Source organism: Pelophylax lessonae (assembly GCF_965119305.1).
Source record: "Pelophylax lessonae genome assembly, chromosome: 4".
NCBI lineage: Eukaryota > Metazoa > Chordata > Amphibia > Anura > Ranidae > Pelophylax > Pelophylax lessonae.
The window spans coordinates 618,598,622-618,670,710 of NC_138771.1; positions in this window are offsets into that span (position 1 = coordinate 618,598,622).

Below are 72,089 nucleotides of genomic sequence, written 5' to 3' on the forward strand. Positions count from 1 at the left end.
ATAGATGATACTTTTCAAAACCCTGATGAAGGAGATGTATATTCTCTGAAATACATCGGGTGGGGGAAGCTATATTATATCACCTATCTCCCTCAGTTGGTGTATTATTGGCTTTCCATACCATGTATATACCATCTCTGTTTTTCCTTTAACTGGTGATGTGTTAAAAAATGTGTTTTTAAGAACTTTTTTTTCTACATACTATGTTTTTGAAATGCCTGAAAAGTCCCACCTTGGGGCATTGTCGCTTTGTGTATCCAAATTCTAGGGATGTGGCACATAGAAGAGTGTAATCGCTTCATCAGAAAATTTAAATTGGTTGAAAATTGAAAATAATTGGCAAGGCTTCATTATAATAGAATCATGTAAGACTCAAATGTATTTTTAGCTTTGGTTTCAGTTCATCCATGAAAGTTCTCTAAGGTTCTGCTATATATTTTCTGCAGTAGAAATGCAGACTTTTTTTTAGGGGTAGGGGAGTGGGTGCCTTTTTTTGTGACAGGTACTAACTCCAACTTCCTTAATCCTCATCTAGATGACAATTACATATACTTGGACTACAGGGAGTGCAGAATTATTAGGCAAATGAGTATTTTTGAGGATTAATTTTATTATTGAACAACAACCATGTTCTCAATGAACCCAAAAAACTCATTAATATCAAAGCTCACTATTTTTGGAAGTAGTTTTTAGTTTTTTTTTAGTTTTAGCTATTTTAGGGGGATATCTGTGTGTGCAGATGACTATTACTGTGCATAATTATTAGGCAACTTAACAACAATCAAATATACAGTATACCCATTTCAATTATTTTTTTTTACCAGTGAAAACAATATAACATCTCAACATTCACAAATATACATTTCTGACATTCAAAAACAAAACAAAAACAAATCAGTGACCAATATAGCCACCTTTCTTTGCAAGGACACTCAAAAGCCTGCCATCCATGGATTCTGTCAGTGTTTTGATCTGTTCACCATCAACATTGCGTGCAGCAGCAACCACAGCCTCCCAGACACTGTTCAGAGAGGTGTACTGTTTTCCCTCCTTGTAAATCTCACATTTGATGATGGACCACAGGTTCTCAATGGGGTTCAGATCAGGTGAACAAGGAGACCATGTCATTAGCTTTTCTTCTTTTATACCCTTTCTTGCCAGCCACGCTGTGGAGTACTTGGACGCGTGTGATGGATCATTGTCCTGCATGAAAATCATGTTTTTCTTGAAGGATGCAGACTTCTTCCTGTACCACTGCTTGAAGAAGGTGTCTTCCAGAAACTGGCAGTAGGACTGGGAGTTGAGCTTGACTCCATCCTCAACCCGAAAAGGCCCCACAAGCTCATCTTTGATGATACCAGCCCAAACCAGTACTCCACCTCCACCTTGCTGGCGTCTGAGTCGGACTGGAGCTCTCTGCCCTTTACCAATCCAGCCATGGGCCCATCCATCTGGCCCATCAAGACTCACTCTCATTTCATCAGTCCATAAAACCTTTGAAAAATCAGTCTTGAGATATTTCTTGGCCCAGTCTTGACGTTTCAGCTTGTGTGTCTTGTCCAGTGGTGGTCGTCTTTCAGCCTTTCTTACCTTGGCCATGTCTCTGAGTATTGCACACCTTGTGCTTTTGGGCACTCCAGTGATGTTGCAGCTCTGAAATATGGCCAAACTGGTGGCAAGTGGCATCTTGGCAGCTGCACGCTTGACTTTTCTCAGTTCATGGGCTGTTATTTTGCGCCTTGGTTTTTCCACACACTTCTTGCAACCCTGTTGACTATTTTGAATGAAATGCTTGATTGTTCGATGATCACGCTTCAGAAGCTTTGCAATTTTAAGAGTGCTGCATCCCTCTGCAAGATATCTCACTATTTTTGACTTTTCTGAGGCTGTCAAGTCCTTCTTTTGACCCATTTTGCCCAAGGAAAGGAAGTTGCCTAATAATTATGCACACCTGATATAGGGTGTTGATGTCATTAGATCACACCCCTTCTCATTACAGAGATGCACATCACCTAATATGCTTAATTGGTAGTAGGCTTTCGAGCCTATACAGCTTGGAGTAAGACAACATGCATAAAGAGGATGATGTGGTCAAAATACTCATTTGCCTAATAATTCTGCACTCAGCTAGTCTTAATTTTTCACACTAGTCCAATAGGGAGGCATATTGGACAGTGGGAGGAAACCTGACAAGTGAGGACACAGGCATTGTTATAGCCCTGGTGATTGGCAGAGGAAAGTGCCTCGGTGCATGCTGTGTGACTGTGGAAATGCAAAGGGCATTTGTGCTTGGGGTCTTCAGCTGGAGAGAGAGCTGACTGGAAGGGAGACACTGGAAAGGATCTGATTCTGCCTACAGTGAGTACAGATCTATGTCATAGGGCCTATAATGTGAGGGTCATCCCTTTAGTGGAAGAGTCTGTGGACGGGTCGGGTGTCAGTAAACGGGATGCTAGAGAGTGTCCTGAAGATAATGTAGTTGCATCAAGTCTGCTGCTAACGATAATAAGAAGACCTAATTCTTTCTGTACAAGTGTCAGTATGGTAAAAGCAGTGTGACTGCTTCCACAAGTAATCTGGTGAGGCCAAGGGAGAGTTGTCCTTATCTACTGTGAATAGATCAGTCGGAGTATCCCACTCTTCCATTCTCCCATCCAAGTTCCACAATAAATACAAAATCAAATACCCTGGACTGTTTATTGAGTAACAAGCAAAACGAGAGTAAGGATGGATGTGTGAAAACCCCCAGCAACTGTCTGCAGGTAACCAGAGGGAGGCCTAAGAAGTCAACACACAGCAATCCTTAGAAATAAATATAAAATGAAAAACTAAACCAGGAACTTCAACAAATGAGATTAAAAGTGATATATGACTAGATGTATAAATATATATTATAATTTACAGTATATTATAATATAAGTGATCACATACAAGCTGTGTTTATTTTACCTGTTAGTATAGTGCTGTCATTTTCCATGCTTTTTTCACAGAGGACTGTGACGCATGAAACTACTTTATCACTAATCTTTGCCCTGGATGGAGCTTTTAATCTTATGTTGCTTTCACAGTCATATAATGTACATAATATGGCCACTTATGTCACAAGCTATTTATTAAACATTCAAGTCTAGTCTAAATATCAATAAACAAGATCCCAGCCATTACCTTTAGTAGCTGGATTTCAGTACCAAGCCCTACCAATTGTAATTTCAAATGAAAAATATTTTGTTGGTCACCGAAGCATTCTAATTAGATAGGTATTAGTACAATGTAGTTGGAAGGGCTTATCCTTGAGGTTGGATATCAATAACAAAGTAGAACTAATTCAAAATCTATGTCAGGTTATTAATACAAGCCCCTCCCCCACCCTGTGGAGTCCACAAAACCCAACATTTCTGTATACAGTACATACATTTTATCCCAGGAGTCTTTGGTCTAGAGCAGGGATCTCCAAACTACGCCTCTCCAGCTGTTGCAAGACTACACCCCCTAGGAGGCATTGTAAAACTCAGAGATGCGTTGTAAAACACAGAGATGACTAGGTATGATGGGAATTGTAGTTCCTGAACAACTAGAGGGTCATAGTTTGGAGACTCCTGGTCTAGAGCATTCTCTGGTGACCCCACAGTAGCCTAAAGATATTCCCCCAGGGGGTTAGAGGAAGATGGCTTTCTGTGTGAAGAAGAGTTTATTTATTTATTTTTTATTCTTCATACTTAGGTTTATGTGTGCCTGTTAGGCTCCATGTACACGGGACGTTGTTAAAAGTCTCTTTGAATGCTGGAATTTTTCGGACATTTGAAACGTCCGTTCGGTCACGTTTGTACCCGCGTTTAGCGGGCGTTTAGCAGCATTTGCGGGCGTTTGCGTTTAGAAGCGTTCCTAGAGGTCAAAAAAATTATTCCCCTTTAAAATGGAAAAACGCGAACGCTAAACGCGGGTCATCGCGTTCGGACACGTTCAGACGCGTTTGTGCGTTTGAAACGCCGGGAAACACACGTTCGAACGCAAATAATTGCGTTCTAAAAACAGTTCCTGAACGCAACTGCCTGCAAATGACTGTAAACGACCTGGTGTACATGGACAGATAAGATAAAATGTAGATGGGTTCAGGGGCTTCTGAAAAAAACGCCCAACTGCTCCTAAACGGCCATTTACAACGTCCCGTGTACATGGAGCCTAAGAGTCTTAATCTCCCTGGCGGTATTCCGGAGTGTGGCTTGGGGTTAACGTTCAGTACCAAAAGGGGTAACCCCAAGCCACACTCGGGATTACCCCAGAATGTTACTCACCCTCCCTGCGATCCCCCGCCATCCTCACACTCTCTCCCCGCTCTGTGCATGGCCGATTGCCGGCACTTGCCTTCTGGTTTCCTCTCCTTTCGAGCGTTTCAAAAGTGTAAATACACAAATGACATGATACACTGTATCATGCCATTTCAGCACAGGATTGCACCTGGTGACTTATCCAGTACCCTACCTGTGCTTTTACAGTTCTTTGTGCCTGGAAAATTTTGAAGGACCATGGGGTCCAAAAAGCGTTCTTTTTGCGCAAAAGTGCTTTTAGACAAACTGGAAAACGGTGACAGCGAAACTGAGTTACTTGAAGAACTGAGCGATAGCGATTCATGGGAAAATTCGTCATCAGGTACGGAAAGTGACAACAGCAACGATTCTGATGTCATGGTCGTTCTCAATTTTCCAGGCACAAAACACTCGAAAAGCACAGGCAGGGCACTGGAAAAGTCACCAGGTGAAATCCTGTGGTGAAATGTCATGATACAGTGTAATCCATTAGGATCACAGGTTTGTATCATGTCATTTAGTGTATTTACATTTTTTAAATCCATCCCCCTGCGTCGCAACGCTCGCAGGGAAGGGAACCAGAAGATAGGTGCCAAGCACACAGTGGGAGGACAGTGGGAGGATGGCGGGGTATAGCAGGGGAAGGTAAGTTTTAAAATGAAAAACAACAGATTTCCATGCAAAACAATGTACCGCTTTAACACAGAAATCTGGACATAATCAGGTTAATTGTAGTAGAATAATTAGTAGTATGTTTTAAGTATAAGGACTGTGGCATTAATGTTCATTGTTTTTTCCTGCATTACTTACTCCTGACCCCTGCAATCTGTGTGTTACTTAAAGTGGATGTAAAGCCAGACCCGGCCACTGCTGAAATGGCTGACATCTTCTCCTGTCCTTTCTTCCAGGACTGCAGGCTCTGGTGCTGTGGGTGGCCAGAGCCGCAATGATGTCACTCCCGCGCAGGCACGTGGAAGCCCTCGGTTCGGGCACAAAGCTTTGAAGTTCCAGCACAGTTCATCGGACCTTCAGAGTGCATGCCGGGTGAATTTCTCCTAAACTGTGCAGGTTCAGGAGATATTCATTTTACCTACAGGTGAGCCTTATCATACCTATCAGATTTATCTGTAGGTAAAAATAAGAAAGGGGGGTACACAACTGCTTTAATCCTGACCCCTGCCCTCTGTGCATTACTTACTCCTGGGCTCTGAACTTTGTGCATTAATTAGTCTTGACCCAGAGCAGAGTTGGTCCAAGTTTTATTTAATAATACCCCTTTACAGTGGGGATCGAAAGTTTGGGCACCCCAGGTAAAAATTTGTATTAATGTGCATAAAGAAGCCAAGGAAAGATGGAAATATCTCCAAAAGGCAGATTAGACATTCTTATAATATGTCAACAAAAGTTAGATTTTATTTCCATCATTTACACTTTCAAAATAACAGAAAACAAAAAAATGGTGTCTGCAAAAGTTTGGGCACCCTGCAGAATTTATAGCATGCACTGCCCCCTTTGCAAGGCTGAGACCTGCCAGTGTCATGGATTGTTCTCAATCATCGTCTGGGCAGACCAGGTGATGTCAATCTCAAAGGTTTTAAATGCCAAGACTCATCTGACGTTGCCCCAACAATCAACACCATGGGAACAAGCTTGTAGTAGTCATGAGAAACGCGTCTACTGTCCTACCCTGCTGTACCTTGTACCACTTATGTGAATAAAGGAATTTTTATTTATTGGATTCCGTGGTGGTGTGAGACCATTTTCTTCTTCTATGCTTCTCCTGGTGGCGAGTCAAGGTTCAGCACCCACCTTGAATCGTGCACTTTGACTAGCCTGAGCGGTGTTATCTCTCTCCATTGATCTTTTAGTATAAACATGTAAAGATAATGCCAGGTACATTATTGTCATTGAGCTGTCTACTTAATTATTGAGATATATTTCCTTTCTTTATATCTCTTTAAGTCAAATGCATACGTATGTTTAAAAATTATATATGTTGTGAACTCCTTTTTTGGCTCCAAAAGATTTACTCTTCTCATTTTTTAAAATAATTTTGAATACTTTTTACGTGCTACACAAGAACAAATCCATACCATCCTTATCCTGGCACCTATCTAATCCTGAAGGTACAGGGTCATTCATTAATTGATTATAAGGGAGTTTCTGTGCTGAATAACTACTAATGCAACTGAACTTTGGTCCCATGAGTGTATGTAATGGGTGTGCTGGGCTTACTGGATGAACTGTCTTTACGGCTGACAAAGAAAGGGAAGGCAGGAATATTGCTGGTCTCCAGGGATGGGGATGTTTGTGTGGTCTCTATTCTTTCTACTGGTCCACTGTTCTTCAGCATCTGGTAAGATACATTGCAGAACTTCATAGGCGTAAGGGATAGTAACAATTTAAAAAAATATTCCCTGGTTTCTTCTTCTGATCTCAGTATCTGTTCCATGTTTGCTATGCTCATAAATTATTTCACACACGGAGAGAAATATCTATTTAGGTTCCTTTATGGTGTCTATATTTTTATCTTGGTCTTGTAACAATTAAGGATTGCAGTAAAACCTGTTATTTTTTATTTTTTTTCTTTCTTTTTTGACTACACAGTAGAAAATAAAAGTGGAACCTTATTTTAAAAGAACATATTCTGTATTAGGTAAAGAAGCTTTTGGCTATCAGGATTCGAGACAACAAAGACATCACTGGTTTCTGCTATGGTGATAGACAGGAAAAGGTGATGTTATAAGCTGACAACACGATGATCTTATTGGGAGACATGGATAGGTCTCTGAGGAAGACTATGGCCACAATTACGGAGTTTGGGAAATACTCGGGACTTAAAATGAATTGGTCGAAGTCAGCCTTGATGCCGATTGATGACAATGTTCCAGGTCGGGATGACTCGGATAAGTCCTGTCCCAATTGCCTCCTCCTTTAAATATCTAGGGGTACAGGTAACACCCAATATTCTGGATTATAGTCGGATTAATATATCCCCACTACTCTAACGATTTAGGGACTGTATTAAAAAATGGAACTCCCTTCATGTGTCTGTTACGGGGAAAGTACATTTATTAAAATGATGCTCATGCCCCAACTACTTTACTTCCTTTATAACTCCCCACAGGTAATCTCTTTAAAAACATTTAGAATTGTGAACTCAATATTTTGTACCCTAATATGGCACAATTGGACCCCTAGAAATAAAGCTTGAACATTTACAGCACCCTAGGAATGATGGTGGGCTGGCCTTGCTTAATCCCTGGCTTTACTATATTTCTGCCCAATTTCAGCACCTTATAGGAACACTGCAAGGGGTAGACAAACAATCTCCATTTTCCTGTGGATCATTGCGCTATGTGATGCTACATACTGTACAGTTGAAGTCTCTCCCCTTGGCTCTGGAAGCTCAGGCGCTGGCTAAACCACATAAATTATACCTGACGTATAATCTTATTCAGAAGGTGTGGAATAAGGCTAAATATCTTCAAGGGGTTACGGAATACACAAACTATAGCCCTATGGTCAAATGGTACCTACCTGGAGCTAGCTAAGCTGCAACAAAGTGCTAAATGGAGAGGTTATGGTGTGCTTTGTATTTGCCAAATCTTTGGCAATGGCTCACTACTTCCCTTTGAAGAGCTGAAGGATACATTTTTTTTTTATCCATAAACATTTTATTGAAGAAAACTATGAGAATTTTGTAGTGGTACATGCATAATGGAAAAACAAGAATCATATCAACCAATGTTGTACCTGAAATATAAGTGTCATACAGACAGAGCATGAAGAGAAAGAAAAGTTAAACATGGCTAAACCAGCAAAATATATACTGGGGATACATCACAAGTTGATATAGGAATAACATGGTCGAGACTTATACAGGAACGTGCAGCAGTTACCGAATACCTGGGTGGAAAGCTGAAGGATAAATTTAATCTACCAGACTCCAAGATCTTTTATTACACACAGTTGACACACGCAGTGACAGTGCAGGATAGATCTTCGGAATGGACTCTGTCTCCGACACCTTTATTTACTCTAATTAGAGAGGCAGAGACATCCGAAGGGTTTATTTCACAATGCTATGTTAGGCTGTTACACTCCTTTCTAAAAAAAAAAAAAAAATGCTTTGACAGTTAGGGAGAAGTGGCAAAGAGACATTTGGGGAGATTACAGAAGACCAATGGAAAGAGGCCTTACAATCAGGGCCAACATGCCCGTTAAATGTAACGCAGAGATTGACCCAACTATACATTGTCCTGTGGGTATACCTTATGCCCCAGCGACTGCATGTTATGGGCTTATTGCCAACCTCCATCTGTACAAGATGTAAACGTGATCATGGAGATCTAATACACCTATTGTGGAGATTCCCCAAGTTACATGTGTATTGGACAGGGGTGGTAATCATCCTGAACAGAGTATACCAGGTATTTTTACCTATGGATCCCAAGCACTGTCCACTCAGTATACTGGATGAATTGGAATGGGAGATTTACACTAAAGAGGCACTGGTGAGAACCCTGTACTTGGCTTATAATGGTACATTGGAAATCTGACAATCCCCCTACCATAAAGGAGTGGATTACAGCAGTGGGTAATACTATAAGAATGGAAGAGCTTGTCTACCAACACAGGGGATATATAATATATAATGAAAAGAAATGGCTGCACTCCAGGTGAGGTCAAAATCCAGGTTTATTACTGGACATCCCAGTGTGACAAAAAGTGGCAAGGTAGACGCGTTTCACACACTAGTATTTGTGCTTAATCATTACGGTAATCATTAAGGTAATGATTGCCAATGCCACTTTTTGTCACACTGGGATGTCCAGTAATAAACCTGGATTTTGACCTCATCTGGAGTGCAGCCATTTCTTTTCATTATTGATTATCCACGGAGGCGAGCCGGGGCGGGCACCGCTGTTGGTCATCAAGCATCAAGCAGTGAGTCTCTTTCTTTTTGCATGTTGTCAACACAGGGGATACTCCAGAAAATTTGAAAGACTATGGGCTTCCTGGTTTAATTTCCTTGGCTTAGCACCAGCGTACTTGGTCATGGACCAGCTGCTAGGTCTAAATGCGGATTGATGCACTATTCTTGTTGATGGATATATACAATGGTGCCAGGAATGGGGGTATGGTTACTACTTTAATGCACAGATCTCCTGTGTACGTCCATATACATGGTGACATGGTACTGCTGAAGGTGTGTTTGTATGTATATTTTACACAATTCTACTCTACTGCCTGTATTGTACTGGCTCAATGTTAATAAAGTTTTTTTTCTGGATTAAAAAAGCTCAAGAAGCTGTCTGGTCTTGCTTAACAAGGTATTGCAAATAGTATTGGAGAAAATCAATGATGAACAGATTGGTTTGTCCAAACACCACCATCCCAAGTTTGCCATTTACTGATTGAGATTTGGCCAAATTTTGAATGGTATTTGGCGATCCCTACATCAATCAACAAAAGTCAATCGTTTGATCAACCTCTGTCAAAGGGACATGCTAGAAAAATTTTGTTGATCAATGGCTGGTGGACACTACACAGAGTGTAGTCCCCTGCAGTGCTGATATTAAGTTGCATGTATGTTGCCATCAAATACCAATCGGTTAAATGCCACCAATCCATTTTTTACATTTGAAAAACTGATAGAGTATGTCTTCCCACTCTAGCAAAGTGCTCTAGTATCTAGAGCTAGTATTACACATAGAATGCTCAAATAATATGCATTTTGTTAAATGTAAATGTCACTTACCATAGTTGGTATAAACTGGTTTAAATAGAATTATGCTTAGATACAATTATTAAGCATATCAAACAAGTATTGAACATATCAAACATCAATTTAACTACCTCAATATTGGAAACTTTCACCCCCTTTCCTGCCAAGGCCCATTTTCAGATTTCAGCGCTGTCACGCTTTGAATGCCAATTACTCACTCATGCAAATATTGTGTACCCAAATTAAATTTTCATCATTTTTGAGACAGATAGAACAGTCTTTTGGTGGTATTTAATAACCACTTTTTTCCTAGCTATATAAATGAAAAAAAAAATCCAAAAATTTAAAACAAAAACAAGTTTTTTTTAATTTCTGTTATATAATTTTGCTAATAATAAATATTAAAAACAACTCAAATTCAGTGTACCATATTATTTAGTCTGTGCAAAAGTTATACAAACTATGGTATATATATATTTGAAAACAATCCGGATGTACTGACAGATCTAATTTCTTGAAGCCCTAACATGCCAGGACAATACAAATACCCCCAAAATGACCTTTTTTTTTTAAAGTAGACAGTCCAAGGTATTTAGTAAGTAGCATGGTGAGTTTTTTTAATCTGTCATTTTTTGTGACATTTTTTTTAGAAAATTAAGAAATTAAATATATATTTTTTTACATACTGTCCCCAGAGAAGTACAGTATCATCATATGACTGGTGTAGTGGTAATTAGGGACACTGACTGAAGATAGTATGTAAAAAGAAATAAAAGCAACTTTTGTCTATTTTTTCACTATTAATTTCTTCTTCACTTTTTTCACATGCTGTGACCAAAGCAGTACAGCGTCAGCAGAGCAGTACAGTGTCACCATAGTGACACTGTACTGCTTGGGTGAGGTGATTTTGTTTTTGTTTTTTTTTCACTATGATTGCTTATTACAATGCTGATCTTATCACTGTTATAATTATAAGCAATCATTTTTAGGAATGGCATCTATTCATGTGCCAATCTGTACTTTTGTGATTGGCAACAGCTATCAAATGGCACAGGTCTGCTGTGGTTGGCCCCTGTACCATGTGATCACTGTGACCAATCACAGAAATCCCAATAGTACACAATGAATTACTTTGAATGAAAGTCCTTGTGTACTATTGACATGTGATCGCTGTGATTGGGCACAGTATTCACATGGTATTGGGGCTGGCCCAGTACAACAATCTGTCTTCCACTGTGTCAGGTGGGCACAGCAGGTGACATCATTAGACATCCACCCAGGAAAGGTCCCTCCAGGTCGTTATTTTACTATTGGCCAGACAGGAAGTGGTTTAGCACCTTCAGTTTTAAATCTTTTATAATAGACCTAACAGGAGTGCTTGATGTAGCTTTAAAAAGCTTTTAGCAAGCTTTATGAGACATTAAGCAAACCCTGGGAGAATACTGGTCAGCAGACATTAAATAAAATAGTTTTCTAAGCTTTGCTGATGTTTGCTAAATGTTAGCTGAATTTGATTCTCTTCAGAATAATTTTATGAGCTAAAATATATTAGAAAAAAGCAAATGTCTTTTAGGCCTAAATAAAAAAAAAAAAAAGTCCATGTATTAGTTAAAGATATAAAGCTACACTCTGGGAATTAGACAAAATCAACACTTGCAGTGGGGCTACCCTGTACTGCAAGGGTTCGTTGTTGGTTAGACCCTGGGTGCAGGGATATGGTATATTATATTATATCATATCATATCATATCATATCATATCATATCATATCATATTATATCATATCATATCATATCATATCATATTATATTATATTATAATATATTTTATTATATTATATTATATTATATAACATTATATGGAATATCCCTCTAGCCAATTGGCTCAATGCCCATTAACATTAACCTGTTCTGGACTGCCCACCGCAGATATACTGCGGCAGGCAGCCCCTCCTGCGCAAACCAACGTCGGTTGCACGCCTGCTGCAGTGGGGACTCCGATTGCTGCCGGCCACCCGCGATCTCTCCCCGCTGAGAGAGAAGGACGGTCAGCTGTTGTAAACACAGTTGACTGTTCTTCTCCCTGGAATGATCACAGAGCCCCTATCATCCTTCTATATAGGATCACAGGTCTCTGTGATCATTTCACAAGCCCCCCCCCCCACAGTTAGAAACACTCCTCTAGGCTTACATTTAACCCCTTGAGCACCCACAGTGTTAACCCCTTCCCTGCCAGTTTCATTATTACTATTATTATTATAGTGCATATTTTTAGCACTGATTACTGTAGTAAAGTCACTGGCCCCCCCAAAAGAGTAAAAAATGTCAGTTAGGGGTCCGATCTGTCCGCCGCAAGGTCGCAGACCTGCTAAAAATCACAGATCGCCACCATTACTAGTAAAAAAAAAAAAATGACAAATCTTTCCCGTGGTTAGTAGACGCGATAACGTTTGCGCAAACCAATTAAAATACACTTTTTGCTGTTTTTTTTTTACCAAAAATTTGTAGCAAAAAGCAAATTGGCCTAAAATGTTAAAAAATTTAGATTTTTACTTTTTTTTATGGAATGTCATATAGCAGAATGTGAAAAATATTGTTTTGTTTTTTTGTTTTTCAGAATTGTTGCTCCTTTTTTGTTTATAGTGTAATAAAAAAAAAAAAAAAATCGCACAGGTGATCAAATACCACCAAAAAAAAAAGCTCTATTTGTGGGAAAAAAAGGACATCAATATTATTTAGGTACAGCGTCGCATGACCGTGCAATTGTCCGTTAAAGTAACGCAGTGCCAAATCGCAAAAAATGGCCTGGTCATTTAGGGGGGAAATCCTTCCGTCCAGAACTGGTTAAGCAAATCATTAATCTAGATTCTAGAGAAATTTGGCTTTATTCACCTTCACTGCACCATAGCAAAAACACAGTTTGCTGTCATCCCATCATCATACAAAGACCTCTCTCTCACCGCCTCAACACCTGACAACCAGGAGCTTCCTTGCAGCCTCTATACCTCTGAACTTTTGCACTAGCCGATGACACACTGAGGGCACATTTGTTCTCACCAACACTTATGTCCACTCCAATAAACAGTTTTGAGCTCATTGACAATGCACCTCCATTTGCCCATATTTTGCACTTGACAACACGGCAATGACATGCACTATTATATTTGCCAGCATTGCACTCTCACACACTCCACTAACCAACACTGCACCCACACACACTTCCATATTAGCCCTGCTTATAATAATAATAATAATAATAATAATAATAATAATAATAATAATAATAAGGCACATTTTTGCTAATACACTTTAACAATAGAATAGAAGTGATGATGTCTTGAAGCTCACTTTCTTTACTTGTTCCCCTTGCAGGTCTTCACTGTTTTAATGGTGGAACTTATAATGGAATAAAGTGTGATTGTCTAGAAGACTACATGGGAAGCCAATGTGAAATCATTGTGGTCAGGCCAGGTGTGTACAGATTTGTAATCTGGAATGTATATTTACTTTGATTTATACCAATCTCATGACATGTTTGAACTTAAAATAGACATTATAGCAAGTTGCTGTACATATATTCATGTTACATAGTTACATAGTTTGTCTGGTTGAAAAAAAAGTCCATCTAGTTCAACCAATCAAAGGGGAAAAAAATCATACATTCCTATAAACACAATCATATACCCACAATAGATCCAGAGGAAGGCAAAAAATCCCAACAAAGCATGATCCAATTTGCTCCAACAGATGAAAAGTTATTTCCGGATCCCCCAAGAGACAATCGGATATTCCCTGGATCAACGTTACCTATAAATATTAGTATCCAGTTACATTGTGTTTATTTAGGAAAAAATCCAGACCTTTTTTTTAAAGTAATCTACTCAGTTGGACAGAACCAGCTCTTGAGGGAGTCTATTCCACATATGCACAGCTCTTACTATGAAGAAACCTTTCTGTATTTGGAGATTAAATCTCTTTTCCTCCAGATGTAAAGAGTGCCCCCTTGTCCTCTGTGATAACCTTAAAGTGAAGAACTCAACACCAAGTTCACTATATGGACCACTTGTGTATTTATGCATGTTGATCATATTCCCCCTTAAAGCAGTAGTAAACTGCATGAAAAAAATAGTAAATCGGGTCGCGGGCAGTTTGCGTCATAATGTGCTACTATGCTTTGCATTGTAGCACATTATGACAGACTTACTTGAAAACAAAGTCCTCCAGCAATGCACTGTCGCTGCTGAAGGGGCTTTCATCTTCACCCGGTCTTCTTCCTGGGTTTGCGGGCTTCAGCAGTATGAATGGCCGAGTTGGCGATGATTTCACTGTGCCTGGGAGTCACTGTTAATGGCATGGCTCTGAAGGAACAGCACGGGTATGTCGTTCGGGTATGTCGTTCCTTGGGAGCGCATGCGCAGGTGACCTCACCAGCTGCATCTAAAGTAAATATCTCCTAAACAGTGCAGTTTTGGGAGATATTTAGAGTACCTATAGGTAAGCCTTATTATAGGCTTTCCTATAGGTAAAAAATCATATATGGGAGTTTAATCCTACTTTAATTTCTTCTCTTCAATAAATTCCTCTAACCTTTATCATAGCTGAGCTCCTCCACGCCTCTTTCTATTCCTGTCAATATAGCAGTGGGATTGAAGACAAAACAGGGTTCTCATGAATGCAGAGTGAGGAACTCCTGAGAATTGTTTGTGAGTAGTGATGAGCCGAACACCTCCCTGTTCGGTTCGCACAGAACATCTTGAACAGGTAAAATGTTCTAGCGAACATGGGAACTCCATTAAAGTCCTAATTTTAAAGGCTTCAATGCAAGTTATTGGCCCAAAAAAGTGTATGAGGACCTGGGTAGTGCCCTGGGGGACATGAATCAATGCAAAACATTTTTTTAAAACAATTGTTTTTACAGGAGCAGTGATTTTAATAATGCTTAAAGTGAAACACTAAAAATGAAAAATTCCTTTAAATATCGTGCCTGGGGGCCCCCTTAATGTGCCTGTAAAGTGGTGCATTTGTGCGATGTTTGTAGCCTGCTGCAGCAATACTGACATTTCTAAAAGAAAAAATGTCATTTAAACTTGCTCATGGCTATAATGTATTGTCGGCTCCTGGGAATACAGATAAAAAATGAAAAAAAAAAAAAAAATTGTGGAGTCCCCCCCCCCAGTCCATACCAGTCAATACCAGTCCCCACGCCAAAATAAAAAAAAAAAATGGCATGGGGTTCCCCCTAATATCCATACCAGACCCTTATCTGAGCACACAGCCTGGCTGGCCAGGATGGGGGGAGGGGGGGAGAGAGCCCCCTCCTGAATCATACCAGGCCACATGTCCTCAACATGGGGGGGATGCTTTGGGGCAGGGGGGCTCTTCAGGGGGAGGCTTATTGGAATCTGGAAGCCCCGTTTCCCAAGGGGGCCACCAGATCCCGCCCCCTCCTCCTATGTGAATGGATATCGGGTACCCCTACCCATTCACCAAAAAAGTGTACAAAAAAAAATAAAGGCAAAATCCAGTTTTGGAAAAGTCCTTTATTAAAAAATAAAACAAATAGTGTCCCCCAATGATCAGTCACCTGCACACTTGAAAATTAGAAAAAAAAAAAGCTCCTGCTTCTACGGACACTTCCTGCGCTATGAGCTGTTTTGATTTTGACAGCTCTTTATAGGGACCTGACGTCATGAGCTGCCCCACAATGCACTGCACTGCACAGGTGCAGTGAATGAATTACATTACATCAATAATTTATTCACTGCACCTGAGCAGTGCATTGTTTCTTGTGATATCAGGTCCCTATAAAAGAGCTGTCAAAACCAAAAGCAGCTCATAGCGTGGGAAGCGTCCGGAGAAGCAGGAGCTTCTTTTTTTTTTTTTCCTATTTTTCGGGCGGGCGTGCGGCTGATCATTGGGGGACACTATTTTTTTATTTTTTTAATAAAAGACTTTTCCAAAACTGCCTTTTGTCTTTATTTTTTTGTACACTTTTTTGGTGAATGTGTAGGGGTACGATGTACCGATATCCATTCACATGGGGGAAGCCGGAATCTGGGGGGCCCCTTGTTAAAGGGGGCTTCCAGATTCCGATAAGCCTCCCCCCGCAGACCCCCACAACCACAGCCCACATTTGTTGGGAAGAGACCCCTGTCCCCATCAACATGGGGGCAAGGTGCTTCTCGGATAAGGGCCTGGTATGGATTTTCAAGAGGAACCCCACACCATTGTTTTTTTTTAATTTTGGCATGTTTTTTCAGCAATAGTGACATAAACTGATATAAACTGAAGTGCCTATATATATATATATATATATATATATATATATATATATATATATGTATATATATATATATCTTTGTGGTATGCACTGCACTATCTGATCCCAACAAACTGTAAAAAGCAAAAATCTCTCTCCCTGCCAGTAATGTATTACTAACTAAAGAATTCCACTTACAAATCACCTGCTGGCCAAAGGACTTGAAACCACAACCTCACGATTGCAAACATGGCATTCTACCACCTACACCACTGTCAAGCACATTTAAGTTGGACACACTTTATTGTCTAACTAACTAACTAACTAACTAACTAACTAACTAACTAACTCCTATCTCACCCTACACACAGTGGATGAGATAAAAGTTAGGGAGAGCACATGCAGTTTAAGCAGGCTTAACGGTGGCGTAGGTGGTAGCATACCAGGCTTACAATGCGATGTCTGTGGGTTCAAATCCGTGACCAGCAGGTGATTTATTGAAATCAGAGTCCATGATAATGCAGGAACTCAAAGTTCCTGTGAAGAAGCCCATTTGTTTGTCATTCCACGGACAGGCTAACAGCCAATGTTCGACTCAAACTCAAAGCTCATCCCTATTTGTGAGTAGAGAAAACTGGGTTTTCTCTACTCATTCTTTTTAGGATATGGAGTCCAAAGGGTTTGAAGAGCTTTAGAAGAGAATAAGCCTCCACTGACTGTCCTTCTCTTACCTGAGACCAGCAGACTGAGTGTGCAGGTGTGCACAGCTGTTATACCCAAGGACATGTCAACAAATGCTTAAAGAAAATCTGCAAATTGTGAACTTTAATGCAAAATCCATTGAGGTCAATGGGAAGTGAGCCCTGAAAATCAGTCCTGGCAATTTTCAAGGCTAATATGCAAGGGATTGTCAAACAAAGTGCAGGGGTTGCTGGGCACTGCCATGGGAACATGAACCAATGCAAAAAATATTTTTGTAAACAGCAGCTCCTTTGAGAAGTGTTAATGGACAAAATGTAAAATACATACTTATTTTAAACAATATGCGTTAATAACAAGCAGAAAAAGCAGCATGTTACTGCCCCTAAAAATCTATACCAGATCATTATATTTGATGAAGGCCTAGAATGAATTTTAAGGGTGGACCACCACATATTAAATGTAAAACAAAACGGCACAGGGTCACCCCAAACTCCATACCAGATCCCTATCTGCCTATGCAGGAAAAAGGCAGAGGTGAGTATTCACCCCCTCCTAAACTATGCCAGGCCACATACTTCCAACATTGAGAGGGTACCTTGTCAAGGAAGGGGGCCCTGGCAAAGCATTTAATCCCCATGTTGATGAGGAGAAAGGCCTATCCCCCCCTACCTTGGCCCAGTGAGTGTGGGGGGCTAATAGGAATCTAGAAATCCTTTCAAATAAGGGGGGGCCACAAAGATCCCCCCAAAAGAATGAGTAAGGGGAACGTAGTACTTATAATTACCCATTTTCTAAAACAGTGTTTTTCAACCTTTTTTCAACCAAGGCACCCTTTACAATCTGGCAGAATCTCGAGGCACACCAACCAAAAATGTCCAAAAAACGTAATTGTTACTTACGTCAATGGGATACTTGAGCTGCATTATTGTTAATAGAAACTGCACTTCTTTTTTTATGTTGTATTCCGCTTGCACATCTGCTTCAGTTTGACCGCAGCGCAGGGTACCCGTGGTTTTCATGTGCGTTTCCTGTGGTTTCCTATAGACTTCTATTATGTCCCTCATTTTTGGTGTGCTTTCAGAAAATCCCCCAAAAATATAGGACATTGAAGAAGTTTATGAGAAGCCACAGGTAACGCACATGAAAATCGCGGGTATTCTGCGCTACACCTGCGCTGCAGCCAAACTAAAGCAGATGTGCAAGTGGAAAAAACATAAAAAAAAGACGTGAAGTTTCCATTAACAATAATACAGTATTTATTAACCCACATATCTTATGTATAAATATTACATAAAAAAAAAATGGTGATTGTTTTTTTTTTTTTTTTTGCTTTTAAAAGTAATCCCCATTTTTTTTTTTTTTAATGTAATATAAATATACATAAGATATGTGGGTTTTAAATACTGTATTATTGTTAATGGAAACTGCACGTCTTTTTTTATGTAGTATTCCACTTGCAATAGCGCTGCGGCCAAACTGAAGCAGATGTGCAAGCAGAATACAACATATAAAAAGAAGTGCAGTTTCCATTATCAATAATACAGTATTTAAAATCCACATATCTTATGTATATTTATATTACTTAAAAAAAAAATTGGTGAAAGCAATACCAGGTAAAGTTAATGACAGTCATTTATCAATCAATGTAATTCATGTAACTCACGAAGCCAGAGGAGTCACTGAAGAGCCTCCTCCATGTTATTCCTCTTCTCACACACTCTGCTGTAACTCGAAAAGCGCGCCAGCCAGCAGCAGCTCCCAGGGACCCGCGGCTCTCACCTCCCAGCAAGCACTTTGTATGCCGATCCTCCCATAGCAACCGATGACGTCATCGGTTGGCACGACGCGGTCGGGAGGGCGCACAGCTTTCCGAGCGCATGTGGCAGCGGGAAGGGAATTTAGTCGTCCCTTCTGGCATAACCATATGGAAAACTTTTTTTTTTTTATAAGATTGCTGCAAGGAAAACTTTTATTATAAGATTGCTGCAACGAAAACTTTTTTATAAGATTGCTGCAAATTGGGGTGATTTTGCCGCGGCACACCTGGGGACTCTTCACGGCACACCTGTGTGCCGCGGCACACTGGTTGAGAAACCCTGCTCTAGATCTGTCCCAAACACCTCTTCCAGTAGAGACAGCCTCAATCTTCCCAGAAATCCCCTTCTCCTTCCCCTCTTTCTTGTAAAAGTAAACTGCAGCACACTTCGTAATCTGAAAAGTAGACCTGATAAAATACAGTCACAGCATTATAGCAAAAAGAATACAAAGGTTGACATAAAGGGATTGATTTACTAAAGACAAATAAACAAACGTTGCGAGAGCAGTTGCTCCAGAGCTTAGTAAATGAGCAGAAGCTCTACTGACTTCCATCATCCAATCCGGTGCAAGCAGTTTTTTTATTTTTATTTTCCTTGCATGTGATTGGGGCTTCTTTGCAAAGTGAATCTTTACCTCATTTACTAAGCTCTGGAGCAACTGATCTTGCAGAGTGCAACTGCACTTTGCAAAGTGCGCAGTCAATTTGCTTTTAGAAAATCAACCCCAACTCTGACTTTAGTAAAAAATAAAAATATGGTACCAAAAAAGATTAAAATGCAAGCTCAAGCTTGTCTGACACGTTTTGTCTCAATCACTTGCCGACCGCCCACCGCATATATACTGCGGCAGGCTGGCTCGGCTGCCCGAAATGCTGTACCTGTACGGCGATTTGCGGCAGCGGTCCTGGGGGTAAGCACGCGCTGTTGGCGGTGCACGCCCACCCCCCACTAGGCAGTGGGGATGCCGATCCACAGGACCGGCGGCACTGATTGCCGTCGGGCACCCACGATCGCTCCCCACTGATAGAGAAGGACGGTCAGCTGTTGTAAACACAGCCGACTGTTCTTCTCTCTGAAATGATCACAGAGCGCCTGTGATCCTCCTATATAGGATCACAGGTCTCTGTGATCATTTCACAAGTCCCTCCCCCATACAGGGAGTGCAGAATTATTAGGCAAATGAGTATTTTGACCACATCATCCTCTTTATGCATGTTGTCTTACTCCAAGCTGTATAGGCTCGAAAGCCTACTACCAATTAAGCATATTAGGTGATGTGCATCTCTGTAATGAGAAGGGGTGTGGTCTAATGACATCAACACCCTATATCAGGTGTGCATAATTATTAGGCAACTTCCTTTCCTTGGGCAAAATGGGTCAAAAGAAGGACTTGACAGGCTCAGAAAAGTCAAAAATAGTGAGATATCTTGCAGAGGGATGCAGCACTCTTAAAATTGCAAAGCTTTTGAAGCGTGATCATCGAACAATCAAGCATTTCATTCAAAATAGTCAACAGGGTCGCAAGAAGCGTGTGGAAAAACCAAGGCGCAAAATAACAGCCCATGAACTGAGAAAAGTCAAGCGTGCAGCTGCCAAGATGCCACTTGCCACCAGTTTGGCCATATTTCAGAGCTGCAACATCACTGGAGTGCCCAAAAGCACAAGGTGTGCAATACTCAGAGACATGGCCAAGGTAAGAAAGGCTGAAAGACGACCACCACTGAACAAGACACACAAGCTGAAACGTCAAGAATGGGCCAAGAAATATCTCAAGACTGATTTTTCAAAGGTTTTATGGACTGATGTAATGAGAGTGAGTCTTGATGGGCCAGATGGATGGGCCCATGGCTGGATTGGTAAAGGGCAGTGAGCTCCAGTCCGACTCAGACGCCAGCAAGGTGGAGGTGGAGTACTGGTTTGGGCTGGTATCATCAAAGATGAGCTTGTGGGGCCTTTTCGGGTTGAGGATGGAGTCAAGCTCAACTCCCAGTCCTACTGCCAGTTTCTGGAAGACACCTTCTTCAAGCAGTGGTACTGGAAGAAGTCTGCATCCTTCAAGAAAAACATGATTTTCATGCAGGACAATGCTCCATCACACGCGTCCAAGTACTCCACAGCGTGGCTGGCAAGAAAGGGTATAAAAGAAGAAAAGCTAATGACATGGCCTCCTTGTTCACCTGATCTGAACCCCATTGAGAACCTGTGGTCCATCATCAAATGTGAGATTTACAAGGAAGGAAAACAGTACACCTCTCTGAACAGTGTCTGGGAGGCTGTGGTTGCTGCTGCACGCAATGTTGATGGTGAACAGATCAAAACACTGACAGAATCCATGGATGGCAGGCTTTTGAGTGTCCTTGCAAAGAAAGGTGGCTATATTGGTCACTGATTTGTTTTTGTTTTGTTTTTGAATGTCAGAAATGTATATTTGTGAATGTTGAGATGTTATATTGGTTTCACTGGTAAAAATAAATAATTGAAATGGGTATACTGTATATTTGATTTTTGTTAAGTTGCCTAATAATTATGCACAGTAATAGTCACCTGCACACACAGATATCCCCCTAAAATAGCTAAAACGAAAAACAAACTAAAAACTACTTCCAAAAATAGTCAGTTTTGGTATTAATGAGTTTTTTGGGTTCATTGAGAACATGGTTGTTGTTCAATAATAAAATTAATCCTCAAAAATACTTATTTGCCTAATAATTCTGCACTCCCTGTACAGTTAGAATCACTCCCCTAGGCTCACACTTAACCCTTTGCTTACCCCTGGGTTAACCCCTTCCCTGCTAGTGCCATTAGTACAGTAACAGTGCATATTTTTATCACTGATTACTGTAGTAATGTCACTGGTCCTCCCAAATGTGTAAACAATGTCAGTTAGAGGTCCGATAAAGTAAAGCAGTGCCAAATCACAAAAAGGACCTGATCACTAAGGGGGAAAATCCTTCTGGTCCAGAAGTGGTTCATTTGAGGTACTATGTTGACTTTGCAACTACAGTAAAACCTTGAATTGCAAGCATAATTCGTTCCAGAAACATGCTTGTAATCCAAAACACTCTTATATCAAAGCGAATTTCCCCATAAGAAATAATGGAAACTCAGATGATTCGTTCCACAACCATTTATTCATAAGTCCTTCAGTTTATAGTCCATATAAAAAGATTATAGCATTGCGATAGGTTGCGTAACCATAAAATGTCCATCCACAAATAGCCGCTTCCACAAGGGGATTGGAAGCAAAATCCAGCAGGAGCTACAGGGTATAAAAGAGAAGAGAGGCGCCTCTAAGTGTAGCAATATGGTTCCATTTAATGAAGGTACAACATTTAGCAACTCACATGGTTGATGAATAAAACAGGCACATCTAAGTATGCAGGCCTCCGGGGTAAAGCTGTCCACATAGACTATCTTCTGCACCACCGGCTGCCAGTCTGTAATCCTGACCGGGAAGACCACCCTGCAGTAAAGCAATCTGAAAGCGAGGGGCAGCATGGAAGGGGTGACGTAGATGGTGGTGCGGAGAATGGTCTATGTGGACAGCTTTACCCCGGATGCCTGCATCCTTAGATGTGCCTGTTCCAATCATCAACCATGTGAGTTGCTAAATGTTGTACCATCATTAAATGTAACCATATTGCTACACTTAGAGGCGCCTCTCTTCTCTTTTATACTCAGCTGTGACTTGAGGCTACTTGTATATCAAGACATCGCTTGTATATCAAGTCAAAATTTATTTGAAAATTTTGCTTGTCTTGCAAAGCGCTCTTAAACCAAGTTACTCTCAAACCAAGGTTTTACTGTACTTCTTTAAAGCGATTATAAACCTCTGAAATGGAAAATGAACAAACCATATCCCTCAATAGTGTTTACAAGCCTCAGGTCAAAGCCTAGTGTGATCTCTGTCTGTTTCTTTTCCCTCTGCCGTCAGCATTAGTCTTTTCTGACAGATTATTCTAACACCTCCCCTCCAGCACACAGCAGGTGATTGACAGCCACAGTTGTACATGTTTCCCTATGAGAATGTGTTCATTATCTCCACTTAGGTCCCTGATTACACTCAGCCCCCTGCTCTATACTGTGCAGTGTGTGACCTCAGTCAGATCTGTGCACTTTGAACAGGTGTATGAGGAGAGAGGGGTAGAGGTAAACAGGTAAATGTTATGTAGGAGGATTTGTTTTATCTCTGATTATCACCTGAGGCTTGTCACCTCACTGGGTATATGTAATAGGTTTACAACTACTTCAAAACATCCATAAAACTAAACACACTAACCCTTTAGTGACCAATACATCGTAACTCTTGCATTGCCAAATTATTATTTTCATGATACAACACTCAGTTTTCAACACTTAAAGGGGTCGATTTACTAAAGGCAAATAGACTGTGCACTTTGCAGAGTTTGGAATGCAGATACTCCACTTAGTAAATGAGCAGAAACTCTGCTGACTTCTGTTATCCAATCATGTGCAAGATAAAATGCCTTTTTTTCCAAATATAACTTTATTGAGACCCAGGAAGGGCCAAATCAAAAGATAACATTAGTATTCTCTCGGACAAGGGAACAAAACTGCTAAACTCATAAATTATGTATCAAACAGGACAAAATGCCTTTTTATTTTTAACTTTTTTGGCACATGATTGGGTATTCTTTGCAAAGTGGACCTTTGTCTTTGCAAAGCGCACAGTCTATTTGGCTTTAGTAAATCAAACCTTCAGGAATTCTAAATGGTGAAGGTTTTTTTTTTTAAACTATGCATGAAGGTAAAAAACTTTCAGTAGGCAACTCCCTCCGCAGTCCCCCCTAATTCTTACCCAAGCCCAATCCTGATCCAGCAATGTGCATAAGAATGGCTGCTCTCCCAGGTCTCTGCCTCTTGATTGGCTGACAGACAGCTGCTGCAGATAAGAGCTCACAGCCAGTAAGAAGGGAGCAGACAAGGGGACCAAGCCTCATTCTGTGAGCCTTATGGAGCAGGGCTTGGCAGTGAGCATGCCCCCATAGCAGCTTACTTTGGGGGCACTCAGAGAAGAGGAAGGGACAGGAGGGCCAGCTGGGGTCCCGAAAAGTGGATGATTGGGCCTGCTGTGTGCAAAACCACTTAAATCCCTTTAACTGCTTGCCGATTGTATACTGTATACATACATTGGCAAGGCAGCTGTCCTGCGTAAGATCACGTACCTAGTATGTGATCCTGCACTTCTGAATCAGGGGCGCATGCCTGCTCCCACTGTGATTAGACATAATGGGAGCTGATTGGTGGATATGGCAGACTTGATGTCCGCTTGCACCTGCCCTTGCTTCGGTACACTGACAGAATGGCGTTCTGCCTACGTCAGTGGCGGCTGGTGCTCCATGGGCCGGGGGGGGGGGGGGGGGCGGCAGACGGACCACACCATACCCCCCCAGACCACACCAGCTCGCACACCATAATACCCCCCCCCCCGGCTGGGAGGAGAATCAGTGTGATAATAGCGAATGTTCATTCGTTATTGTCACACAACTGGGTGGGCTCGGGGCGCAGTGCTCTGCGCCCCGAGCCCACCCTTTTTTGAAGCCTATTAGAGCCTCTGGCTCTAATCATGTGCTTCAAAAAAAAAAAAATATTGGAATCCATGTGTCCGGCGCCCTGCAGATAGATTAGGGGAACAGATGCATGGATAGGGGGGACGGGCCACCCAATGGACGTGCCACCACTGGCCTATGTAAACAAGGCAGATTGCCGTTCTGTCACAACAGAGGACACAGATCCTGTGTTTCTGCTAAGCAAACACATCACCTACAGTAGTAAATCACTGGTCAGGTACACATTTAAATCTTTGATCGCCCCTGATGTTAACCCCTTTCCAGCCCGTGTCATTAGTACAGTGGCAGTGCATATTTTTAGCATTGATCACTGAATTAGTGTCACTGGTCCCCAGAAAGTGTCAAAAGTGTCACTTAGTGTCCCGACATCCCACTATAAGTCACTGATCGCTGCGATTACTAGTAAAAAAAAAAAAAAATATATATATATATATATATATATATATATATATATATATATATATATATATATATATATATATACCATAGTTTGTAGATTCTAAAACGTTTGCGCTAACCAAACAATATATGTTTATTGGGATTTTGTTACCAAAAAGCAGAATATATATTGGCCTAAATTGATGAAGAAATTTATTTATTTTTTTTGGATGTGTTTTATAGCAAAAAGTAAAAGATATTGTTTTTTTTTTTTTAACTTGTTGGCTTTTTTGTTTATGGCGCAAAAAATAAAAACCACAGAGGTGATCAAATACCATCAATAGAAAGCTCTATTTGTGGGGGGAAAAAGAACATAAAATGTATTTGGGTACAGCGTTGTGTGACTGCACATTTGTCAGTTAAAGTAACACAGTGCCGTATCACAAACAATGGCCTGGTCATGAAGGGGGGTAAGCCTTCCAGGGCTGAAGTGGTTAATTTTACTTTGATGAAATGCATCATTAACACTGGAGGTAGCATTTTACCTTTATATTGTTTTTATTTTTTATTAAATCATACTTATTCATTGATTTTTTTTTTATTCTACGTGCTTTAATGGGGTAATTGTGTTTTACTGGGTTCCATCTGGCATGCTGGAGCTAACCTTCCTTTAGGCCCCTTTCACACAGGCAGACCGTTCAGATCCGCCTGTCCGTTTTTTTGGCGGATCTGAACGGTCCCCCCATGCATCTCTATGGGGGGATCGGATGTCAGCGGAGACATGTCTGCTGACATCCGATCCGTCAAATCTGGACGGATGGAAACCCTATTTTCCATCCGTCCAGCGGATCGGATCGGATGGGATCGAATGAGAACAGACCGATGGTCCGTTCCCATCTGATTTCCCCCATAGAGATGCATGGGGAACTGACAGCTGTGTCTCCGCAAAAAGTGCGGAGACACAGCTGTCATCCTCCTACTCAGCGGGGGATCGGCGGCTCAATCCCCCGCTGAGAAAAACGGAATCTGTCCGAAGGACGGATAGTGTGAAAGGGGCCTAAGGGGAGTAGAAGCAGGAAGGGAGTTCCATGGAGATTGAGGCTGAAACTGTCTGTTGTGGTAGAGGAGTTCGGAAGAGATTAAAAGCTGGGAAGAGAGAGTGACACAAAAGGACTGTTGCTACCATTGGAGATTACCTGCCGAGCTGGTGGCAGGTAGGCTGTGACACAAGCATTTACAGATCTTCAGAAATGTTTATCTATCTTGCATTTCCAGTAAGTGCTTTCACTGATTAGAATATTGCAATAACCTGAAGTGTGGCTTCTGGTGTAATATTATCGTTATCTGAAATTACCCTGGAAATGGGTGGATTAGCTGCGGCTGAAAACATTGAATACAACAACAGGGATGTTACTTGTGGACTGTTATTTCATACACTGTATTACTAAAAGTATTGTAACGCCTGCCTTTACACGCACATGAACTTTAATCGCATCCCAGTCTATAGAAACACCCCCTGGGAATGCGTTATCATGTGAGCCTAGTAATGCAGAGGAATGCACTTATACTGTATTACTAGAAGTATTGGGACGCCTGCCTTTATACACACATGAACTTCAATGGCATCCCAGTCTTAGTCCTTAGGGTTCAATATTGAGTTGGCCCAACATTTGCAGCTTTAACAGCTTCAACTCTTCTGGGAAGGCTCTCCACAAGGTTTAGGAGTGTGTCTATGGGAATGTTTGACCATTCTTCCAGAAGCACATTTGTGAGGTCAGACTCGCAGAAGGCCTGGCTCGCAGTCTCTGCTGTAATTCATCCCAAAGGTGTTTTATTGGGCTGAGGTCAGGCCAGACAAGTTCCTCCACCTCAAACTCACTCATCCATGTCTTTATGGACCTTGCTTTATGCACTGGTCCTAATAGTTTAGTGGAGGGGGGGATTATGGTGTGAGGTTGTTTTTCAGGGGTTGGGGTTGGGCTTGGCCTCTTAGTTCCAGTGAAGGGAACTCTTAAGGTATCAGCATACCAAGACATTTTGGACAATTCTATACTCCCAACTTTGTGAACTGGTTTGTGCACTGATGTGCAGTCATGTTGGAACAGGAAGGGACCATTCCCAAACTGTTCCCACAAAGTTGGGAGCATGAAGTTGTCCAAAATGTCTTGGTATGCTGATGCATTAAGAGTTCCCTTCTCTGGAACTAAGGGGCCAAGCCGAAACCCCTATAAAACAACCCCACACCAAAAACCTCCCTCCACCAAATGATTTGGGCAGTGCACAAAGCAAGGTCCATAAAGACATGGGTGAGTGAGTTTGGGATAGAGGAACTTGACTGGCCTGCACAGAGTCCTGACCTCAACCTGAAAGAACACCTTTGGGATGAATTAGAGCGAATACTGCGAGCCAGGCCTTCTCGTCCACTTGAGGGACTCTGTGCAGGTCCGTTAAGTTCCCCCACCCCAAACTTGCTCATCCATGTCTTTATGAACCTTGCTTTGTGCGCTGGTCCAAATCATTTGGTGGAGGGGGATTATGGTGTGGGGTTGTTTTCTGGGGTTGGGCTTGGCCCCTTAGTTCCAGTGAAGGAAACTCTTGAAGCATCAGCATACCAAGACATTTTGGACAATGCAGGCCAGTCAAGTTCCTCCACCATGTCTTTATGGACCTTGCTTTGTGCACAGTCATGTTGGAACAAAAAGGGGCCATCCCCAAGTTCAGAGCATGAAAATGTCCAAAATGTCTTGGTATGCTGATGCCATAAGAGTTCCCTTCACTGGAACTAAGGGGCCAAGCCCAGCCCCTGAAAAACACAACACACCATAATCCCCCCTCCACCAAATGATTTGGACCAGCGCACAAAGCAAGGTTCATAAAGACATGGATGAGCGAGTTTGGGGTGGAGGAACTTGACAGGCCTGCACAGAGTCCTGAATTCAACCTTATAGAACACCTTTGGGATGAATTAGAGTGAATACTGCAAGCCAGGCCTTCTCCTCCACATGAGGGCCTGACCTCACAAATGTGTTCCTGGAAGAATGGTCAAACATTCCCATAGTCACCCTTCTAAACCTTGTGGGCAGCCTTCCCAGAAAAGTTGAAGCTGTTATAGCTGCAAAGGGTGGGCCAGCTCAATATTGAACCCTATGGAATAAGATTGGGTTGCCTCTGAAGTTCATGTGTGTATAAAGGCAGGCATCCCAGTACTTTTGGTAATATAGTATAAGTGCATTTCTCTGCAATACTGTTCTGTGTGCCGAGGCTCACATGATAATGCATTCCCAGGGGGTGTTTCCATAACAGCCTGGGCTCAATAGAAATGGGTAGAAAACTAAATCTGGAAAGAACCCACTTGACCTTGCAACAGTGAGATTGCAGGAGACAGCATCTGAGAGAAAGTGTGTGTTGCTTCCAGAGATGCTTTTTGTTAGTATTGGGCTACATATTAAAAAAAATAACTGGAGATCTTCAACCTTTTCTGCCAGCATGATGCACATATGCGTTTGCACATACGTTATGTGTCAGTCAGCTTCACTGTTCTGTGCTGAGAATGCACTCACTGTGGGCTCCCAGCACAGTGACTGAGCTGTCAGGAGATGGTGGGCAGGGCTTACATTTATGTGACCCCTGCAACAACCAATCACATCGGTCACATGATCAGGAACTCCACCTCCCGTCTTACAAAGCCTATTAAAGGTCAGCAGGGACTGGCGCCAAAGGTTTATCTGCAAGCTTCAATGACATATTTATGAAGCCAGGCCACACATGTACATCTTACATGTAGGGGGTATGTATGATAATCAGGGCTTTTTTTCTGCTGGAACTTGGTGGAACTCAGTTCCACCACCTCTGGCTTAGGCCCTCTGTTCCCTGCTCACCAACATCGATTGTAAATACAGAAATCCAGCTTTTATGTTTACAAGTGACAGCTTGTCTCCCAAATGGCTTCCATAGATCTGATCTCCTGAGTGGCTCCCACTAAGTGCAGGATGGGGACAAGGGAGATTCAGGTGCCTGTGGTGCAATTCGGATGCCCCCACTGGATGATCTCCCTGCAAGTGAGAGAGGTGGAGTCACCTACAGTGTGTGGGGTGGTACTAGAGCTGGCTGGGTGCTTCAGCTTAATGCAACAACAAAAGTAAGGTGGAAGATGGTGGAGCTTTTAAGGATGGGGGGGGGATATAGGGGCAGTGGAGGGGGGGGGGGGGTTGCATGCAGAGGTCATAGCTGAAGAGGGGTGAAAGTGAGATGTGGCGTAGGGAATGCAGAGGTAAGCAGCTATGGAAGAAGGCTGAACTCTGCACTCTGTACGTTGTGCACCCCTGAACTCTGCAATCTGTGTGTTGCGCACCCCTGAACTCTGCAATCTGTATGCAGCAAACAACTAAACTCTGCACTCTGTACGTTGCGCACCCCTGAACTCTGCAAACTGTGCGTTGCGCACCCCTGAACTCTGCAATCTGTATGCAGCAAACAACTGAACTCTGCACTCTGTACATAATACATCCTCAAACTCTGCACATAGTGCACCCCTGTACTCTACACTCTGTATGTAATGCGCTCCTGGTATTTAATACCCCTTTTAAGACCCTTCCACTGTTAGTGAAATTTGACCACAGCCACTAATTGATGCGGCTTTGGGGGTGTGTGTGTGGGTTGAGTGTTTTTTTGGGGGACCGTGGTTGAGTTCCTGCACCTATTTTCTGAGAAAAAAAGCCCTGATGATAATATTTAGAGTGGAACTGAAGTTCTACTACAACACACAGTGAGCAGGCAAGCTTTCTTTTGCAGAAGGGACATGCTTAAAAAAAAAAAATATCTGCCTGCCTGCTTGCTGTCTTCTCAATTGATATAAACTGAGCTGTGCATGTGTAGCTCAACTTACAGTGCTGGCACTGTCCCTGTGTGTGCGAAGTAATGACCTCCTGTGCGTGTGTAGGGGTGATGCCATCCTACACCAGCCAATAAAGATGTCCGAAGACTGGCACAAAGGAGAAGATGCTAGGAGAAGATGCCAACGAGGATGGAAACCGTTGAAGGAAAGGTAAGTATAGCTTCTACTCTAGTTCTAATTTAAGCTCTATATTAATGAGGGCAGACCTTACAGCTACAAGAAATCCATAATCTCTAAATGGATAAGGTCCTTTCAGATAACTGACTGAATATCGGCCCTTTTTAAATGACTGACCATTGTCTGAAAGGAGTTTTCAATATTGTGATACTGATCCTTTCTCTATCTTTAGGTCAGTGTTCATCGGGAGGTGAGCTGATTGATGGCAAGTGTGTGTGTAAGCCAGGATTCTCTGGACCCCAGTGTGAATACACAGACACCACTTTACCAGGTACCATTTACAGTATATGAAAGGAAAAATGTCATTAGGTTTATTAACTAAAGCAAACGTTGATTAACAAACTGTGACAAATCTGAACTCCAGGCAAACTGCAGATTGCAGAGATGATATACTGTATATATATATATACACACACTTACACACTATATTACTAAAAGTATTGGGACGCCTGCCTTTACAGGCACATGAACTTCAATGGCATCCCACTCTTATTTTGGTCCATAGGGTTCAATATTGAGTTGGCTCACCCCTTGCAGCTATAACAGCTTCAACTCTTCTAGGAAGGCTGTCCACAAGGTTTAGGAGTGTGTCTATGGGAATGTTTGACCATTTTTCCAGAACCAAATTTGTGAGGTCAGGCACTGATGTGGATTAGAAGGCCTTGCTTGCATTCTCTACTCTAATTCATCCCAAAGGTGTTCTATCGGGTTGAGGGCAGGCCAGTCAAGTTCCTCCACCCCAAACTCGCACATCCCTGTCTTTATGGACCTTGCTTTGTGCACTGGTCCAAATCATTTGGTGGAGGGAGGATTATGGTGGGGGATTGTTTTTCAGGGGTTGGGCTTGGCCCCTTAGTTCCAGTGAAGGAAACTCTTACAGCATCAGCATACCAAGACATTTTGGACAATTTCATGCTCTGAACTTCGTGTGAACAGTTTGGGGATAGTCCCTTCCTGTTCCAATATGAATGCGCACCAGTGCACAAAGCAAGGTCCATAAAGACATAGATGAGCAAGTTTGGGGTGGAGGAACTTGACTGGCCTTCACTGTCCAAAATGTCTTGGTATGCTGATGCTTCAAGAGTTTCATTCACTGGAACTAATGGGCTAAGACCAACCCCAGAAAAACAACCCCACACCATAATCCCCCCTCCACAAAATGATTTGGACCAGTGCACAAAACCATAAAGACGTGGATGTGCGAGTTTGGGGTGGGGGAACTTGACTGATCTGCACAGAGTCCGGACCTCAACCCAACAGAACACCTTTAGGATGAATTAGAGGGAATACTGTGAGCCAGGCCTTCTCGTCCACATGAGGGACTCTGTGCAGGTCAGTCAAGTTCCCTCACCCTAAACTCGCTCATCCATGTCTTTATGGATCTTGCTTTGTGAACTGGTCCAAATCATTTGTTGGAGGGGGGATTATGGTGTGGGGTTGTTTTCTGGGGTTGGGCTTGGCCCCTTAGTGCCAGTGAAGGAAACTCTTGAAGCATCAGCATACCAAGACATTTTGGACAATGCAGGCCAGTCAAGTTCCTCCACCATGTCTTTATGAACCTTGCTTTGTGCACTGGTGTGCAGTCATGTTGGAACAGAAAGGGGCCCTCCCCAAGTTCAGAGCATGAAATTGTCCAAAATGTCTTGGTATGCTGATGCCATAAGAGTTCCCTTCACTGTAACCAAGGGGCCAAGCCCAGCCCCTGAAAAACACCCCACACCATAATCCTCCCTCCACCAAATGATTTGGACCAGTGCACAAAGCAAGGTCCATAAAGACATGGATGAGTGAGTTTGGGGTGGAGGAACTTGACTGGCCTGCACAGAGTCCTGATTCAACCTGATAGAACACCTTTGGGATGAATTAGAGTGAATAATGCGAGCCAGGCCTTCTCCTCCACATGAGGGCCTGACCTCACAAATGAGTTGCTGGAAGAATGGTCAAACATTTCTATAGACACACTCCTAAACCTTGTGTGCAGCCTTCCCAGAAAAGTTGAAGCTGTTATAGCTGCAAAGGGTGGGCCAGCTCAATATTGAACCCTATGGAATAAGATTGGGTTGCCTCTGAAGTTCATGTGTGTATAAAGGCAGGCATCCCAGTACTTTTGGTAATATAGTATAAGTGCATTTCTCTGCAATACTGTTCTGTGTGCCGAGGCTCACATGATAATGCATTCCCAGGGAGTGTTTCCATAACAGCCTGGGCTCAATAGAAATGGGTAGAAAACTCAATCTGGAAAGAACCCACTTGACCTTGCAACAGTGAGACTGCAGGAGACAGCATCTGAGAGAAAGTGTGTGTTGCTTCCAGAGCTGCTTTTTGTTAGTATTGGGCTACATATTAAAAAAAAATAACTGGAGATCTTCAACCTTTTCTGCCAGCATGATGCACATATGCGTTTGCACATACTGTATGTGTCAGTCAGCTTCACTGTTCTGTGCTGAGAATGCACTCACTGTGGGCTCCCAGCACAGTGACTGAGCTGTCAGGAGATGGTGGTCAGGGCTTACATTTATGTGACCCCTGCAACATTCAATAACATCAATCACATGATCAGGAACTCCACCTCCCGTCTTACAAAGCCTATTAAAGGTCAGCAGAACTGGCGCCAAGAGGTTTATCTGCAAGCTTCAATGACATACTTATGAAGCCAGGCCACACATGTACATCTTACATGTAGGGGGTATGTATGATAATCAGGGCCACACCTCTGGCTCAGGCCCTCTGTTCCCTGCTCACCACTATCGCTTGTAAATACAGAAACTCAGCTTTTGGGTTTACAAGTGACAGCTTGTCTCCCAAATGGCTCCCATAGATCTGATCTCCTGAGTGGCCCCCACTAAGTGCAGGATGGGGACAAGGGAGATGCAGGTGCCTGTGGTGCAATGTGGATGCCGAAAACACCACTGGATGATTTCCCTGCAAGTGAGAGAGGTGGAGCCACCTGCAGTGTGTCGGGTGGTACTAGAGCTGGCTGGGTGCTTCAGCTTAATGCAACAACAAAGGTAAGGTGGAAGATGGTGGAGCTTTTAAGGAGGGAGGGGGAGAATATAGGGGCAGTGGAGGGGGGGGGGGGTGTTGCATACCGAGGTCATAGCTGAAGAGGGGTGAAAGTGCGATGTGTTTAGGGAATGCAGAGGTAAGTAGCTATGGAAGAAGGCTGAACTCTGCATTCTGTGCGTTTTGCATCCTGGAACTCTGCACATAGTGCACCCCTGTACTCTGCACTTTGTATGTCATGCACTCCTGGTATTTAATACCCCCTTTAAGACCCTTCCACTGTTAGTGAAATTTGACCACAGCCACTAATTGATGCGGCTTTGGGGGTGTGTGTGTGGGGGGAGGGGGTTTTGGGGGGACCGTGGTTGAGTTCCTGCACCTATTTAATGAGAAAAAAAGCCCTGATGATAATTTTTAAAGTGGAACTGAAGTTGTACTACAACACACAGCGAGCAGGCAAGCTTTTTTTTGCAGAACGGACATGCTTAAAAAAAACATCTACCTGCCTGCTTGCTTTCTTCTCAATTGATATAAACGGAGCTGTGCATGTGTAGCTCAGCTTACAGTGCTGGCACTGTCCCTGTGTGTGGGAGGTAATGACCTCCTGTGCGTGTGTAGGGGTGATGCCATCCTACACCAGCCAATAGAGATGGCCGAAGACTGGCACAAAGGAGAAGATGCCAGCGAGGGATGTAAATAGTTGAAGGTAAGGTAAGTATATCTCCGTTTAGTTCTACTTTAAGCTCTATGTTAATGAGGGCAGACCTTACAGCTACAAGAAATCCATAATCTCTAAATGGATAAGATCCTTTCAGATAACTGACTGAATATCGGCCCTTGTTAAATGACTGACCATTGTCTGAAAGGAGTTTTCAATATTCTGATACTGATCCTTTCTCTATCTTTAGGTCAGTGTTCATCGGGAGGTGAGCTGATTGATGGCAAGTGTGTGTGTAAGCCAGGATTCTCTGGACCCCAGTGTGAATACACAGACACCACTTTACCAGGTACCATTTACAGTATATGAAAGGAAAAATGTCATTAGGTTTATTAACTAAAGCAACGTTGATGAACAAACTGTGACAAATCTGAACTCCAGGCAAACTGCAGATTGCAGAGATGATATACTGTATATATATATATATATATATATACACGCACACTTACACACTATATTACTAAAAGTATTGGGACGCCTGCCTTTAAATGCACATGAACTTCAATGGCATCCCAGTCTTATCTTAGTCCATAGGGTTCAATATTGAGTTGGCCCACCCCTTGCAGCTATAACAGCTTCATCCCTTCTAGGAAGGCTGTCCACAAGGTTTAGGAGTGTGTCTATGGGAATGTTTGACCATTCTTCCAGAACCAAATTTGTGAGGTCAGGCACTGATGTGGATTAGAAGGCCTGGCTTGCATTATCTACTCTAATTCATCCCAAAGGTGTTCTATCGGGTTGAGGGCAGGCCAGTCAAGTTCCTCCACCCCAAACTCGCACATCCCTGTCTTTATGGACCTTGCTTTGTGCACTGGTCCAAATCATTTGGTGGAGGGAGGATTATGGTGTGGGGTGTTTTCCAGGGGCTGGGCTGGGCCCCTTAGTTTCAGTGAAGGGAACTCTTACAGAATCAGCATGCCAAGAAATTTTGGACAATTTCATGCTCTGAACTTTGTGTGAACAGTTTGGGTATAGCCCCTTCCTGTTCCAATATGACTGCGCACCAGTGCACAAAGCAAGGTCTATAAAGACATAGATGAGCAAGTTTGGGGTGGAAGAACTTGACTGGCCTGCACTGTCCAAAATGTCTTGGTATGCTGATTCTTCAAGAGTTTCCTTCACTGGAACTAAGGGGCCAAGACCAATCCCAGAAAAAACAACCCCACACCATAATCCCCCCTCCACAAAATGATTTGGACCAGTGCACAAAGCCGTTAAAGACATGGATGTGCGAGTTTGGGGTGGGGGAACTTGACTGATCTGCACAGAGTCCTGACCTCAACCCAACAGAACACCTTTAGGGTGAATTAGAGTGAATACTGTCAGCTAGACCTTCTCTTCAACATCAGTGCCTGACCTCACAAACGTGCTTCTGGAAGAAGGGTCAAACATTCCCAAAAACACACTCCCAAACCTTGTGGACAGCCTTCGCAGAAGAATTGAAGCTGTAATAACTGCAAAGGGTGGGCCAACTCAATATTGTATCCTACGGACTAAGACTGGGATGCCATTAAAATTCATGTGTGTGTAAAGGTAGGCGTACCAATACTTTTAACTATATATATATATATATATATATATATATACTGTATATAGATACAGTATCTCACAAAAGTGAGTACATCCCTCACATTCCTGTAAATATTGTAATATATCTTTTCATGTGACAATGCTGAAGAGGTTACACTTTGCTGCAATGTAAATTAGTAAGTACAGGTTGTATAAATTTGCTGTCCCCTCTCAACACACACAGCCATTAATGTCTAAACCACAGGCAACAAAAGTGAGTACACCCCTAAGTGAAAAAGTCCAAATTGGGCCCAACGTGTCAACATTTTGTGTGGCCTTCATTATTTTCCAGCACTGCCTTAATCCTCTTGGGCATGGAATTCAGCAGAGTTTCACAGGTTGTCACTGGAGTCCTCTTCCACTCCTCCATGATGACATCACGACGCTGGTGGATGTTAGAGACCTTGTGCTCCTCCACCTTCTGTTTGAGGATGCCACACAGATGCTCAATAGGGTTTAGGTCTGGAGACATGCTTGGCCAGTCCATCACCTTTACCCTCAGCTTCTTTAACAAAGCAGTGGTCATCTTGGGGGTGTGTTTTGGGGTTGTTATCATGTCGGAATACTGCACTGCGGCCCAGTCTCTGAAGGGAGGGGATCATGCTCTGCTTTAGTATGTCACAGTACATGTTGGCATTCATGGTTCCCTCAATGATTTGTAGCTCCCCAGTGCCGGCAGCACTCATGCAGCCCCAGAGTATGGCACTCCCACCACCATGCTTGATTGTAGGCAAGACACACTTGTCTTTGTACTTCTCACCTGGTTCCCGCGACACACGCTTGACACCATCTGAACTAAATAAGTTTATCTTGGTCTCATCAGACCACAGGACATGGTTCAAGTAATCCATGTCCTTAGTCTGCTTGTCTTCAACAAACAGTTTGCAGGCTTTCTTGTGCATCATCTTTAGAAGAGGCTTCCTTCTGGGACGACAGTCATGCAGACCAATTTCATCCAGTGTGCAGGGTATGGTCTGAGCACTGACAGGCGGACCCCTCACCCCTTCAACTTCTGCAGCAATGCTGGTGGCACTGATATATCTATTTCCCAAAGACAACCTCTGGAGATAACGCTGAGCATGTGCACTCAACTTCTTTGGTTGACAATGGTGAGGCGTGTTCTGAGTGGAATCTGTCCTGTTAAATCTTATAGCCTAGGCCATCTTTATGTAGAGCAACAATTCTTTTTTTCAGAACCTCAGAGAATTCTTTGCCATGAGGTGCCATGTTGAACTTCCAGTGACCAGTATGAGAGAATGAGAGCGATAACACCAAATTTAACACACCTGCTCCCCATTCACACCTGAGACCTTGTAACACTAACGAGTCACAAAACAATTTGGACATTTTCACTTAGGGGTGTACTCAGTTTTGTTGCCAGTGGTTTAGACATTAACCGGTTCCCGACCAGCCGCCGCAGATATACTGCAGCAGGCTGGCTCCTACAGGCAAATCGCTGTAAATGTATGGCGCTCGCCTGAAGGCCGCTAGGGGGCAAATGCAGGCCGCCGCCAGCGCGCTCCCACCCTCGCTCGTTCACGGGGAAGCTGGCGCATGTGTCAGGCGGCTCCAATTGCCGCCTGACACCGGCAATCTCTCCCCGCTGGGGGAGAAGGACAGTCGGCTGATGTAAACACAGACGTCCGTCCTTCTCCCTGCAATGATCACAGAAACCATGTGATCCTGCTATATAGGATCGCATGTCTCTGTGATCATTTAACAAGCCCAACCCCCCCTCCCCATAGTTGTAATCGCTCCCCTAGGCTTACATTTAACCCTTTGATCACCTAAACTGTTAACCCCTTCCCTGCCAGTGTCATTATTACAGTGACAGTGCATATTTTAAGCACTGATTACTGTAGTAATGTCACTGGTACCCCAAAAGTGTCAAAAATGTCAGTTAGGGGTCCGATCTGTCCGCCCCAATGTCGCAGTCCCACAAAAAATCTTAGGTAGCCGCCATTACTATTTAAAAAAAAGAAAAACAATAAAAATGACATAAATCTTTCCCGTATTTAGTAGACGCAATCACTTTTGCGCAAACCAAATCTAAATAAGCTTATTGCAATTTTTTTTCCCAAAAAATTTGTAGCAGAAAACAAATTGGCCTAAAATGTTAAAAAATTTTGATTTTTAATTTTTTTTTTTGAGAATGTCATATAAAAGAATGTGAAAAATATTGTTTTTTTTTTTTTCAAAATTGTAGCACCTTTTTTTTTATAGCACAAAAAAAAAAAGTCACACAGGTGTTTAAATAGCACCAAACAAAAGCTCTATTTTTACGAAAAAAAGGACGTACATTTCTTTTGGGTACAGCGTCGCAGGACCGCGCAATTGTCCGTTAAAATTACACAGTGCCGAATCTCAAAATAGGGCCTGGTCAGGAAGGGGGCAAATCCTTCCGGGGCTAAAGTGGTTAATGACTGTGTGTTGAGTTATTTTGAGGGGACAGAAAATTTACACTGTTATACAAGCTGTACACTCACTACTTTACATTGTAGCAAAGTGTCATTTCTTCAGTGTTGTCACATGAAAAGATATAATAAAATATTTACAAAAACTTGAGGGGTGTACTCACTTTTGTGAGATACCGTGTGTGTGTATATATATATATATATATATATATATATACAGAGAGAGAAAGAGAAAGAGAAAGAGAAAGAGCTGTTTTACCTGCCAAAGGGTCTGAGATTAATAAGCTTTGCCACGGCAGAGGAGGAGGCCTCATTTATTCTGCTTTAGTTAAAAATGACAAATCTCGTTCCTCCCCTTCAACTTGACAGTGATACGAGAAGCAGCAGGCTGATTAGCTCATCTCTCCATTGATCACAAAATCAAATATTTTTTATAAAGTATTTTTGCACAAGTATTAGGCAGTTTAACACAGCTCCAATCACTTTCTTATCATGTCTTCTCTGCTCCTTCACAGGTAAATGCTGCTGCCGCCTTAAATATCCATGATAATCATGCCCATACTATGTATGACTGAAAAACTGACTCTCTGCCAATCAAGGCATTCTTTTTAATGCTCTCAAATAACTTTTTAAACATGTTTATATTGATTGATTCTCACCTACTTTTGTGATCCAAGAAACAATGATCTTTTATGACTTTGGCTTCTGTCTGTGGCTGGTCTGGTTTTGACAATTTCCTCTTTCATTCAAGTGTCTTAATTGATTAATACTTCCCTGCCCCATCTCCCTATAAATTGATATCAGTTTATGGACAAAGTCACAGACAGCCAACATTTTTTGCCAAAGTATTTTTGCATAAGTACAGCACATTAAACGATTTAGCACAGCAGTTCAACTAAAGATTCAAGAAACTCTAAACTTCCTTCTCATGTTAGTGTCCTATGTCCTCAAATTCTCATTACTTTACCCCTTCTCTCCACTCCACAGCCTTTATACAGGTGCAGCTCATAAAATTAGAATTTTAGAAAAAAAAGTTATTTTATTTCAGTAATTCAATTCAAAAAGTTAAACTCATATATTTTATATAGCTGTGTTACATACACAGGGATATATTTCATGCATTCTTTATTTTAATTTTGATGAATATGGCTTACAGCTAGTAAAAACCCAAAATGTTGTATCTCAGACAATTAGAATATTACATAAGACCAATAAAAAAAAAGGATTTTTAATACAGAAATGTTGGCTTACTAAAAAGTATGTCCATGTACAGTATAGTATGGTCGGGGCTCCTTTTGCATGAATTATTGCATCAATGCAGGCATGAATGCGATCATTCTGTGGCACTGCTGAGGTGTTATGGAAGCCCAGGTTTCTGAACATGTGTATAGGGGGTATATGTACACACCCATGTATGTATATATACACCTAGACATATATAGGTGTGATAGTAGCAAAAATATATGCTTGCGCTAATTAAATCATTTACACTAATATGGCTCCGCTCCTATCACACTTATATATGTCTAAGTGTAAAATACATATAAGTATGTGTGTATATATACCACTATACACAAGTTCAGATGTTTTGCCTGCCTCCAAAGAACCCAAAAAAACGCTAGCGCCAAAAAAAAAAAAAACGCCCAGGTGTGTTGTTGCAGGCATTTTTTGGGGGTTTTTGGAGGCAGGCAAAACATCTGAACTTGTGTATAGTGGTATATATACACACATACTTATATGTATTTTACACTTAGACATATATAGGTGTTATAGGAACAGAGCCATATTAGTGTTAATTATTTCATTAGCGCAAACATATATTTCTGCTACTATCACACCTGTATATGTCTAGGTGTATATATACATATAAGTATGTGTGTATATATACCTGTATACACAAGTGAAGTGCCACAAATGATTACCCGTAAGAAACTTTTGTCACCTAAATCCTTCTCTTTTCTATTCTGCTACTGATGAAGTGCCTAACTTGGCCACTTCTGTCTACAACAATACACTCTCACCCTCACTGGGAGCACCTTTTCATCCCTGCACTCCTTGCAACCTTGCCAACACCCCCTTTCCTCCTTTTGATCATAACCTTAGCTGTTGTACAGTGTCCTTGTCTTTAAGCACCTACCTCCAAGCAGCAAATGATTACCCGTAAGAAATCTTTGTCACCTAAATCTTTCTCTTTTCTATTCTGCTACTGACCATGACCCTAACCTGGCCACTACTATCTACAACAGTTCACTCTCATCCTCACAGTGCTCACTTTTTCCTCTAACTAAACACAAAATCAGACCCTGATCGTTACAACCTTGGCAAACTGATGACACTAGAAATCTCAAGAAACATAGCAGTGTTTTTGAGTGACTGTGCCATAAAAATTCAATCCCTGAAAGACCTATACATCTGCCCTCCTAAAATATAATTTCTGTCTCCATGCTGCCCCAAACAACCTATTTTATCACTGTCAATCCATCTACCTTTTAATTTTTTTACTTTTTCCCTGACATCCCCCACCTACTAACTAACGGATTGCCCCAAAGAATGCTAATCACTTTAAAAACAATATTGATGCAATTTGTGAGGACATTTCCATTGTAAAGATATCCCCCTCACTTAACATACCAAATTATCCTCTCTACTACTCCCAAGGCTTCCTGCTGTCTAGCTCCCTTGTCTCCTCCTCTCATGCTCACACCCAGGACTTCTAAGTAGCCTCTCTCTTCCTCTGGAACTTTCTAGCTCAATCTGTCTGGCTGTCCTACTCTGTCCACCTTTAGGCAATCCCTGAATCATTGTTTCAGGGAGGCCTCTCTCACCTCCACCTAACAACTGCACTTGAAATCTTCCATCAGCTTCCTCACAGGTATCACCTTTTGCACCACTTGCCCCACCCTATTAGATTGTAAGCTTTCATGAGCAGGGCATTCCTAAACCTCTTGATATATATTGTAACTGTACTGTCTCCCTCTGTATTGTAAAGTGCTGCACAAACTGTTAGCGCTATATACATCCTTTATAATAATAATACAAATAATAATAATATTCCCTGTTTGAGCACCGCAAAAGTCTGCTTGTGCTGCTTCCTTCTCACCAAGACTGATCTCTGCTGTAAAGAAGTTGTTATCAAAAAAATGATGGCATATGCACTGCTTGCATTAAATAAATACGGTATATTTAATATATTTAATAAAGACGAATTTCCATTCATTTGATCATTTTATAATTTCATGGTGTTCAGCTTGAAACCAAAACTGTACGTTTACTGAAATCTGATTAGTTTCAGTGAAACCTTTACAAATTCTGTTATTTCAGAAACAACCAGTAAGATATCTACTTATTCCATTACTTCAAGGACCACCAGGGAAACCTCTACAAATTCCATTATTCCAGAAATCCCCAGTGAACCTACTGCAGACCTAACTACGTCAAAAACCATCAGCCCACGTACTAGAGATTTCCATACTTCAGTAACAATCAATGAACTCAATACAGATTCTATTACTTCACAAACCAAAAGTGAACTCACTACAGATCCCATTACTTCCAGCATTAAAACCTCTGCATATTCCATTACTTCAGAAACCAACAGTGAAACCTCTGCATATTCCATTACTTCTGAAACCATTGGTGAACTTACTAAAGTTTCTATTACTTCAGAAACCACCAGTGAACTTAATACAGACTTCATTACCAGCAGTAAAACCTCTTCGATTTCCACTACTTTAGAAACCACCAGTGAACTTACAACAGATTCCAATACTTCAATAGCCACCAGTGAACTTTCTTCAGTTATTTCAGAAATGACCACTGAACTCGCTGCAGATTATATTACTTCTAAAACGTCCATTGAACTCACTTCATATCCTATTACTTCAGAAACTACTAGTCAATTTACTACAGGCTCCGATATTTTTGAAACAAACAACGAACTCAGTACAGTTTACATTACATCAGTGGCCACCATTGAAGCCTCTACAAATCCCATTACTTTAGGAAGCATCAGTAAGAGAAACACTGAAACCTCTACAAATCCCATTACTTCACAAAGCACTAATACATCCACTACATATTCTTTTACTTCAGATGTCTTTATCGATACATCATCAGATTCCATTTCCTCAGAAACCAACGATGAATTAACTACAGATTCCATTACTTCAGAAACCACCAGTGAATTTACTACAGATGCAATTACTTTGGAAACCACTGGCATACACATTACAGGTTCCATTACTTCAGAAACTGCTAGTGAAGTCATTACAGACTTCATTACTTCAAAAACCTCAGAGGCCACCATTGAAGCCTCTACAAATTCCATTGCATTAGGAAGCACCAGTACGAGAAACACTGAAATCTCTACAAATCCCATTACTTCAGAAACCACTAATACATTCTCTATTTATTCCCTTACCTCTGAAGTCATTATTGATACTTCAGATTCCATTTCCTCAGAAAACACCAGTGATCTAACTACAGATACCATTACTTCGGAAACCACCAGTAAATTTACTACAGATGTTATTACTGTGGAAACCACCGGCATACACATTACAGATTCCATTACTTCAGGAACTGCTAGTGAAGTCATTACAGACTTCATTACTTCACAATCCTCAGAGGCCACCATTGAAGCCTCTACAAATTCCAATACTTTAGGAAGCACCAGTACGAGGAACACTGAAACCTCTACAAATCCCATTACTTCACAAACCACTAATACATTCTCTAGTTTTTCCCTTACCTCAGAAGTCATTATTGATACTTCATCAGATTCCATTTCCTCAGAAACCACCAGTGAATTAACTACAGATGCAATTAGTTTGGAAACCACTGGCATACACATTACAGATTCCATTACTTCAGAAACTGCTAGTGAAGTCATTACAGACTTCATTACTTCAAAAACCTCAGAGGCCACTATTGAAGCCTCTACAAATTCCATTACTTTAGGAAGCACTAGTACGAGAAACACTGAAACCTCTACAAATCCCATTACTTCAGAAACCACTAATACATTCACTAATTTTTCCCTTACCTCAGAAGTCATTATTGATACTTCTTCAGATTCCATTACCTCAGAAAACACCAGTGAATTAACTACAGATTCCATTACTTCAGAAACCACCAGTGAATTTACTACAGATGTTATTACTTTGGAAACCACCGACATACACATTACAGATTCCATTACTTCAAGAACTGCTAGTGAAGTCATTACAGACTTCATTATTACACAATCCTCAGAGGCCACCATTGAAGCCTCTACAAATTCCATTACCTTAGGAAGCACCAGTACGAGGAACACTGGAACCTCTACAAATCCCATTACTTCACAAACCACTAATACATTCACTAGTTTTTCCCTTACCTCAGAAGTCATTATTGATACTTCTTCAGATTCCATTTCCTCAGAAAACACCAGTGAATTAACTACAGATTCCATTACTTCAGAAGCCACCAGTGAATTTATTACAGATGTTATTACTTTGGAAACCACTGGCATACACATTGCAGATTCCATTACTTCAGAAACTGCTAGTGAAGTCATTACAGACTTCATTACTTCACAATCCTCCGAGGCCACCATTGAAGCCTCTACAAATTCCATTACTTTAGGAAGCACCAGTACGAGGAATACTGAAACCTCTACAAATCCCATTACTTCACAAACCACTAATACATTCACTAGTTTTTCCCTTACCTCAGAAGTCATTATTGATACTTCGTCAGATTCCATTTCCTCAGAAACCACCAGTGAATTAACTACAGAATATATTACTTCAGAAACCACCAGTGAACTTACTACAAATGCAATTACTTTGGAAACCACCGGCATACACATTACAGATTCCATTACTTCAGAAACTGCTAGGGAAGTCTTTACAGACTTCATTACTTCCCGAACCTCAGAGGCCACCATTGAAGCCTCTACAAATTCCATCACTTTAGGAAGCACCAGTACGAGGAACACTGAAACCTCTACAAAACCCATTACTTCACAAACCACTAATACATTCACTAGTTTTTCCCTTACCGCAGAAGTCATTATTGATACTTCTTCAGATTCCATTTCCTCAGAAACCTCCAGTGAATTAAATACAGATTCCATTACTTCAGAAACCACCAGTGAATTTACTACAGATGCAATTACTTCAGAAATCACCAGCATACACATTACAGATTCCATTACTTCAGGAACTGCTAGTGAAGTCATTACAGACTTCATTACTTCACAATCCTCAGAGGCCACCATTGAAGCCTCTACAAATTCCAATACTTTAGGAAGCACCAGTACGAGGAACACTGAAACCTCTACAAATCCCATTACTTCACAAACCACTAATACATTCTCTAGTTTTTCCCTTACCTCAGAAGTCATTATTGATACTTCATCAGATTCCATTTCCTCAGAAACCACCAGTGAATTAACTACAGATGCAATTAGTTTGGAAACCACTGGCATACACATTACAGATTCCATTACTTCAGAAACTGCTAGTGAAGTCATTACAGACTTCATTACTTCAAAAACCTCAGAGGCCACTATTGAAGCCTCTACAAATTCCATTACTTTAGGAAGCACTAGTACGAGAAACACTGAAACCTCTACAAATCCCATTACTTCAGAAACCACTAATACATTCACTAATTTTTCCCTTACCTCAGAAGTCATTATTGATACTTCTTCAGATTCCATTACCTCAGAAAACACCAGTGAATTAACTACAGATTCCATTACTTCAGAAACCACCAGGGAATTTACGACAGATGCAATTTCTTTGGAAACCACTGGCATACATATTACAGATTCCATTACTTCAGAAACAGTTAGTGACGTCATTACTTCACAAACCTCGGAGGCCACCATTGAAGCCTCTACAAATTCCATTACTTTAGGAAGCACCAGTACGAGAAACACTGAAACCTCTACAAATCCCATTACTTCAGAAACCACTAATACATTCACTATTTATTCCCTTACCTCAGAAGTCATTATTGATACTTCTTCAGATTCAATTTCCTCAGAAAACACCAGTGATCTAACTACAGATTCCATTACTTTTGAAACCACCAGTAAATTTACTACAGATGTTATTACTTTGGAAACCACTGGCATACACATTACAGATTCCATTACTTCAGAAACTGCTAGTGAAGTCATTACAGACTTCATTATTACACAATCCTCAGAGGCCACCATTGAAGCCTCTACAAATTCCATTACCTTAGGAAGCACCAGTACGAGGAACACTGGAACCTCTACAAATCCCATTACTTCACAAACCACTAATACATTCACTAGTTTTTCCCTTACCTCAGAAGTCATTATTGATACTTCTTCAGATTCCATTTCCTCAGAAAACACCAGTGAATTAACTACAGATTCCATTACTTCAGAAACCACCAGTGAATTTACTACAGGTGTTATTACTTTGGAAACCACTGGCATACACATTACAGATTCCATTACTTCAGAAACTGCTAGTGAAGTCATTACAGACTTCATTACTTCACAATCCTCCGAGGCCACCATTGAAGCCTCTACAAATTCCATTACTTTAGGAAGCACCAGTATGAGGAATACTGAAACCTCTACAAATCCCATTACTTCACAAACCACTAATACATTCACTAGTTTTTCCCTTACCTCAGAAGTCATTATTGATACTTCGTCAGATTCCATTTCCTCAGAAACCACCAGTGAATTAACTACCGAATATATTACTTCAGAAACCACCGGTGAACTTACTACAAATGCAATTACTTTGGAAACCACCGGCATACACATTACAGATTCCATTACTTCAGAAACTGCTAGTGAAGTCTTTACAGACTTCATTACTTCCCGAACCTCAGAGGCCACCATTGAAGCCTCTACAAATTCCATCACTTTAGGAAGCACCAGTACGAGGAACACTGAAACCTCTACAAAACCCATTACTTCACAAACCACTAATACATTCACTAGTTTTTCCCTTACCGCAGAAGTCATTATTGATACTTCTTCAGATTCCATTTCCTCAGAAACCTCCAGTGAATTAAATACAGATTCCATTACTTCAGAAACCACCAGTGAATTTACTACAGATGCAATTACTTCAGAAATCACCAGCATACACATTACAGATTCCATTACTTCAGAAACTGCTAGTGAAGTCATTACAGACTTCATTACTTCAAAAACCTCAGAGGCCACTATTGAAGCCTCTACAAATTCCATTACTTTAGGAAGCACTAGTACGAGAAACACTGAAACCTCTACAAATCCCATTAGTCCAGAAACCACTAATACATTCACAAATTTTTCCCTTACCTCAGAAGTCATAATTGATACTTCTTCAGATTCCATTACCTCAGAAAACACCAGTGAATTAACTACAGATTCCATTACTTCAGAAACCACCAGGGAATTTACGACAGATGCAATTTCTTTGGAAACCACCGGCATACATATTACAGATTCAATTATTTCAGAAACTGCTAGTGAAGTAATTACAGATGTCATTACTTCACAAACGTCAGAGGCCACCATTGAAGCCTCTACAAATTCCATTGCATTAGGAAGCACCAGTATGAGAAACACTGAAACTTCTACAAATCCCATTTTTTCAGAAACCACTAATACATTCACTATTTTTTCCCTTACCTCAGAAGTCATTATTGATACTTCTTCAGATTCCATTTCCTCAGAAAACACCACTGAATTAACTACAGATTCCATTACTTCAGAAACCACCAGGGAATTTACTGCTGATGTTATTACTTTGGAAACCACCGGCATACCTATTACAGATTCAATTACTTCAGAAACTGCTAGTGAAGTAATTACAAATGTCATTATTTCACAAGCCTCAGAGGCCACCATTAAAGCTTCTACAAATGTAATTACTTTAGGAAGCACTAGTACGAGAAACGCTGAAACCTCTACAAATCCCATTACTTCAGAAACCACTAATACATTCACTATTTATCCCCTTACCTCAGAAGTCATTATTGATACTTCTTCAGATTCCATTTCCTCAGAAACTACCAGTGAATTTACTACAGATTCAATTACTTTGGAAACCACCAGCATACATATTACAGACTGCGTTACTTCAGAAACTGCTAGTGAAATCATTACAGACTTCATTACTTTAAAAACCTCCAGTGAATTCAATACAGATTCTATTACTTCAGAAGCCAAAAGTGAACCAACTACAGATTCCATTACTTTAGAATTCACCAGTAAGTTCACTGCAGATTCTGATACTTCAGAAACCACCAGTGAACTCACTACAGTTTCCATTACATCGGAAGCCATCAGTGAAACCTCTACAGATCCCATCACATCTGAAACCATCAGTGAAATCTCTGCAGATTCCTTTACTTCAAAAAACACAAGTGAGACCTCTACAGATTCCATTAATTTAGAAACCACCGCTGAACACAGTACACTTCCCATTACTTCAGAAGCCATCAGTAAAACCTCTATAGATCCCATCATATCTGAAACCATCAGTGAACTCACTACGGATCTTTTTACTTCAGACACCACCAGTGAACTCTCTACGGATTTCCTCATTTCAGATACCAGCAGTGAAACCTTTACAGGTTCCATTACTTTAGAAACTACCAGTGAACTTTCAACCAATTTTCTTACTTCAGTGACCACCAGTGAATTCACTACAGATTTCATTCCATCAGATGCCAAGAGTAAAACTTCTACAGGTTGCAACAATTTAGAAACCACCAGTGAACTTACAACAGATTTTCTTACTTCAAAAACCACCAGTGAGCTCACTACAGATTTCATCACATCAGATACCAGCATGGAAACGTTTACAGGTTATGTTACTTTAGAAGCTACCACTAAACTTACAACAGGTTCCGTTATGTCAATACCCACCAGTGAACTTACTACCGATTTTATTACGTCAGAAATGGCCAGTAAACTTGCTACAGATTCCATTACTTTAGAAACCACCAGTCAATTTGCTACAGACTCTGATATTTTGAGAACCACCAATGAACATAAAACAGTTTACATTACATCAGGAACTACCAGTGAAAGCAATACCATTTCCATTGCTTTAGAGACTTCTACTGAAACCTTTACACATCCCATTACTTCAGAAACCACTAATAAACCCATTGAAGATTCCACTACTTCAAATGTCACTATCAATTCTTCTACAGATTCGCTTACCTCAGAAGCCACCAGTGAGTTTACTACAGATTCAATTTCTTTGGAAAGCACTAATGTACTTATTACAGATTCCATAACTTCAAAAACCGCTAATGAACTTACTTCAGACTATGTTACTTCAAAAGCCATTACTAGAAATGTAATTACTTCAAAAAACCCCAGTGAACTCAATACAGATTCTATAACTTCAGAAGCCAAAAGTAAATCTACTACAGATTTCATTACTTTAGAAACGATCAGTGAACTCGCTACTGTTTCCACTACTTCAGAAACCATTAGTGAAACCCTCACAGATCCCATTGCATCAGAAACCACCAGTGATACCTCTACAGATTCTATTTCATCAGAAATCACTAGTAAGCTCACTACAGATTCTCTTACTTTGGAAACCAACAGTGAACTTACTACCGATTTCAATACATCAGATATCAGCAGTGAAACCTCTACAAGTTCCATTACTTTAGAAACAATCAATGAACTTACAACAGATTCCAAATATTCAATATCCAACAGTGAACTTACTACCAAATTTATTACTTTAGAAATGACCAGTGAACTCACTGCAAACTCTATCACTTTTGAAACCTACAGTGAACTAGCTACAGATCCAATTACTTTAGAAACTGCTAGTCAATTTAATACAGACTCTGATATTTTTGAAACAACCCGTGAACTCAATAAAGTTTACAATACACCAGAATCCACCACTGAAGTCTCTACAAATGCCATTGCTTTAGAAATTACCAGTGAAAGCAATACCATCCCCATTACATCAGAGACTACCACTAAAACATCTACAAATGACATTACTTTAGAAACCACTAATAACCTTTTTACATATTCCATTACTTCAGAATCCACCAGTGAACTTACTACAGATTCCATAATTTCAGAAGACACAAGTGAAACTTCTACAGATTTCATTATCTCAGAAACCACCAATGAATTCACTACAGATTCAACTACATTAGAAACCGTTAGTGCACCTATCACAGGTTCCATTACTTCAAAAACAGCTAGTATACTCACTACAGACTTCACTACTTCAAAAACCATTAGCGGACTTACTAGAGATTTCATTACTTCAAAATCTCCCAGTGAACTCAATACAGATTCAATTATGTCAGAAACCACAAGCAAACTCAGTACAGATTCCCTTACTTCAGAAACCACCAGTGAACTTACTACAGATTTCATCACATCTGATACCAGCAATGAAACCATTACAGGTTCCATTACTTTAGAAACCACAAGTGCACATACAACAGATTCTAATACTTACATAACCACCAGTGAACTAACTACAGATTGTACTTCAGAAATGACTAGTGAACTTACTGCAAAATTTATTACTTCTGAAACCACAATTGAACTAGCTACAGAACCCCTTACTTCAGAAACCACCAGTCGATTTACTACAGACACTGAGATTTTAGAAACCACCAATGAGCTCAGTACAGTTTACATCATGTCAGAAGCCCCCATTGAAGCCTCTACAAATTCCATTACTTTAGAAACCACCAGTAAAATAAATACTGTTTTCGTTACTTCGGATACTACCTCTGAAATCTCTATGAATTCCATTACTTCGGACACGACTAATAAAAAAACGACATATTCAAGTGTTTCAGAAACTGTTAGTAAATCCACAAACAATTTCTCTACTTCAGAGACCACCAATGAAACAATTACAGATTTTGTTACTTCAGAAACCACTAGTGAACTCACTACATATCACAGTACTTCATATTCCTCTACTGACACTTTTACAAATTCCACTACCTCAGAAATTACCCGTGAATTCACTCCAGATTCCATTAGTTCAAGAAACACTGGAGAAACCTCTAAAAATGAAATTTCTCCAGAAACCACTGGTGAACCCTTTACAGATTCTATTACTTCAGAAAATACCTTTGAATTCACTACAGATTTTAATACTTTGGAAACCACCAGCAACCATACTGCAGTTTCCATTACTTTAGAAACCACCAGTGAACTCAATACGGATTTACTTTCTTCAGAAACCATTAATAAATTCACTACAGACTTCATTACTTCAAAAGCCATCAGTGAACTCACGAGAAATGTAATTACTTCAAACACCCCCAGTGAACTCAATACAGGTTCTATTACTTCAGAAGCCAAAAGTGAACTCACTACTGATTCTATTACTTTAGAAACCACAACTAACTTTACTACAGATTCTACTACTTCAGAAACCACCAGTAAACTCACTACAGTTTTCATTACTTCAGATGCCATCAGTGAAATCTCTACAGATCTCATCACATCTGAAACCACCAGTGTTACCTCTACAGATGGCATTTCTTTAGAAACCACCAGTGAACGTAGTACAGTTTCCATTACTTCAGAAGACACCACTAAAACCTCTACAATTTCCATTTCTTCAGAAACCATCAGTGAATTCACTGCATATTCCACTACTTCAGAAAACACAAGAGAACATATTACAGAGCCCATCACTTCAGAAACCGCCAGAGAACTCACTACTGTTTTCCTTACTTCACAAACCCCTACTGAAATTAGTACAGAATTTATTACACCAGAAACCAAGAACAGATTCACTACTGATTCAATTACATCAGAAACCACCACTGAACTCTCTACAGAAATCTTTACTTCTCTATCTACTAGTGATCTTACAACAGATTTTATCACTTTAGAAAATATAACTATAGATTTGATTAGTTTAAATACCACCAGTCAACTCAGTACAGATTCCGATACTTCAGATATTACCCATAAACTTACTACAGATTTTAATAATTCAGAAACCACCAAAAAACAAACTACAGATGCCATTTCAATAGACACCACCAGTATAGTCATTACAGAGTCTACTACATCAGAAACCACAAGTGAACTCACAACAGTTCTGGTTACTTCAGAAACCAACAGGAAAACCTCTACAGCCACAAGTGAAACCTATACAGATTTCATTACTTCAGATAAGAACAGTGAAACTTCAATTAGTTCTATTACTTCAGAAAACATTAGTGAATTTACTGCAGATTCCAATATTTTGGAAACCACCAGTGAACTAATGGAAGTTACCATTATGTCAAAAGCCACAAGTGAAACCTTTACAGCCTTAATTCCTTCAGCAACCACCGGTAGACTCACTACAGATTCTATTACACCAGAAACCACAAGTGGGCCTACTACAGATTCTATTTTTTTAGAAACCACCAGTGAATTCATTTTAGATTCACATACTTTAGAAACTACAAGTGAACTCACTACAGCTTCCTTTGCTTCAAAGGCCTCTACAGAAATCACTAGTGAACCCTTTACAAATTCTATTACTTCAGAAACCACAAGCAAACTTGCTATAGATTCCATTACATCAGAAACCCCCAGTATACTCACTACAGATTTTATTACACCAGAAACTACTAGTGAACTCACTGCAATTTTCACAAGTGAAACACCTTTCATCGCTCCAGAAACCACCAGTGAATTCATTTTAGATTCACATACTTTAGAAACTACCAGTGAACTCACTACAGCTTCCTTTGCTTCAAAGGACTCTTCAGAAACCACTAGTGAACCCTCTACAGCTTCTATTACTTCAGAAACCACAAGCAAACTTGCTATAGATTCCATTACATCAGAAACTTCCAGTATACTCACTACAGATATTATTACACCAGAATCTACTAGTGAACTCACTGCAATTTTCACAAGTGAAACACCTTTCATCACTCCAGAAACCACTAGTGAAATCTCTACAGGCCATATTACTTCAGAAAGCATCTATGACTTTTCTACGGATTTCAATACTTTAGAAATCACCAATGAACTCTCCACAGATTCCATTACTTTAAAAACCAGCAATACTTTGAAAATCACCAATGTAACTGCTACAGGCTCAATGACTTCAGATACCACCAGTCAACCAACTAGTGATTTTATTGCTTCAGAAGCCATAACTGAACTCAATACGCAATTTACTACTTCAGAAAGCAACAACAAACTAACTAAAGATCCTATTACATCAGAAACCACCAGTGGACTCACAACACTTTCCATTTTTTCAGAAACTCCCAGTGAATTAAATACAGGTTCTTTTACATCAAAAACCCCAAATGAGTCCTTTACACGTGTCATTACTTTAGAAACCACCAGAGATTCTACTTTAGGTTCCATCATTTCAAAAACCACTAGTAAACTCATTACAGAGTTTGTTACTTCAGAAACCATCAAAGAACTCTCTACAGATGCCATTACTTCAAAACCCACCAGTGAATTTGAAACATTTTCTATTACATCAGCAGCCACTAGTGAAACCTTCACAAATTCCATTAATGTAGAGACCACTAGACAACTTACCAGAGATTTCATTACTTCGGAAACCACAAGTGAACTTTATACATCTTTTATTACTTCAGAAAGCAACAGTGAACCAATTACAATTTCTATTGCATCAGAAAACAGCAGTGAATTTACTACATTTTTAATTACATCAGAACCCACTGAAACTTCCACAGATTTCATTACATCAGAAACCATCAGTGAATCCTCTAGAAATTCAATTTCTTCAGAAACCCCTAGTAAACTAGCTACAGATACTCAAGAAAGCACTAGTGAAATCACTACTAATTCCATTATTTCAGAAACGACCAGTGAAACCTCTACAGATTTCATTACTTCAGAAGCCACCAGTGAAGTTACAACAGTTTCTATTACATCTGAAGCCACTAATGAGACATTCACAAATGTCATTATCACAGAGACCACCAGTAAAACTGATACAAATTCCATTACTTCAGAAACCACCAGTCAACTTACTAGAGATTCCATTACTTCAGAAACCACTAGTGAACTCCATACATCTTTTGTTACTTCAGAAGACAACAGTGAACAAATTACAGATTCTTTTGCATCAAAAACCAGCAGTAAAGTTACTGCAGTTTTCATTACCAACAGGGAATTATTTACAGATTCTCTTACATTGGTAGCCACCAGTGAAACCTTTACAGATTCAATTTCTTCAGAAAGCACCAATGAATTCACAACTAACTCAAATACTTCAAAAACCATAAACAAATTTACTACAATTCCCATTACTTCAGAAGCCGGCAGTAAAATCCCTACAGATTCTATTACTTTAGAAACCCCCAGTGAAATCACTACTGATGCTATTATTTCAAAAAATACAAAGGAACTCACTACAGAGTCCAATACTTTGGAAACCGCCAGTGGACTCAGTACACTTTGCATTACTTCAGAACCCACCAGTGAAACTAAAGAAACCATCAGTAAATCCTCTAAAAATTCAATTTTTTCAGAGACCACCAGTAAACTTACTACAGATACTCTAGAAAGCACTGGTGAAATTACTACTAATTTAATTTTTACAGAAACTACAAGTGAAACCCCTACGGATTTTATCACTTCAGTAACTACCAGTGAATCCTTTACAGATTTATCTACTTTAAAAGCCACCAGTGAAACCTCTACAGTTTCTGTTACATCAGAAAACACTAGTGAAAGCTTTACAAATGTCCTTACTTCAGAAGCACTTAGTGAACTTACTACAGATTCCTTTACTTCAGAAACCACTAGTGAACTCACTACACATTTAATTAGTTCAGAAACTACGAGTGAACACACTACAGATTTAAATACCTCAGAAGCCATTAGCAATTTCACTACAGATTCCTTTCCTTCGGAAACCACCATTGAACTCACTACAGTTTCCATTACTTCAGGAACCACTAGTGAACTTACTACAAATTCCATTTCTTCAGAAACCACTGGAGAGCTTACTACAGATTATCTTTCTTTTGAAAGCAGCAGTGACTTCACTACAAATTACATTTCTTCAGAAACTACCATTGAACCCTTTACATATTCCATTACATCAAAAACCTCCAGTGAACTTACTACAGACTCCATTACTTTAGAAACCACTAATGAGCTTACTACATATTTCATTACTTCAGAAACCACCAGTGAACTCACTACAGATTCCAATACTTTAGAACTCACCAGTTTGATCAACACTCAGACCAGAACTTCAGAAACCACCAGTGAACTCACTACAGATTCCAATACTTTAGAACTCACCAGTTTGATTAACACGCAGACCAGAACTTCAGAAACCACCAGTGAACTCCCGTCCAGTTCTGTTTTTTTAGAAACCACCAAAAAACCCTCTACAGATTCCATTACTTCAGAAATCACTAATGAAATTGGTACAGATCTCTTTACTTCCGAATCCAACCTAAACCTCACTACAGATTCGATTACTTTAGAAACCACTAGTGATCTCCCTGCAGACTCCATTATTTCAGAAGTCACCATTGAACTTAATACAGACTCTAATACTTCAGAATCCATCGGTGAATCCACTACAGTTTCCATTACTTCAGAATCCATAAGTGAAACCTCTACAGTTTCCATTATTTCAGAATCTATAAGTGAAACCTCTACAGTTTCCATTACTTCAGACTCTATACGTGAAACCTCTACAGTTTCCATTACTTCAGAAGCCACCACTGAAACCTCTAAAGATCCCATTACTTCAGAAACTACTAGTGAAATTTCTACACGGTCAAATACTCCAAAACATACTAGTAAATTCACTACAGAGACTCTTACCTCAGAACCTACTTTTGCAATCACTATGGAATCTTTTACTACAGAACTTAGTAGTAAAAACACTACAAAATCAATTAACACAGAACCTAATAGTGAAATCCCTACAGAATCCATCACTACAGAACCTACTAATGAAATTCCTACAGAATCTTTTATCACAAAACACAGTGAAGCCACTACACATACTAACACTTCAGAAAAAATGAATGAAACCACTGCAACTTCCATTCCTTCAGAAACTGCTACTGAACTTACTAGAGTCTCAATGGCATCCAAGCCTAATAATGAGATCACTATACATTTCACTACCTCAAAACTTACAAGTGAAATCACTACGCACTCCAATACTGCAAAACCTACAAGCAAAATCACATTGTACTCCATTGCTTTGGAAACGACACCTGAAACCTCTAAAGTTACTTTGGAACCTTCAAATTCCAATACAGAAACTGCTAGTGAAGTTACTTTGGCTCCTTCGGATTTCACAGAAACTGCGGTCAAAACCATTTCAGATTCCATTAAAGTTTCTATTGCCTCAGAACCTACTAGTAAAATCACTGCAAATCTCTTTACCTCAGAATCTTCTAGTGAAATTACTAGAGTTCCCATTATTTCAGAATTTACTAGTGAGATCACTACAAACTCAACCTTTTCAGAAAGTACAGTTATTACACATTCCCATATTTCAGATCCTAGCACTGACACTACTGATTCCAATGCTGCAAGGACTAATAGTGAAATCACCACTGAATCCAAAATATCTGGAACTACCAAATTGATTACTGAATCTATTTCTCTAGGAATTAACCTTAAAACCACTAATGATTCTACTACCTCAGAAACTGTTACCAAAATTACTAAAGACCTCACTCATTCAGAGACTACTACAGAAATTCCAGCTAATTTCATTACATATAACACCACTAATAAAGTAATAAGTGAGGTCATTACTCTTGGAACGCCTGAAGAAAATAATACTGATGCTATTACAGATCAAACTACTACTGGAATTGTTACAAATTTTTTAGTGAATATTTCTGAAAGCACTTTTGTTCCCATTTCTTTAGTTTCATCTAGTAAAATCAATACTGATGTTGTTACTTCATTGGTTACTACTGAGATAGCTGCTAAAACCATCATTTCTGGTAATACTGGTGGAATTCAGACTGAGTCTATAACAACAGCTGATAACGTGAGAGACTCCACAACCACTATAGAGTACAACACCGACAGTGGGACAGTGAGAACTTCTACCCAAATCACAACAACTACAACATTTGAAACCACAAGTAAGTTCATTATTGGTTTTTATACACTACAAACTATTTCTGAAAGTATTACCTATTCTATCACATTTGACATCAAACTGTCTGTTGCTACCGTATTTCCCCAAAAATAAGACCTACCCTGAAAATAATGGTAGCAGATCGTTGCTACAAGGGTGGATGGAAGGAGCCCCGTATTCTGATGGCAAGGTCCATGATGCGGCCAGTATATGTGGATATATAGAATATACTCTATGAAGCATCTGCCTCATGTACACAGTGGTCTTATTAGAGACCCCATTATGTTGATGTAGTATGATACGAGGAACGTGTCCGTTACCTGTAGTTTAGGGTCCTATGATAACTTTGAGAGGATACTGAATGGGAAATTCCTTCTGAATCTGCATGGTTGCAGTTGCATTAATGCACACCCCCCTATACACCCACCCACACTGATTTGCTCCTCAACGCATGTGTCCACTCAGGTCTCTATCGCAGTTGGAAATATCAGTCTGCCTTGGTCTCTCTGGCCCTGAGGAATCCCTGTTGCGAAACGTGTTGGCTTGCTGGGGACCCTAGACCGTTCTACCTAGAGACCGTGACATCTATTGAGATATAGTATCCGCATTCCCTATGGGAATATATTTCTACACATGTGATTTCCTTTTATCTATTGTTGTTATGTATTCATAGTATATTTTATACATATTTTGTACAATAAAGAGATTCATTTTAATTTAATGGTGTGATAATTGTGATCATCCTCTCTCCATTTGCCCATACAAAGCCCAATCTTTTTTCTTAGCTCTTTTTTGTACAAGACCTACTGTTTTTTTCAGGGAGGGCAGCAATATATGCCCTACCCCAAAAATAACCCCTAGTTTAGTGTTTGTAAAATCCTAGAATCCACATATTTACTGTTTTATATAATGTCTAATGTGTGTTTCTGTAATCTAAAAGTTTGAAATACCTTTGGTACAGTTAAGTATGGGCAGTTTTGGGACTTTGAATGAGACACAAGCCGGGTAAGACTCTGCGTCTCAATCCCTGTGATGGAAATTAGGGAAAAAAGATTGGGACTTTAAATGAGGTGTGTGAGAACAACCGGCCTTAAGTAAACCATACTCATGACCAGTCTGCTAACAAACCAAATCAACCTATCTAACAATATAGGTTAAAAACAGGGGTTTAGTTAACACACATTTGCAAACGCATGTGAAAGCTTCAAAGGCCACTTCACGGCACCCTGTATTACTTGCAGTCCTAACACTACTAATTTATAAGTGTCTCCACAGTGGGAGCACATGCTAGCTAATGGATAGATGAGGGACAGGTGGGCATGGAGGTAGCCCAAGCCTCCCCCAACATGTCCCATCTATGACTGGCCTTCAGTGTATATTAGAAAATCACAAGTAAATACAATCTAATGGCTATGTGATAGCCACAGGGTTGAAACTAAGAATGACCGGCTGAGGAGCACGCACCTCCATTCTTGATTGTATGTTAATTATGGGCAGTTTTGGGACTTTGAATGAGACACAAGCCGGTTAAGACTCTGCGTCTCCATCCCTGTGATGGAAATTAAGGAAAAAAGATTGGGACTTTGAATGAGGTGTGTGAGAACAACCGGCCTTAAGTAAACCATACTCACCCACCAGTCTGCTAACAAACCGAATCAACCTGTCTAACAATTTAGGTTAAAAAAAAGGGGTTTCATTAACACACATTTGCAAAAGCATACTTAAGCTGCAAGGCCCCTTCATGGCACCCTGTATTACTTGCAGTCCTAACACTACTAATTTATAAGTGTCTCCAAAGTGGGAGCACATGCTAGCTAATGGATAGATGAGGGAAAGGTGGGCATATGGTTTACTTTAGACCGGTTGTTCTCACACACCTCATTTAAAGTCCCAATCTTTTTTCCTTAATTACCTTTGGTATGGCACCACTCAGCGCTCAGCTAATCTCCTGCTCTGCTCTCCTTCTCTTCTCCCAGCTGTCAGCGGGGCATCTCAGCCCCTCCCCTCTGCAGCTGTCAGTAGGGAAGAAGAGAAAGAAGAGCAGCGGGAAATCATCTGAGCGCCAAGCTGTACCGAAGGTATTTCACACTATTATAATATAATGTGCTTCTGTAACCCGCTCTGAGGGGAGGGGCTGAGATCCCCTATTGACAGCTACCGTATGAGAAAAGAAGGAGAGGAGAGCAGAGCGGGAGATTAGCTGAGCGACGCTATAGCCAAAGGTATTCCACACTATTGGATTACAGAACCACACACTGGACATTATATAAAACAGTCATAAAGTGGATTCTAGCATTTTACAAACACTAAACTAGGTTCACACAGGGCTATCCTGACAGGCAGGGAGGAAGATACGACCTACCCCGAAAATAAGCCCTACTGTGTCTTTTGATGCCAAAATTAATGTAAGATATATATAAGATAATATATATATATCAAATAATATATTTTCGGGGAAACACGGTACACCTATTTTGACACATACTGTATGCTAATATGGGCATTTAAGGCTTGAAGGCACATTTTAAACCCACAAAGCAATATACATTTTCTGAAAGCAAAGGGTCTTTGGAACAAATGTATACAAAATACAAATATTCAGTACATTGTTACAAATATTCAGTATATTGTTGCAAATATTACAGTATAGTGTTGCAAATATTCTAATCCAATTTCAGTAAAAAAAAAGTACATTAAAATAAATGTTTCAATATAATTTTTGTTTTTTTGTAATATATCCACTTGCAGACCATCAGCCCATACAGACAATGCAACATACTTATACGTTGCTGCCTGCTTCCGTTGCCTGCACATGCATGCCCCCTGACACTCGCTGTCTGTCAGCAAGTCTGAGCCAATGATACATGTGTCCAATCACAGCCCAGAGCCCTGTGTTAACAAAAAACACAGGCTCTGTACAGAGGGAACAATCTCTCTGTTTCTTTTCCCTCAAAAGCTGGGATAGGAAACAAAGAGATATGTTTCTAAAAGCAGCACAGATTACATACTGTTAGGCACACATTTAAATTGCCCTAGATATTACTTAATCTTAAACTTAAAAACTTAATCACCCTAGATATTTCCCCCTTAGCAGCCATTGTCATTAGTACAGTGACAGTGTATAGCATTAGCACTGATCACTATATTAGTGTAACTGTCAGTGGCACTTAGCCAGTTCCCCCCAGTGCCAGTTAGTGTCAGATTGTCCGCTGCACTATTGCAGTCCAATTATAAGTCACTGATCACTGCCATTACTACTATAAAAAAAAAATCCAATATACATACCATAGTTTGTAGATGCTATAAAATCCTAAACAATATACAACAAATATATAACAAATCAATCAATATACAAGTATTGGGATTTTTTTTTTATGAAAGACATGTAGCAGATTATTTTTTGACCAAAATTTATGAAGGCATTACATTTTTATAACAATTTTTATTGGATATATTTTACAGCAGAAATTTTTTTTTTTTTTTTTTTTTTTTTTAATTTTTGCTCTTTTCTTAGTTTATATCCCCAAAAAAACCAGCGGTGATCAAATACCACCAAAAGAAAGCACTATTTATGTAAAAAAGTTATATAAATTTTGTTAACCATTTAATGCATTTAACCGCACCATTAAATGCACAAGCAGAGCTCAAGTGGATATAAAAGATGATACTGTGTAAATAAAAATACCAAATATGTCAAGCTCCAAATACTATGTTTTAAAATGAAAATTGTAAATAAAGTGTGTGGCACTATAAAATATTTGCAGCTTATGAGTTCAGAGTTAAATAAATGATGGCCCTGGAATTGTTGTTCTCATTTTTTCATGCATAGGGATAACCAATATATGTTACACAAAAAGCATTTATACTCATACATGAGTCCTAGATACATGTACATTTATGTATGTGGGTGTGAGACTGTGATCCTTTTATACTTTTTTTTAATCATATATTTTAGTAGATTTTGCATTTTTCAACTTTTTTTGTGCTTTTGTTTATTTTTTATTTTATGAAGATATCAAGGGTCAGCAAGCAATATTCAAAAATGTATGAAACAGTTCAATAACTGTACTCCCTTTTATTTTTAGTATACCTTCAAAGAGTATCTTCCATCTACACTGTACTACCATGTGAATTTTTTGCATATTTTAGATGTAAACTGCAAAAATGGTGGATATTACAATGGCAGGAACTGCATATGCAAAGAGCTTTTCTACGGCAGTGTATGTGATTTCATAGTGAATGAAATAAGGACAGGTATGTATGTTTGGATGCCATCCAGATACAGGTGTACTGACTGGATTTTATTCATTCATTATTTAATTAATTCATTCTATTTATTTCCTAGGTAATAAGCAAATAATAAGCAACTTTACCCTTCCTCAAACCTCAGTTATCCTTTTATATTTTCTCTGCTCATTAGCCTTTAAAATAAAATGCAGAAAACAGAGGTAGTTATAATTACTAGTGGTATCAAAATTAAAATTCATATACCTGTACCATAGGTTGCAGTATTCTTAAATTTCTGCTAATGACCTCCACAGCTATACCCTAATTATTTGACATATCTATAACATTAGCGAGTAGACTATTGTTCTATGTTAACTACCATTTTTACCAAATGGAAGCATTAACTGGTTCCGGACCACCCATATTTACTGCGGCAGGCTGGCCCTCCTGCGCGAAATGACGTAGACCTACTTCGGTCACGCTCCTGCAGCTAGGGGGCGAGCACGTGCCGCTGGCGCACGCTCCCACCCCCACTCGGCAGCAGGGACTCTGATGCATGGGTCAGGTGGCTTAGCTGAAACTTCAGATCTGTCCCAGCCTATCTCACAGAAGATCCGCCTGCTTTGTTTACATAAGCAGGCGGGCCTTCTCTCCATTTACCGGATGATCGGGGGAGGAAGGTGGCAATCGCCGCCTCTCCTTCCCCGGCCCGCCTCCCGCTGTGTACTACGTGACTGGACCCAGGGGAGCCGCACTGCCGCAGTAATATTACTGTGGGCGGTCGGCAAGCGGTTAAATCCAAATGCGAGACCCACTTATAGGTTAGATCCTCATCCCCCATGTAAAAAAAAATACATTATAAAAAAAATCTTACATTGTCAAAACATTTTAAAATTATATTTACTGTATACCAAGACTTCTGGGTGTCTAGGTAAAGATAACATTACAGGCCTAAGGAGGTTATTTGGATGAAAGAAGAAGTGTCTTCAACATTTCTAAACAAGTACAACTGAATGTGACTAATTACTTCTAGCAATCATTCTTTGTAACTTTTATTATTTTAAATATTTTACAGGATTTCTATCAATGTATAACAGTTTGACCAGTGCTTTACAAAATGTATTAATATATCAGGATTGTTAAAATCTATTTTACATAAACCATTTGGAATTTACGTATGAATAGTGGCACTTTGATACTCTAATAAGCAGCTTTGTATTTCATTACAGATAAAGTACTCATTAATCTTAAAGTTACAGTTTACGTTGTAAATGAAGAATTTACAGAGGATCTGAGCAACATTGAGACAAGCGTTCATAAAAACTTCACAACAAGATTCATAGAGCAGGTACATCCAACTTTATAGTCAGAGGTGTAGTAGAAATGGGGTGCTTTGCACGGCCAACAAAGATAACCCCTCTTGAAGCAATGTATTAATTTGCTTCACATCTTTTAATTCAGATGTTTCTTCTTATTATTATTATTATTATCATTATCATCATCATCATAGTCATCAGTATTAATTTTGCTGTTGTTGCCGTTTGTATGTTAGTACAAAGTAGTTGCCACAGTATTATTATACTATCAAAACATTATACCGTATTGAAATTTTAATTTTAATTTAATTGTAACTCCTACAAGCATCTCTATTTTAGCACTGCTTATCAAATTGATACAATTTTCTGTTTAGTTCAGAAATGTTGCTCTGAAAATTATATTATTACATTTTGTATGATATAGCACATTTATTCCATTTGTTTTTGTTGACAGATGAATATTTTCTATAAGGTTAGAGTCCCCAATTTTGAAGAAGTCAGAATACTTTCAATTAGGTAGGAAACACAGTTTTATTTTATTCCAGACTGATTGATACTGTAAAGCATTAAAACTGCCCTTTGGGGGTTCAGGGATTATGAAATGTTCATTGGACAGACATGGTCTTTTCAGATGTTGGTTTAAAAAAAATAGTAAAAAGGTAAAGGAATTTATTTTTGAAAATAATGTCTAGGTAATACTTGTAGCCAAGTATTTTACAGTTATTAAAAAATGAAATTTAAATAATGATACGAATTATCATTATTCATATTTGTATAATGCAATACAATATTTGCTTGACATTTTTTATTTTATCCCTTTTTGTCATTATACAGCTAGATAATTTGTAGTTAATTAAATAAGTAAATTAAATATTGCATATTAATAATCAATAATAATAATAATAATAATATAATTAATTAACTAATAATTAATTCATTTATGTAATAAGTATTCTATTAATAAACTTTTTTCTGTCTTTTCATTTTTTATTTTTGTTATATTTCAAATTTTTTTTTCCCCCCTTATTTTTGCCTTTATAGCAAAGGAAGTATTCGTGTTGATCATGAGGTATACTTGAGGGTCAGTTCTAAAAACATTACAGAGGAACATGCGCAAGCTGTGAAAATAATTTATGAATCTTTAGAGGATTTAAACTGCACAATGAACATATTGAGAGAAGGTAAACTTATTTTTTTTTATATAACAACAAACAGAAGCAAAAAATCCTGCACTATTTGAAAATGGCTATGCAGCTTCCCTGAGACAATAATGCAATTATGGTTGATTTTGGAATAAATCAAAAGTCATCATTTTACTGCTGTAACTAATATAACCAATCAGCCGGTGAGATATCAATTTCCACCTTCAGATTGACGATTTGCCATAACAAATCATAATGCAAATATTAATTTAGCTTCTGGGCCTCTAGATTTTGTGATATTTATGGTTACTTATTTGTAGTATGGGGTTGTTATTTATTTTAGGGAAGTGTTTTGAAAAATGTTTTTATAGATTTTATTTTAGACAAAAACAAAGAACCTTCCCATGCTCCAAAAACATTTATTGAAAAATGATAATAGATCCAAAATGTGAATCTTGCTGCCAAAACTTCCCCTGACTGAGGAAAACCGGTGGTAAATGTAAAATTAGAAAAAAAAGAAGAATCCAAGGCACAAAACAAACAAACAAACAAACAAACCCCCCCCCAAAAAAAAAAAAACAAAACCCAAAAAACTAACAAAAAGAAGAATAAAAATAATTATAAATATTATAATTGTAAATTATATTTTATATAACATATTACAATTTTATATGCAAAGGCAATTGATACAGTTGCCCACTAACGCTTACTGTACAAACTAAGGGAAGTAGGTATAGACCATAGGGTGAGTGCCTGGATTGAAAACTGTCTCCAGGCGAGAGTCCAGAGGGTGGTGATAAATGGGGAGTATTCAGATTGGTCAGGTGTGGGAAGTGGGGCCCCCAAGGGACCAATCCTGTTTAATTTATTCATAAACGACCTAGAGGAGGGGATAACCAGCACAATCTAAGTATTTGCGGATGATACTAAGCTAAGCAGGCCAATATCTTCTATACATGATGTGGAAACCTTACGAGCAGACCTGAACAAAATAATGGGGTGGGCAACTACATGGCAAATGAGGTTTAAAGTTAAAAAATGTAAGGTAATGCACTTGGGTGTCAGAATTACAAACGCAAGTTACTCGCTAGGGGGTGAACCTCTGGGTGAATCTAAGATAGAAAAGGACCTGGAAGTCCTAGTAGACAACAGGTTTGGCAGGTTTATATACATGCCAGAATACTGTCATGTATATAAACTCCAGAGATAAAACGATTATTCTCCCAATCTATAAGACTATCTTGAGTATGCTGTCCAGTTTTGGGCACCCGTTCTGGGCACCAGTAAAGGGTTCTTTACTGTCAGAGTGGTACGGATGTGGAATTCTCCTCCACAAGCAGTGGCATCAGCAGGGAGCATTGATAGTTTCAAAAAACTATTAGATGGGCATCGTAAAGACCACAACATACAGGGGTATACAATGTACGGTTAACAGCAAACACACACACACACATCATAGGTTGAACTGAATGGACTGGTGTCTTTTTTCAACCTTTCAATAACTATGTAAGATAAATAAAAAAAATAAAGAGTAAAAAAAAGTGTTGCATCTGAGATTGTAATTTTTCTTTTTTTTTCTAATTTTATAGTTTTTTTAAACTGCATTCGATGATAATATAATCTTAAAGTTTTTTTTTTTTTTTTTATATATATACAAATTTCTTTCATCTGTGTTATCCCTGCTATGTCTGTTTTTCACATCTGCAGAAGATTAGGTAGATTAATTATTAATTACTATAACTAATAATTAATTCGATCTAATTATTTACTATTATTTACTATACATTACTTTACATTTACTATCAATTTCTTCTAATAAAGGAATTTTGTGCTTCAATTCAAGTAGAACCACAATCAATAGAGAAGACTTTAATGTATCAGGTAATATTAATGCGTGCAGTGTGGCTCATACTGATTATGCCCAAATTACTAGCAATACCGATATGATTATATATCCTCAGTGCAAACCCTAACAATCATAAAAATATGACTAAACTAATGCCAATATTCAGTCTTTATTAAAATTGTAGACGCTTATTTTATTTGGAGGATTTTTTATTTCCAAATCTTGACTTTGGTTTGCATCCAAGACATTTTTCAGTTCATTAATACTACAGAAATTGGTCCGAAAGTGTGTACATGTTTTTTGGGATCATCTGGCGCATGAGTCTACTCTTTTCAAGTCTCCAGAACATATCCCTTTTTTAAATCTATGTTTAGAAATTAATTTATTTTGTATTGTTTTACCTCCACAAAGCACACTTAAATGAGTAATATATTTACTTGACAGGCCTGTGTTCTGTAGTGGATACAATTCCTGAGGAATTCAAGTACAATTTCTATGGTGTTATAACCCCCAGCGATGGCTTCTTGTGTGTGAACAATTGCAGTCAAATTAACCAACATTTCATAGATTGTAATAACGGTCAATGTCTGTTGAACAGCAAAGGACACAGCTGCTAGTAAGTTTCCTCTTCCCCTGTTCCAGAAGTTGTGTATAACTGCTCCCCAAAATATTGATTTTCCTCTGGCTGCTGCTGTTACGTAGATGGAAGTCCAGGACCCTAGGGGAGAGAAGAGGTTCCCCTATGTAAAAAAAAAAAGATAAAAAAGAAAAAAAAAATCAGTTTGGCTGGTGTGAGAACATATATCTGTCTTGATATCAGCCTCTATATAGCAGAAAGCAGGCATGTTAAGGGCGGTCCATCACTAGTCGACCAAGACCTGCTACAGTGTTGGTGGTGAAGATGCATCTAGTGAATAACATACATGGCAGCTTCAAGATTTCTTTTTATACAGGTTTCCTTAAATGTGACTACATACTGTACCTGAAATGAGCATAGTCCGACCGGTATGTGCAGAATGAGCACATGTTACTAAAGGACAGTGTTGGGGAAATAGTGCAGAGAGGTTACATAGTTACATATAGTAGTTGAGGTTGAATAAAGACAAAAGTCCATCCAGTTAAACCTGTGTAGATGTGTGTGGACGTATTCATTTCCCATACCCCTAAATGTTTTGATCTTGGAGATGTATGTCCAGGAGTCTTTTAAATGTAGCCATACTCCCCGCAGTTACTACCATTTGTGGAAGAGAGTTCCACAATCTTATTGACCTTACTGTAAAAAAACCCTTTGCGTAGCCTGAGGTTAAATTGCTTCTCCTCTAATCGCATTGAATGGCCTCCTGTCCTCTGGCACTCCTTGCGACTGAATAGTTTTTTTTTTCTATGCTGAGATCACCGTTGAGGTATTTGAAAATCGCTATCATGTCCCCTCTCAGGTGCCTCTTCTCTAGGGAGAATAAATCAAGCGTTTGTAAATGCTTCTCATAATTTAGGTCCTCCAATCCCCTAATTGGCTTAGTTGCCCTTCTTTGAACTCTTTCTAGTTCCAGCACATCCTTTCTGAGGATTGGTGACCAGAACTGGACAGAATACTCCAGATGTGGTCGGACCATGGTTTTAAAAAGTAGTAGGATTATAGATTTATCTCTTGAATATATCCCGTTCCTTATGCATGCCAATATTCTGCTGGCTTTGGCAGCTGCAGCTTCACATTGCTATTGCTTAGTCTATCTTCTACTAAGACTCACAGATCTTTCTCCATTCTTGATTCCCCCAGAGGTTCCCCCCTCTGGGGGAATCAAGAATGGATTGATAAGGTTACAAAACCTTGTCCAACCACTATTGTGTCCCCTGGCTCTGGTAGTGTCTGTGTCTTTCTCTTCCCTTTTCAGAAGTATTCACACATGTGTAAAGTGTTTTCAGTGATATAGTAGAGTGTTGTGCCATGTTAGCCATTGATTAATGCATAACATTTGGTGTTTAAGTGATACCCTTTCTTGCCTAACTTACGTTTTAAACCGTTTCACTACTAGATCGATTTCTCCTATTTTATAATCACTCGTGTTAAAATGCACATTTTAGGGATGAAGACTAGTAAGTCCGCTAAACAATACCGTATATTTAAATATAAAAGGTAATTTTAGTGCACACTAACACAATATGTTACCCAATTTTTTGGTAAAACATAAAAGATGAGATTATGGTGAATAAATAGATATCCAACATGTGAAATCTATTAGACCCTTGATGTCTACCTGCTTTCCATTGAAGCTAATGAAGCACAGACCATGCCCTTTGGTCTGGGAATCAAGACTTTAATGACCTTTGGTTATGAAAGGGTTAAGGTTCTTGGTATGTAATTTATCATATTCCTGTTCTGGCTTCATTGACCCAACAGTACATATGCAGTATATTATAAGTACACAGTATTGTATATTAAATAATAATGTACAGGTGCATTTCTGGAGCTAGAATTCCCTCTTAATTTGTCTTTCTCTTATATTCTCCAAGCTGTGAGCTGTCAGCCCAGTTCTGGTATACAGGAGACCGATGTCAGACAGCTGTCAGTAAAGCTGGTATCTATGGGGGAGTGGCTGCCGGCCTTGCTGTGTTACTCATCATTATTATTTCAATGGCTATCTTCTTGCGTCAGACAAAATATACTCTTAACAAGCAAAGGTAGGAAGAATGACTTTCTGAAATGTTTAAAAAAAAAAAGAAGCATTGTTTGAAAAAAAATAGAATATGCATCAATACTAATAAATTTAACACATGTTTAAATTACCGTATGGTGGATTTTCATTTATGGTTTTTTTTTTTTTGTTATCACCAGTAATATAATAAATGGTAAACATTTTTTTAGTGAGGAAATATAATGCTTGAGTTTTGAATATTTGACACAAAGTTGAAACATTTTCCTATTATTAAGGCCCCTTTCACACATACGGTCCGTTCAGTTCATCAGTTCAGTCACGTCAAAATGTATCAGTTTTTCATCTGTTTTTTCATCCGTTTTTTTCATCTGTTTTTCATCCATTTTTTTATCTATTTTTTTTACATACACTACCAATGCAAAAACGGATGAAAAATGGACCGTTTGTCCGTTTACATCCATTTTTTTTGACGGATGAAAAATAGGGCATTCATCCGTTCCAAAAAACGGACATTGACGGAAGTGGATGAAAACGGAAGTTAACGGATGATCATCCGTTGTCATCCGTTTTTACATAGAGATGCATTGATGTCCGTTTTTTCATCCATCAACGGATGGATGAAAAACGGACAAACAGACCGTATGTGTGAAAGGGGCCTTAGTGTTCTTGCACTTACTGTTATTATTATTATAATGCAAAAATGTATACTAAAACTCTAATAGCTTGTTCAACACTGCTGTTAAAAATAAAGGGGAAGGTATATTTACAATACATTCAAGACAAAAGTGTTAAGAGGGTCCTGATCATAAGAGATCACGATTCAAAAGGGAGTGACAAGGGATATAGAAAGTAATAATTATTTGGGGATGGGTTCATGGAGAAAGTAAAATTGTAGTTTTTGTAGATAGAGATGGAATAGGCTTCCCTGAAGAGATGAGTTTCAGGAATTTCCTAAAGGCAGATAAAGTAGGAGATAACTGGAAAGATTGGGAGATTCAAAGTATGGGAGAGGTATTGGAGAAGTTCTGGAGGTGAACATGGGAGGGGGAGACAAGGGAGATAGAGAGCAGGAGGCCTTTAAAGAAGTGAAGAAGATGATTTGGGTTATATTTTGAGATGAGGTTTGTAATGACATTTTGGGCAGAGTTTTGGGTGGCTTTGTATGTAGTTATTGGTATTTTTGGGATTTTTCTGTTGGACAAGCCAAAGCCAGTGGAGGGATTAGCAGAGAGGGGTGGTGGACACTAAGCCACATTCATGATAGACTGAAGGGGGGTAGCCTATGTAAAGGTAGGCCAATGAGAAGTCAAGTACAGGTGCTTATATTGCTTGTATAAAAAAAAATGTTAATGCAGTAATAATGAACTGATAGCTTCATTAATTTATCCCAGTTATATCTCTCCAGATTCAAGCTTAAATTTTGTCTGTGTGTGTTTTAGGTTGAATGACACAGAGCCAGACTGGAATGGGAATGAGACAGAGTTTAGCCATCCTGCTCCCTCCTGTATAACAGAGGAAGAAACGTCTTCTAAAACTGACACTGCATCCATTCTTACAACATCTTGCACCCTGCCTGGATCTCAAAGTTCTGAATCAAACAGTCTAACATTTTATCCATCACTGGAGAGTGTAAACATACACAAAGGTACGTTGATCCATAATGTTCCTCCTAGACCTACCCTCTAGGTCAGCTATCTTAGACTTAATAGACTTTTCTGTATTTCCTCCTCGGTATCGGTGTGTGCATCTACAAGTTTGTTATGGATAGCCACAAACCCCCCCACTTTATTTTCCACATGTTTGACTCTATTGCCCAGGTCTAAGATGTCAGATTTACCCTGCATGATAAAAGGGAGCATCTCCTTGTGCAAAGTACACTGTAGAGAGCTTAGCATGTCCTTAAGAATAGTATCAACTATAGGCTGCCTGGGAGTTGGATGATTCTCTATGGGATCGATAAGTTCTCTGGTATCATCCAACGGATCATTGCTTTTCTCTCCTATCTCAGGGAGTGTAAAAACCTGTCTGAAGCATGTTTTTTGTGGGCTATTGGAAGGAGAGACAGGTGTATTTGCCTAACTGGTTGGGGGCAGACTGGATCCATTAGGAGAGACACTACTCTGAGCTCTTCTTGGTGAGCCTCTGTATGAGGATGCAGAGGACCCTCCTGCCTCAGCACCATTTTTGCAGAAGGAGCCCCGGTGGAAATAAAAAAGTCTGTAAGCTTGTGGGGACCTTCCCGTACCTTGCTCTTGCCAATATCAATTCTCGCTTGTTATCACACTTGGATTGATAATGTCCTCTGCCCCACATCACTGGTAAAATGCTCAGGACTGATGGGCTGCTTGGTAGCTAGTTCAATCTGTCATAAGCTCATGTTGTTATCCAGTGGTCAAATCTAGTGCTGGTTGGTGCATAACACAGTTGAATCTTTCAATTTAATGTTTTTGGATTTTGAAGTGAAATGAGGCAGCTAAAATAATTTAAACTCAACAACATACAAATTCCACATAGGTAGGGCCTGGTAGGGTTTGTGCTCAGGACCCAGAGCTGCAAGGCAACAGCGCTAAACAAAGGAAAGTAAATTCTGTCACTGTATGTTAAAGTTGCCAAGCTTCAATTTCCTGGTAGAGAATTAACCACTTTACAACCGGAGGATTTTGCTGTCTTCCGTCCAGGCCACTTTTTGCGATTCGGCGCTGTGCGACTTCAACTGACAATTGCGCGGTCGTGCGACGCCGTACCCAAACGAAATTTACGTCCTTTTTTTCCCACAAACAGAGCTTTCTTTTGGTGGTATTTGATCACCTGTGCGATTTTTACTTTTTGCGCTATAAACAAAAAAAGAGCGTTTATTTTGAAAAAATAACAATATTTTTCACATTTTTTTATATGAAATTCCCCCCAAAAAAGATGTAAAAACCAATTTTTTTAAAAGTTTTTGGCCAATTTGTTTTATGCTACATATGTTTGGTAAAAAAAATCGCAATAAGCGTATTTTGATTGGTTTGCGCAAAAGTTATTGCGTTTACTAACAAAGGGAAAGATTTCTGTCATTTTTGGTGTTTTTTTTTTAACGCGTAATGGCGGCGATCTGCGATTTTTTTTGCGGGACTGCGACATTGCGGCGGACAGACCGGACCCCTGACTGACATTTTTGACACTTTTGGGGGTACCAGTGACATTAATGCAGTAATCAGTGCTATATATATGCACTGTTACTGTAAAAATGACACTGGCAGGGAAGGGGTTAATTTTATTGGAGAGGGAGGGGTTAATGTATGCCTGGTGCTTACTGACGTGTAGGGGGGGAGGTGACTATGTGAGTCATGGACAGATCGGATGTCCAGCTATGCTGAACAGTCCGATCTGTCACTCCCTGTCACTATGGAGATCCGCCCGCTGTGTTTACACACAGCGGGCGGATCTCCAGACTCGATCCCCGACGATCGGGTAAGAGCAGCGGCGATCGCCGCTGCTCCTCCCCTGGCCCGACTCCCGCTGTGAATGAAAACAGCGGGAGCGAGCCTCCGGCGGCGCGCAAGCGCCGCCCAGAAGGGGGAGTGTCCAGTCACGTTAATACTACGTGGCTGGACGATAACGAACCACTCTGCCGCAGTAGTATTACTGTGAGCGGTTGCAGAGTGGTTAACGATCTTTTGCATATTAAAGCTGAAGTTTAGTAAAAAAAAAAACAAATTGGCAACATTTTTTTGTTTTTTATTTAAAGCTTTATTCCAAATACTTACTTGTGATTAAGTATGTCCTACAATGTGCAGGCTGCTGGATCCTGAAGAGATGTTCACTGCAGGGTTGCCCTGTCCTCTTCCTGCTGTTGAATGTCTTGCACTGTTGGGGTTAATGGATTTGGGTCTCCAGGCTCAGCTGCACTAAAAGTGATCCAACATGGACATTCCTTGTCATGCCCTCTCCTCCATTGAAAACAGTTATTTCACTGATTACACTGCTTGTTACAAGATCTGTGAATGGAGGAGAGAAATCTTTGACTGATGAGACTCTCCCCCACAAATAATGTTGAAGCCAGTGTAATCAGTGAAAGAACTTTTCTCAATGAAGGAGAGGGCAGGAGGGGTCATGTCCTCATCGGACCACTTTTAGTGTAGCTGAACCTGGAGACCTGAAGCTGTTAACCCCCACAACACTGGAAGTTCAGCAGGAAGAGGACAGGACTGCCCTGTAGTAAATAATTCTACAGAATCCAACGGCCTGCACATTGTGGGATTTCCTTAATTACAGGTAAGTAATGTAACTAAAGTTGTAGAGAAAAAAAAAATGTTATTTAGCTGAATATTAAATATTAAAGCGGAGTTCCGGGCACAAAAAAAAAATTTCAATGAAAATACCCCCGGGACAGTCAGAGCTAGTACATTCCACAATGGATAGCCTCTGATCTGTCCCGGTTCGCACTTACCTGCAAGAAGAAATACTCACTTTTAAAATTTCTTCTCCAGCGCTGCCATCTCAGGTGTGGGCAGCTTGAAGCCAGCGCGATCCTCTTCTGCTTCCTCTTCCGTCCTCTTCAGTCCCACGATGCACTGCGCCGGCCCCGCCATCATCCCTGCACAGCTTCTGGGCATGCCCAGAAGCTGTTTAGCAAGGTATGACGGCGCCTGCACTGGAACTGACGTCAGGGCCGGTGCAGGCACATTGATTCCTGGGAGCGATGACGTTCAGCTCCCAGGAATCATTGCAAAGCGGAAGTGACGGTGCAGGCCGCAGCCGCCGAGGGAGGAAGTGGAAGAAAGGTGAGTATATTTTTCTGCAATTACAAGGTAAGTAAAAAAAAGAAATAAATCGTAATTATCCATTTATGTTTCAGGTGACCAATAGCAAGCGTGGCCGGAACTCCACTTTAAACTGAATATGCTTCAAGGGCAGTGCCACATTGACACATTTAAATGCAGGAACCAAAATTGAAAAATAAACTGTTTGTGTCCCTGCTGGGGGTATTTCCTTTCATAAGGGATCAGAAGAACAGTTGGACATGCGCTATATTAAGCTGTCATGTGCACGTAGCATGCTAGAGATCTGCACCACTTCTCTCATACAAAAAGCAGTGATTAAAAACTCCAGTGGTCCAGAGCTCCCTGCTCTCTACTCCAATCAATAACATTACTCTCCCTTGGCAGTGTTGGTAATTGAGATACTGTGCAAAGAGTGTGTGAGACCATTGGAGATCCAAACCTCAGAACTCTGTGAGAGCAGGGGTTCAGATCCC